The 72,089-nt window shown below is 35.4% G+C and overlaps 4 protein-coding genes, 1 long non-coding RNA gene, 1 other non-coding gene and 3 pseudogenes across 6 annotated transcripts; 3 read left to right on the forward strand and 6 right to left on the reverse strand.

Moving 5' to 3' along the window:
* Positions 1 to 3,262: 3,262 nt before the first annotated feature.
* LOC116140412 lies at positions 3,263 to 3,889 on the reverse strand (annotated as a pseudogene).
* A 7,700-nt stretch (positions 3,890 to 11,589) lies between these two features.
* On the reverse strand, positions 11,590 to 14,999 carry LOC116140425 (14-3-3 protein 9-like). Its single transcript, XM_031426055.1, has 7 exons — positions 14,824 to 14,999; positions 14,295 to 14,601; positions 14,117 to 14,204; positions 13,199 to 13,308; positions 12,938 to 13,092; positions 12,021 to 12,084; positions 11,590 to 11,923 (listed from the first exon to the last, which is right to left on the reverse strand). The coding sequence occupies exons 1-6, from the start codon at positions 14,888 to 14,890 to the stop codon at positions 12,032 to 12,034; spliced, it is 780 nt and encodes a 259-aa protein (XP_031281915.1). The 5' UTR covers positions 14,891 to 14,999; the 3' UTR covers positions 11,590 to 11,923; positions 12,021 to 12,031.
* Positions 15,000 to 15,752: 753 nt separating this feature from the next.
* LOC116140413 lies at positions 15,753 to 19,078 on the reverse strand (annotated as a pseudogene).
* A 195-nt stretch (positions 19,079 to 19,273) lies between these two features.
* Positions 19,274 to 20,027, reverse strand: LOC116140435. Its single transcript, XR_004129623.1, has 3 exons — positions 19,905 to 20,027; positions 19,381 to 19,686; positions 19,274 to 19,292 (listed from the first exon to the last, which is right to left on the reverse strand). It is a non-coding gene; the product is annotated as an uncharacterized LOC116140435 (long non-coding RNA).
* Positions 20,028 to 21,393: 1,366 nt separating this feature from the next.
* On the reverse strand, positions 21,394 to 23,669 carry LOC116140415 (14-3-3 protein 9-like). The gene is made up of 5 exons (XM_031426050.1): positions 23,664 to 23,669; positions 22,859 to 22,968; positions 22,598 to 22,752; positions 21,682 to 21,744; positions 21,394 to 21,584 (listed from the first exon to the last, which is right to left on the reverse strand). Exons 1-4 carry the CDS (start codon positions 23,667 to 23,669, stop codon positions 21,692 to 21,694), a joined length of 324 nt encoding a protein of 107 aa, XP_031281910.1. The 3' UTR covers positions 21,394 to 21,584; positions 21,682 to 21,691.
* A 2,593-nt stretch (positions 23,670 to 26,262) lies between these two features.
* On the forward strand, positions 26,263 to 27,131 carry LOC116140416 (uncharacterized mitochondrial protein AtMg00860-like). Its single transcript, XM_031426051.1, has 2 exons — positions 26,263 to 26,396; positions 26,888 to 27,131. Exons 1-2 carry the CDS (start codon positions 26,263 to 26,265, stop codon positions 27,129 to 27,131), a joined length of 378 nt encoding a protein of 125 aa, XP_031281911.1.
* A 1,123-nt stretch (positions 27,132 to 28,254) lies between these two features.
* Positions 28,255 to 35,184, forward strand: LOC116140417. The gene is made up of 10 exons (XM_031426052.1): positions 28,255 to 28,569; positions 29,892 to 29,978; positions 31,212 to 31,305; positions 31,624 to 31,731; positions 32,116 to 32,216; positions 33,723 to 33,788; positions 33,877 to 33,964; positions 34,263 to 34,323; positions 34,914 to 34,977; positions 35,054 to 35,184. Exons 1-10 carry the CDS (start codon positions 28,255 to 28,257, stop codon positions 35,180 to 35,182), a joined length of 1,113 nt encoding a protein of 370 aa, XP_031281912.1. The 3' UTR covers positions 35,183 to 35,184.
* Positions 35,185 to 36,061: 877 nt separating this feature from the next.
* On the forward strand, positions 36,062 to 36,810 carry LOC116140418 (annotated as a pseudogene).
* A 29,818-nt stretch (positions 36,811 to 66,628) lies between these two features.
* On the reverse strand, positions 66,629 to 66,734 carry LOC116140450. The gene has a single exon (XR_004129627.1). It is a non-coding gene; the product is annotated as a small nucleolar RNA R71 (small nucleolar RNA).
* Between the last annotated feature and the right edge of the window lie 5,355 nt (positions 66,735 to 72,089).

Here is a 72,089-nt window from a genome sequence, read left to right on the forward strand (position 1 = left end):
CCTAAATTGCTTGTTTTTTATTGAGTAAAAGACATGTTCCTACCTGAGGGTTTAATGAAATGGTAAGTTGATACCTGATTTCGTTTATTCAAGATTCTCACCCTTAAACTAACATGGTTAGTCACTGTTGGTTCTAAATAGATGCAATTACCGAACTACCCTCCCGTTTTCTTCTTCTTCATCTCCCCCTTCTCTTCTGCCGCTTCTCTCTCCCTCCCTTAGCCGCAGCCACACTCCTCTCTCCCTCCCGAAACCCCAAAGTTAACACCACCCACCACCATTCCACACCCATCCACCACCACCTGATTTTGGTCACATTTGGCTCGATCCTGACTCTGTTGGCCTTCCCTATCACCACCACATGCACCACTGCACTTCCACCTCCAAAACCCCTACTTACTCGACCTAATTCCACCTGATTTTACATTAGTGTTGCTAGGGTTCGCAAGACCTCTCTCATCGAATTCTGGAGCTTTCCGACGACCAAAACCAAAATCGACACCACCATTACACTCACAAACAACCCCTCATCAAAAATCCTTTTGTCGGCCGTCACTAGGGTTCGCACTTTTCTTACTCATCGGATTCTAGTGATTTTTGGAGACCAAAATCAAAATTGAGCCAAAATCAAAATGACACCACCCTAAGAGTCAACTTCAACCCCTTAACAAAGCCCATAACGTTTTGGCTCCACCTTTTGCCAGCTAAAGCTTCTTTTGACCATCTGCGAATTTTAATTTTCAATGACTTGGAGTACGGTTTCTAGAAGTTGATTGCCGGAAGTTTTTTCAGTTTGTCGTTGTTTTGTGCGAAGTGTTGTGGTCTTGATTGATTGAGGAGTATTTTTTCGGGCTTTCTCCACTTCCCCAACCACCTACACAACTACTCCTATCAGATGCACATCAACTACTCCATGATTTTTCCCAGTTAGTGCACCAATTAATTTCGCCTGAACCAATTAATTTTCCCCAATAGTGGTAGAGGTAGAGGCTAAGAGGAGGCGAAGAGAAATTTGAGATGTGGGGTTATTTTGAGGTTTTAATTTCAAATTATAATAAAAGACTATTTTATCTTTTTTAACTGTTAAAATAAATCAAACGGTATTACTTTAAAGGCCGAACGACTTGTGCATACCCAAGGTTTGCCATAACGACAAGTTGATACCCAAAAGGTTTTAAAACGACAAATAGGTACCTTCCGTCATATTCAGTTAGTGATTTCTGTTTATTAATAGTGAAAAGACTAAAATGCCCTTGAAAGTTTGAATTTTAGTTTTTTATAAATTTAAAAATTTCTAAAAAACCCCCTAGGTTTACAAATTTAACTAAATACCCCAATATATAAAATTTTTGTAAAATAACAAAAACACCCCCGCCACCTGCAGTGCCAGATTCCGGCCACCACTGCTGGAATCTGGACGGAAAGTTACGTTACGACACAGACCCATCGGAACTGTGTCGTAACATGTCGATCTTGCCTTTTCCGGCCAGATCTGCCACAGATCTGGCCGGAAAAGGCCAGATCTGGCCGTCGAAGCAGCAGCAAGATCTGGCCTTTTCCAGCCAGATCTACGACCAGATCTAGCCGTCGACGCCGCAGATGGAGTTTTGTGGCGTCGACGGCCAGATCTAGCCGTAGATCTGGCCTTTTCCGGCCAGATCAGCCACGGATCTGGCCGGAAAAAGTCAGATCGACCCGTTACGACACAGATCCGACGGGTCTGTGTCGTAATGCAACTTTTCGGCCAGATTCCAGTGGTGGTGGCCGGAATTTGGCACTGCGGGCGGCAGGGGTGTTTTTGTTATTTTATAAAAATTTTATATATTGGGTTATTTATTAAATTTGTAAACCTAGGGGGTTTTTTAGAAATTTTTAAATTTATAAAAAACTAAAATTCAAACTTTTAAGGGCATTTTAGTCTTTTCACTATTAATAAACAGAAATCATTAACAGAACATGACGGAAGGTACCTATTTGTCGTTTCAAAACTTTTTAGGTACCAATTTATCGTTACGGTAAACCTTGGGTATGTATAAGTAGTTCTCCCTACTTTAAAAGTGGAAATGTGTAATAAATACAACCAAATGTATTAACTTGACATTTTGTCAAACCTCAAGCTCTTTTTTATTTACTAGAGTTTAAATACAAACATATTGGTACAATGTCAAAGATATATTTTAAAGATATCAACTTATTGACTAACTCCAACAACTAAATAACTTAAACAAAAATATAATAATTGACAAAGACTTCTTATTCACGGGCTAGTCTTGACAAATCATAAATGCCAGTAATAAAATTCATATAATAACAAAAAAAAAAAAAAAAAAAAATTGTTTTTTCACCAGACAAAGGGATACTTTTATACGATTGATGTTCTTATTAGGGGCGTAGGGAAGATTTTTATGTTAATCTTGTTACATTATCTTTTTTTTTTTTTTCACTAATGCCATACTTTTTTAATTAGATTTTTTTATGGCAAACTCTGATGATGAAAAGAGAATTTTATTATGATAGTAGAAGATACCTAAAAGAATACATAATGAACCTGATTTCAAAGAGTAATACTACTCTTATAATATTTCTTATACAAACTGATATGACAAAAATGATTGGATGAAAGTTTTCTTTTTAATTTAAAATCATCCAATTATCTTTTACCACATCAATTTTGTGAGAAAATTTATAATATAGTATTATTCTTTTTAACACACACACACCACACACACACACACACACATATATATAGAATATATATATATATATATTATATATATATATATATATATATTATTATATATATATATTAAGAAATTAACACTAGATGAAAGTATAAAAAAAAAAAAATTAATAATAAGGAAATTGTATCTTACGGTAATCAAATTTTGTTTAGTATCGCTTTTTGAATCACACAATTCAATAAATTAACATATCCTTTTCACCTTTTGTATACTCTTAAATTGAATAAATTGTGCATTAGCACTATGGTTAAATTACATTTAAAGACATAAGTCAACAATTAAAAGGATAATAAATTACTCATTGTTAAAAATATAAGACATAAATAATAACTAAGAAAATGCATACAATTATAATAATTAATCATAAAACATATGAAATTATAATAATTAATCATATTTTTTATGATCTTACAATTAATTTTTAAAATTAAACTTATAAGTATATATAATAATTAACCTATAAATTTTTTTAATTTTTTTTTGTGCCCGGGCTAGCCTTCTCTATGCTCCGTCACTGGTTCTTATTGAATCATGTCATCGGTAGACATTCCAAGGTCTTGTAAGACTTTAGACACTCAGGAGAGGTTTCTCCTTCAAAAAGCCAAGAGGATTGGCCTTGCGAGTCTTAGAAACAATGCCATTGTTGTCTGTGAGGCTAACTCTAGCATGGGTATCAGCGTGAAGTTCTTTGGGCTTCTCAGAGCAGTCGGGCATGCTGGATGATATAAGCTTAATGTCACATAGTTTCTTCTTCATGCTCTCCTTCTACTGGAAGCTTGTAGGTTCCGGAGCTATCAGTCTTGCCTTCAACAAGAGAAACTACAGCTTCGTCGCCGCGTTTTTTGCATTCTAAGCGAACGTCGCACCTGTAACACAACAAATAACAAAGTTTCACGAATTAAAAAAACAACTTTGGTTCCTTAATTTTTATATAAAATGGCAAAAACAAAGAGATTTGATTAGAGAACGCAAGCACCTTCCATGAACTGGGTGAGACGAGTTATGAACTGAACGCGACAAGTGTCACAGTATACTCTGCCTTCCACACTGAATTTAGGTTGTTTGTCTCCATAGGCCAAGTCAAGGAGGGACAAGAAGCAAAAGGCAGAAGCTAAGATGATGATTACAGCCTTGGGAGACTTCATCATTGTTCCTGCTTTGTGTTTTTATAATGGGATCGATGTAGATTTTAATTTTGTTTGGGAGGAAGACTATTGAGACATTGACGATGAAGCTGAAGAGCTAATTAACTCTATTTAATAGAAAATTTGTTCCAAAAATAGTTGAAGGGGTTTGCTAAATGTGCGTGTATTTGTTATGTTTCCGAGGTTGTGATTTCTCCATTGTTTAAACATGGACCCCTAACTGTCTCTCTTGTTTCAGCCAATTTATGACAGGTTACAATAAAATAAATAATTAAAAAAAAAAAAAATAGCTCCTCCATCTAAGGGTTCAACCGATATATTAAGTAAATTTTTGTTCTAGGTCTGATATCAAAAGGTTAAGAACAAGGGTGGTGTTATTTAAGCTTTACCTAAATTCTCTGTAAGCCCCAAAATCAATTAAAAAAAAATTAAACTTAGATAAATTTATTTTATTCCAAAATTATCATTTTCCTAATCTGTTTAACTTCTCGTTTATTTACTCAACTTGACATGGGGCCCGCACATTTCACAGATATGGTTATTCAGTGTTTTTTAAATAAATTATAAACAAATTTATTCAAACAATTAAACTAATTAGATTAAGACATAATAATTGTTAAATTATACCAATTTTAAAGTAAATACAAATTTTATATATATACAAAGTTGTGTTAAAATAAAATTAATAATTGTATTTGTATAATTATTAATATCAATTATAGGTAGATTTCATTAAATTATTCATCAAACTTGAGAAGATCACTTGAATATTATATGGTCTAATTATATTTTCAAGATCATCACCTTGTACAATTGATATTATTTTTGCAGACATGTCTTTGATATTCGATGTCAGTATTTTGTAGTGAATCATGTATGATATTTAAGTTCACCTGAATATTATCAAGATCAACTATTTAAACTTAAAATTTATATTGACCTTCCGCAATTTTTGTAACTTATATTCATTTTCAAGTTACGTTGTGTGGATATATTTTTTATATTTTTTTTACATTATTATTGGTTTTTTTTTTTTTTGTGTTTTAAATATATATTTTTATATTGAAGTTCTTTTTATATTGAATTGATAATTAAAAAATCAATAAATAAAATATCCACAAATTGAATTCAAAGTCTATATCATCATAGTTCTTCTCAAATATGTCACCATTTGAAATCCGTAACCAAAGTTTACAACTTTGTCAAGAAAAGCAAAAAAAATTACAGAATAACCCACTAAGTATTATTGATAAGTCTATAAATCAATCAAGAAAGAGAAACATTGTTGACAAATGTGAACTTTAAAGCAAGAGACTTGGAGAGCCAAAGGAAAAAACTTATTCTGATTGTTGAGAGGAGAAAATGAATTATTTTTATTATTATTATTTTAGAAATCAAAAAAAAAATTAAGAATGTTGCGAAGAGAATTCATATAGAAAGTAACAACAACTCTAAGAGTATAATCTGAAGGCAACTTAATTGAAACATTGAAGAAGCCATGAAGATAAAGGTTCTATAACACAAATCTATTTGCTGCAATTAGAATTGACCACCACCTATAGCAAAAAAAAGTATTTGATGATAGCATCCTAAAGGAAGACGGTAATTGTAAAGCCCACAAAACCCACAAATCAAACAACAAAATCAATCCAAAAATCAACAAAAAAAAGATAAAACAAATACAATTAAAACTACGTATCAATATTTATTTTCCTTTGTCATTACTAAAATTGAGTTTGTTTTATATGCGTGATGATAAAATGAATGGTTTGGAAGCAGGTCTATAGTTATCCTAATTCATCATATAATATATATCAAATTAAAGTCCTATCTCTCTAGTTTCTAAAGATTCAAACTGCTCATCAATTGAGTTTTTATTGAGCAAATTGTGGCTAATTTACTATTATCTGTTCAGTGGAAATCGAGAAACAGGGGAAACCAAAATGTGTGTGATAATAAAAGAAATAGTTTGATAGTGGGGCTACAGTTATCCTAACTAAACATATAATATATCAAATTAAATCTCTGTCTGTTTAGTTTCTAAAGATACAAACCTCTCGTCAATTGGATTTTTATTGAGCAAGTTATGGTCAATTTATTACTAAATATTCAATGGAAACCAAAATGTGTTATGATAAAATGAATTGTTCCGAAGTGGGGCTACAGTTATCCAAATTAAGCGTATAATATATAAAATTAAAGCTCTATCTTTCTAGTTTCTAAATATTAAACCTCTCATCAATTGGATTTTTATTGAGAAAGTTATGGTCAATTTACTATTGACTGTTAAGTAGAAACCGAAATGTGTGTGATGATAAAAGAAATTATTCAACAGTGGTGCTACATTTATCCGCATTAAGCGTATAATATATCAAATTAAAGTCTTATCTATCTAGTTTCTAAAGATTCAAACATCTCATCAATTGGAGTTTTATTGTGCAAGTTATGGTTAATTTACTACTGATTGTTCAGTGGAAATCTAAATGTGTGTGATGATAAAATGAATGGTTTACTAAAACTTCATGGTTCAGCATCAAACATCAGTTGATGTTTGTTAAATAAATGAAATTAGTTATATTCAGCAACAACCTCTTTTCATGATATATGTATGTAACATAAAAAGATATTAATAAAAAGAGATAGAACAATTACAATTAAAACTACATATCAATATTTGTTTTCTTTTAAGGATAATAATTATGGTTCGGCATATTATAAATTAATGGTTTACTAAAGCTACATGGTTCGGCAACAAATATCAGATAATATTTGTGATACAAATAAAATTTGTTATATTCAGTAACAACCTATTTTCAATATATGTATGTAACATAAAAAAAATCAACAAAAAGAGTTAGAACAAATACAATTGAAACTGCATATCAATATTTGTTTTCCTTTGTCATCACTAAAATTAAATTGATTTTATGTGTGTGATGATAAAATGAATGGTCTAACTGTAGATCTATAGTTATCCAAATTCATTATATAATATATCAAATTAAAGCTCTATCTTTCTAGTTTCCAAAGATTCAAACCGCTCATTAATTGCATTTTTATTGAGTAAGTTATGACCAATTTACTATTAATTATTCAGTGGAATCGAGAAACAGGAGAAACCGAAATGTGTGTGATGATAAATTGAATGGTTCGGTGGTGGGGCTACAGTTATTCAAATTAAGCGTATAATATCAAATTAAAACCATATCTGTCTAGTTTCTAAATATTCAAACATCTCATAAATCGGAGTTTTATTGAGCAAGTTATGATCAATTTACTACTGATTGTTCAATGGAAACCGAAATATGTGTGATGATAAAAAGAATGGTTTGACAATGGGGCTAAAATTATCCAAATTAGGCTTATAATATAACAATTTAAAGTCTTGTCTGTCTAGTTTCTAAATATGCAAACCTCTCATCAATTGGAGTTTTGTTGAGCAAGTTATGGTCAATTTACTATTGACTGTTAAGTAAAAACCAAAATATATATGATGATAAAAAAATGGTTCAGCAGTGGGGCTAATATCATCCAAATTAAGCATATAATATATCAATTTAAAGCATTGTCTGTCTAGTTTCTAAATATGCAAACCTCTCATCAATTGGATTTTTATTCAGCAAGTTATAGTCAATTTACTACTAACTATTTAGTAGAAACTAAAATATGTGTGATGATAAAATGAATGGTTCAACAGTGGGGCTACAGTTATCCAAATTAAGTATATAATATATAAAATTAAAGCCATATATGTCTAGTTTCTAAAGATTCAAACCTTTCATTAATTGGATTTTTATTGAGCAAGTCGTGGACAATTTACTACTGATTGTTCAGTGGAAGTTGAAATGTGTGTAATGATTAAAGGAATAGTTTGGCAGTGGGACTACAGTTATCCAAATTAAGTGTATAATATATCAAACTAAAGCACTTTTGTCTAGTTTATAAAGATTCAATCCTCTCATCAATTGGATTTTTATTGAGCAAGTTATGGTCAATTTACCACTAATTGCTCAATAGAAACCGAAATATGTGTGTTAAATAAATAAAATTAGTTATATTTAGCAACAACCTCTTTTCATGATATCTGTATGTAACATAAAAAGATACCAACAAAAAGAGATAGAATAATTACAATTAAAACTACATATCAATATTTATTTTCCTTTAAGGATAATAATAATGGTTTGACATATTATAAATGGTTTACTAAAACTGCATGGTTCGGCAACAAACATCAGACGATATTTGTGATACAAATAAAATTTGCTATATTTAGCAACAATCTATTTTCGATATATGTATGTAACATAAAAAAATATCACCAAAAAGAGATAGAACAAATACAATTAAAACTACATATCAATATTTGTTTTCCTTTGTCATCACTAAAATTGAATTGGTTTTATGTGTGTGATGATAAAATGAATGGTCTGGCCGTAGATCTATAGTTATCCAAATTCATTATATAATATATCAAATTAAAGCTTTATCTTTCTAGTTTCCAAAGATTCAAACCGCTCATCAATTGAATTTTTATTGAGTAAGTTATGATCAATTTACTACTAATTATTCAGTGGAATTGAGAAACAGGGGAAACCGAAATGTGTGTGATGATAAAATGAATGGTTCGATGGTGGGGCTACAGTTATCCAAATTAAGCGTATAAGATCAAATTAAAGCCTTATCTGTCTAGTTTCTAAATATTCAAATCTCTCATAAGTTGGAGTTTTATTGAGCAAGTTATGATCAATTTACTACTAACTGTTCAGTGGAAACCGAAATATGTGTGATGGTAAAAAGAATGGTTTGACAGTGGGGCTAAAATTATCCAAATTAAGCGTATAATATATCAATTTAAAGCTTGTCTTTCTAGTTTCTAAATATGCAAACCTCTCATCAATTGGAGTTTTATTGAGCAAGTTATGATCAATTTATTACTGACTATACAGTGGAAGCCAAAATGAGTGTGATGATGAAAGGAACGGTTCGGCAGTGGGGCTACAGTTATCCAAATTAAGCCTATAATATATCAAGTTAAAGCCCTGTCTGTCTAGTTTCTAAATATGCAAACCTCTCATCAATGGATTTTTTATTGAGCAAGTTATGGTCAATTTACTACTGATTGTGCAATTGGATTTTTATTAAGCAAGTTATAGTCAATTTACTACTAATTGTTCATTGGAAACTGAAATGCATATGATGATAAAATGAATGGTTTACTTGACCCAAATTTAAGGGATTATCAAATTAGGACTGATAAGAAATATTTCAAGTAACACCTATTAATTGGAAAACATAATCAACTAATATTAATTCATTTAACATATATACTCGCACATCAACATGACATAAACAATTAATCATTCATATAACAAATTAAATTGCACGAATGTTTTTACATAAAACATATTCAACACAAATGAACTGTTTCTACTAATATAGATCTGATATATACTCACAGTTCGACTAACAATAGGATCATCTTCGATTTGATCTTAGTAAAGTACATGAACATTTCCTTGAAAACAAACATAACAAAATTTAATCGATCTTTATGTTAAGATTGTTAAAGAACAATTATTCATTCGTATAACAATTATTACTTGAAAACGAAATCAATAAAAGTTAATTAATCATCATATTAAAATTGTTAAGGAATATACTTACCGTTTGGCAAGACTAATACAATTAATCATTCAAATAGATTGACCGAACAAAAACAATTATTCAACCAAATAATAACCGTTAGAATAGTTAGGAGATATACTTACAATTTCGTATTAAAATAGTTAGATGATATAGTTACAGTTCAGAAAAACGAATCAAAATAACAACTTATTTGACAATGTCAATCGGACATCCTTCCTTTATTCCATGCTAATTCATGAATCTTTGACCTGTAAACAACAAAAACGTAAATAAATAAAAAATTATCGATTAACAAAATCATAAAGAACAGACGTATTATTGACACAAACTAACATGACCTATAAACAACTAACAAAAGACTAGACATATTATTAACATCAACTAATATATTGCGATAATACACAACTGAATATACACCCCTTTTATAACCTTTTATTTAGACCTTTCGAATGCCAACACAATTAAATATGAATTGAATACGAATAAAGGTTTGCAATATCAATACAATACACCTATATAATTATTAATAAACATGTATGATTTTACTACCAATGCAATGCACCTATGTAATCCAATATTTATGTCTATTTATTTAAACTTTGGAATACTTATGTAGCAATTAATATTGTCTACATCATCACCAATAAAATTCAACTACATGACAATCACAAATCTAATGTGTCATTATAGTTAGACCTTTAGAATGTCAATGCCATGCACCTATATAATTAGTATTATCATTAATTATTAATACAATCAATGCAATACACTTATGTAATACAATCTTTATGTCTATTTATTTAGACTTTGGAATACCAATGTAGCAATTAATATTACATCATCACCAATAACATTCAACCACATGACAATCACAAATCTAATGTGTCATTGTGATTAGACCTTTAGAATGCTAATGCAATATCCCATTTTTTAATTAATTAATAATTATAGATGGATAAATAAATATCAATCTAACGTGTCAAGATAGAGCAATTTGATTGACTTGTCAATCCAACGTATCAAAATAAAGCAATTCTAGAACTTTTAAAATGTGTCACGTGTCGATCAACCCATATGAGTGTGTATATATATATATATATAAATAATTATGAAACAACAAAATAATCAACAGGTTTCTTCAAAAACAAATCCTTTTCGATTATTTTTTTTATTTTTTTTATTTTTTTTGGGAAGTGAATGAATTTTTACTTGAATAAGCTTGACTTAGAAAAAGTAATGAAAAACCATACAAACAAACCTGCCATCACCGAAAGCATCTCCCGCCCACACGACTCCCACAGCTCTTCACCTCCATCCCCGTCCCACTCAAACCCTCGTTATTGAAATTTTTACTTCAGAAGAAATTGTAGATTTAGCGTAGTATGATGTTAGGGTTGTCAGTGAAGTAATTCTTATGTTATCTATGGGTTTTAGTTTTGCTGCTGTTTGATGTGTTCATTTAATGTAAACCACATTTCCCCTAGTCTCTTTGATGTGTTCATTTAGTTTTGCTGCTGTTTGATGTGTTCATTTAATGTAAACCACATTTCCCCTAGTCTCTTTGACACCATCATCATAAATTTTAAACATTAGAATAATACTCTGTTCATCTTCAAACTTCCAACGAAGAAATGTCATATAACTAATACAAGTTTAGTAGATTAATCATTAACAAAAAGTATCATTAAAACATAGAAATGTCATATATTTAGACATACATACAAGATATGATTCACCCCTTGTAACAAAATCCTGTAAAACTAGAATTCTGTAAGTTGCTCATTTTAACGCAAAAAACAGCATCAATACTTGTACAGCAAAGTTTCCCTTTGTATTTAACATCTTTCAGCTATTCAATTTGGCATTCTTTGTGTTTAATTTAATGCACACCAAATTGACTTGTATAAATGCTGCTTTATCCCCTAAACGGAGTCACAGTGCATCTATCTAATAAACTAAAGCAATTAGAAAAACCCGAGTGAGAAACTAAGAATAGACCAGAAGTTGCCACGAAAAATTTAAGAAAACAAACACCAGGAATTAAGTGGTAACAATTGCCTAAATGCTGTCAACGTTTTCAATTAAAATGTTGAGCGAAAGTCTAGCTGCAAAGAAAGCTTCCTTAGCAATTTCAACAATATTTCTGAATTTGATCAACACAAGTAGATAGAAAAGACTCCTGGATGTAATACAGGATTGGCAATCCAAACATCAAAATATTATCTCACAGATGAAACCCACATAACAGAAATACGAACAAGAGTACTTGAATGTTGTCTCCCGAAAACTAAGCAAGAACATCTTAAGAGTTATGGAGGCAGTACAACTTCTTTGTTATCATGCTACAGGTACCAAGTCACTAGCTGGTTCACCGAGGACACAAAAGAACTGCAAATGAAATAAATGAAACCACCCTTCGTTATCCAATCAAAATGTAAAATAACCCACACAGCATGCACAGTGTGGCTAGATAAGAACAACCAACCTCTGTTTTTTTTACTCTTGGCCTTCAGCAGATTGAGAGACGTCCATCTTCTGGGCCTCTTCCACTATTTTAACAATCAGATAAACAATGGAATCACTAACTAAAAGTTTGTATAAAAGAAAAATAAAGATGAGCAAATCCCAAGCATAGATAAAGATTCGGTAAAAGAAGATACTTCATTGAGGAGGATTGATTGGAATATAAGAGATAAAGCATTAATAATGCACAAGGACAAGAATTTGAATGAACATAGTCATCAAGGGCATAGCCAATTTTTGTCGATAATTCTGGTAATGAAATCAAATATATGAGACGGAGCACAAGGATAAAGATTTAGAAGAAATTAATTCGAAAAAACTAACATTCAAGTAGCATTTGAAAATCACTGGCCAATATTCCAGTTATCCAAACCATAACTAAACTCATTTATGAACCTAGCGCATTCCTAACTCACTTGCACCGTTCAGTGATACCAATCACTTACAAAGCTCATGAGCACTAGAGAACTCTGTACTTCAGGCAAACACTTGAAGGAAAAAAATGTTCACTGTAATTGTCAGATACAATGCTAAAACATGACATCATATCCAACAACTTAATTTAAATGTGGATCTATCCCATGCAAACTACAAAAGGAAAATGCTATAATATCAACAAGTAGCCCTGAGAAACATTCCAGGATATTAATCCAATCAAACTTCCCGAAAGTTGACCGTACATGATCACTAAGGTGTTAAAATTATAAATTTTGAAATTGAGAAATTCAGCAGTATTTGACTATTGAAATATGGTGATATTGGGCATAGAGAAGAATTGACAGTAAATAAACTAATTTTTGATCCAAGAAGTCCTGACGTATCCATCAGGAGGTAAGAGTGTTGGAATATTATTTCTCTTGGAGAAAAGAATTGAGCTACCTCCATCCTGTGCCTCTGGCATTTCAGAAGTCCACAAAGTGAGATTGTCTCTTAATAGCTGCATAATCAATGTGCTGTCTTTGTAAGATTCCTCACTCAATGTATCCAATTCTGCAATAGCTTCATCAAAAGCCTGCTTTGCAAGGAGACATGCCCTGGAGAACAAGTTAAAATATAACGCGATTCCATATGGGTCACAAGAAGAACAAAAGAGCAGTCATAGAATTCAAAATTTTCAACAAAAGATAATAGTCTGTGTACCTTTCAGGAGCGTTCATAATTTCATAATAGAAGACTGAGTAGTTCAAGGCCAAACCAAGTCGGATGGGATGGGTAGGAGATAATTCAGCTTCTGCTGTAGTGGAGGCTGTCTGCAGCGCAAATAGCTCTTAAGTGAACAAATATGACAAGTCCAACTAATGAAACAGTTATTCATGGCACTCCAGAACGCTGAACTATCTCAAAATCATTTCAACTTTTCCCCATCATCCCGTTGGCAGATAGACATAATAAATAATTAGATTGAGAAATAATAATTTACAGAGAAGATGAAAGGTCATAAGAAACTGAGAAACCAAGAGTGTGAAAAAACATATGCTTGGTGTCAGCAAACACATAGAACAACACAACACGAATTTTCCGCAATAAAAATAAAATAAAAAAAGGAGGGGGGGGGGGGTGGGGAAGGGGAGGGGGGTGGTTGGTTGTGTGGGGGTGGGGGTGTTCTCACACAATGAGGTCTAAGGACACATTTGTAAGCTAACAAACATATATATACTATTCCTTACGTGGCAGAACATTTATTTGCCTGATCACAATGAAATAGATTTAAAGATCATTCATAGAATGAAAACATTTAAGATTGATTATATGGTAAACACCAAAAATTACCAATCATGTTCTTCCAGTGTTAAAAAAAAAAAAAAAAAAAAAAAAAAAAAAAAAAAAAAAAAAAAAAAAAAAAATGGAATCCCAACATTTGGTAAACTGAAAATCCAAACCAAGTTGAGGCCAAACAACAATTGAACAGCCAGAGTAAGGCATTGCTTTCCAATCTGATATAGATCAAGCAGTCAACTAAGCTACCTTAAGCATATTGTGATTAACCAAGATTGAAAACTCTTTATAATAAAAGAAAACAAATCAAGATCAAGATCATTTTCAAAAACCAAAACAAACCTGATATGCCTTCTTTGACTGCTCAGCAACCTCTTTCCTTTCCTCACTACCCTTGAACTCAGCCAAGTACCTATAATAATCTCCTTTCCTACACAAAACATATGAAACAAAATAAACCCCTCAAAAAGCGAAACCAAGTAAAAAAGGAAACCCTTATTATGAAGAAAAAAACACTCACATTTTATAATAGAACACCGTGGATTCACCGCCCGTGCAGGATGGAATCAAATGCTCATCAATCACAGTCATAATGTCGGTGCAAATATTTGATAACTCACTTTCTACCTTTTGCCTATACCCCTTAATTATTTTGACATTCTGATCGTTCCCTTTTGTTTCTTCTTTTTGCTCGATTGATGAGAGAATCCTCCACGACGCTCTACGCGCCCCAATCACGTTCTTGTACCCAACTGAGAGAAGATTTCGCTCCTCTACCGTCAGTTCTACGTCCAGATTCGCTACTTTTTTCATAGCATCAACCATATCTGTCAAAATCCCAAAGTTCAAAAAGTTAGAATTTAGACCAAATAAAAAAAAAAGTTCAGATCCTTGCTTGGACACACTGATCTCAAGTGAGTAAAGTTCAATTAAGCCAAATCCTTATGAAAAATTTCATTCTTTTTTTCTTTTTTTGGGCATATGGAAGCAAATGCATCAAGAATCATAAAAAAAAAAAAAAAAAAAATGTAGAAAGAGATAAATTGAACCTTCGTAGCGTTCAGCTTGTTCAGCGAGCTTGGCGATGTAAACGTAGTTCTCTCTTTCTTTGGCCATGGCTGATCTCTGTGTGTAATCGTGTATAGTTAACTTAAGAGCTTGGGACAAGAAGATGGTTTCTCTCTTTTATTACAAAGTCTATGGGCTTTTGCTTTGGTTGAGTGAAGAATAAGGGGACAAGACACGACAGGCCGGCTCTTGTTCAAATGGGAAATTTCCACGCGCGCTGTGGAATGTGGATGACATATCGGTTTAGTATTGGGTAGTGATGATGACGAGGTGTGATATTGAATGGGGGAGAAATGAAAATATGACACATCGGCATTTAGTTTCTACCAATTACTTTAGTCGTGGTAGTGGTTGATGTGTACGATGCGATTCACATTATAACAAAAAGAAATTTCCTAGGGGTCTATTTGTAATTTTTGTGAATACTAGAGAGGTAATGGTAAATTTCCCAGGTCCCTGCAACCGAAACCAGAACTTATGTTTCAGGTTCCGGAACCAGCCGATTCCAATTCTGATTCCATGGGATTTAGGCAGACACCCGAGCTCGCCCACACGTATCCAAAATCATGCTAATGCAGTGAGTGTATCATTACCTGAAAAAGAAGGAAAATGGCATGAACACATTATTTGTTTTGGTATTAGGCTATTAGGCTTGGACGGAATTGCTATGTTCACATTATTAGGTGGGTATTATTTAATTCTTAAAACTGCAAATCATAATTCAAGATTGATCTGATCAAAAGTAATTGGGTGATGCTATGGGTACTAATGGATGAGTACTAATATGTGTACTAACTAAAGCATAGTATCTGTACTATGCACATAGTACGGGTACTATGCTTTAGTTAGTACACATATTAGTACTCATCCATCAGTACCCAAAGTATTATTCAAAGTAATTACTCCCCATTAATATCACCGGGATAGTGACGTTATTAGGCAAAACTTAGCTCCCCCACCAACACTATTACATCAACTCATGGGCCCAGATTAGAACTTAATCTAGTTAGTCCAAGAAGTAAATTTAACCCCATTGTACATAGCTTTAATTAAAATCAAAGAGAGAGAAAAAAAACCCACAGAAATGACTTACAAGATAATTGACATAAAAAATTAAAACAAGTTAACGCTTCGCTGAAAAGTTTTCCAAAGAATGCGGTGAACATGAACAGATTGTTGTGTAGTGAATTTCTTTTGAAGTGACAGGTGAGTGAGTTATGCTTTCCAACCATAATTATACAATTTGGTGAGGTAGGCACAAAACTATGTAACTTTCTATCAGTGACCACTGAAAGAATATTTCCTCTTTTTCATTTCATCATGTCTCTGCTTCTACTTTGTAAGTAATCCATCTCTAAAAGCAGCTAGATACAATGAACCACGAAAACTCCGGTTGCTTTAGGCTGATATTCCCATCCTAACTGCTGTAAACAAGGTATCATCTCCTCTGTTAACATAACAAACTTAAGTTGTCAAGCCTCATTAACATGGAATAACCAACTTCAGTTGAAGAATTGCTATATAATTCAGCTTCTGTTGCCATCAAAGTTACTTCATTTTGCGTGGCCTCCTTTGCTTTGACTGCTTCTGGACCAAAATAGGGGCCATCAGAGGAACCACTGCACAACATGCTTGAACCATGAAAAGATCTACGAGGAGGCTGTCCATTAATTATAAAATATCAGCAAGATAAACAAAAATAAAATACCATCTTGATTAATGTACGGTACTAATTAACATATAATTGGTGCTTTAAAACTCCCAGTTGCAAATTCTATGTGTACCCTTTAAATTTATTCAGGGCTGAAAACCTTAAATTTTCCCATGGCAAACTCTTTGCGCTCCCATCATGGAAAATTCTTCTTCACTCACTCTCACTTAGCACTATTATGGCTACGCATGATATTTAGGGGTTACAAGTAGTGAATCCTAAGCTAAACCAAAGATGCAGGAGCCTATTCATTTTATATAACTTCACTGATAATTTCAAATTAAAAGAAATTCTAACCAAGCTAGCACAGAAAAAGACAAGATGAGATAAGCTTTCAACCAAAGGTTGTCTGTCTTCATGACATTGTATATACTCGAACCCTTACTATACTTGCCATATTTGTGGCACTTGCACAACACTTAGCATGGCCTACTAAAAATGCCTTACAATATAAGATGAGAAATTTTCTCTTATCAAATTAATGAAGGGTGAATACAGCAACAACTTTAACAAGAATTACAATAAAAAGATCATTACTAAAATGAAAAGTAATCATGGATTCTTCATCCTACTGCAACATCTTCAAACAACTCAAGGGAAAGAAGTAAATTTCCATCTAAATAACTCACTATAATATCTGGAAACAACTCGGTGGCCTCATTATGACCAAAATCAAATTTCTAACTCTTGACTCAGCCAATAAAAGAGAAAACCCAATACCAGCATAATGTGCTTTTGGGTGAGTAAGAAACTTGGCAATCACGCCAAACCATGACATAATGGAAAAATAAGAATTTTTGAAACTTAAACTTGTGTAGTATCCTACATTTGCTATTAACATGCACATCCACACAGACAAGAATGCATTCCCAAGGATGTATATACACAAAGCACACAAGCAACAATCCTTTGGCCCATATGAGTAGTCAACTCTTCGTTTTTTATGCTTTATAGTTTACAGATAAACTATTGGGTTTCATCTATCGCTATTGATGATAAGATTTTTTTAATCCATTCCATAATTGAATGCACACATATCTAATAAAGGGTCAGTAAAGCTTTATGAATCATCAAATAATGCATTTGAAGAAGAGAAACCATCATACTGACCTGCACAAGCTCTGGCTCCCTCCTATGGAGGATGTGCGCTAACAAACCATATCTTTTTGTTGCCAAAGAAACCAATTTGATGGTGAAGGAGATGATTAACTAAGAAGAGAGAGGTAGCTGAATGTTTTTTAAGAATGCAGTAGGATACAATCATCTGATAGATTTGCATAAAGAATGCAACCCCAAAAAATTTTGAATTTCTTGTAGTAATAACATACTAAAGTGAGTTTTCAAAAAAGTCCACTGTTGGAAACCTTCACATATTCTCACAGTTGAACACATGCAAGGCCAATAAGGTATTGTAATGCCCTGTCTCAATATCCTCTTGCTTCACCTGATGGAGGAGGAGCATCTCAATAATAAAGTCTTCCCAATCAATTTCACCAAGTTTTCTCTTTTTCCTCTTCTCAGCAAATAAACATTCCAAAGAGCCAACATTTTCACCATCACCTGCATCAGGTCTTCATGGATGCATAACCTTATGAATCCTTACCTTAGCTAAATTTATCTTTGCTCTCCTTCTCTCATTCACCATGCAACCATTAACAAAAAATGGAGGCATAACATCCAGTCCTACATCTTTCTCCAAGATTTTCCTAAGCATAAGTTTCTGGCTCAATTCTGATTTTCCATTCCACCAGTCCTTACAAGCACTAAGCTCAAACCCTCTCCTTCTCTTCCTCCCATATACCTCTTCACTCACTCTAGACAACCTCCTACCATCAACCTCATTTGAAAACTTAGTATAAATCATTTTCAGGCATTCATGAGAAAGCTCAATCTTATCACCATTACCAACCCCTCCTCTATTAAAGCCCCTTCTATCATCCATATCAAAATACCGAGCATCAGTTTCCACCTCATTCTCATCAATCCCATAATCAAAATCTTTCTCTAGACACTCTCTAACCATGCCATCGAAATTGACCCCACCAAACTTCACCCTTTTCTCATCTTCTTTTTTATTCTCCATAGATTTCATATCCATATAACGCATTACAAATGGTACATTCTTCATTATATTCTTTACATTTACATCCTTTCCCCATGGCAATACTTGAGCCACCTTCACAAGTGCTTCCAACAACTCCGAATACCGCCTTCTACATGTTCCTCCAACACAATGTACCTCCTTGGCAACATCCTCAATCTTCAAACCAACCCCATTCAACTCAGCCACAAACACTAAAACAGCTGCCACCAACGGCATTGGCCTCCTCCCTGTCGTCAGAAACCACTTCACAGCACAATTCAACAAAATCACCCCTTGTTGTCTCATTTGCTCCAACTTATCCCTCTCCAATTGAACCAATTTTTAAAAAAAAAAAAAAAAAAAAAAGGATCCCAACATTTGTAAACTGAAAATCCAAACCAATTTGAGGCCAAACAACAATTGAACAGCCAGAGTAAGGCATTGCTTTCCAATCTGATATAGATCAAGCAGTCACTAAGCTACCTTAGCATATTGTGATAACCAAGATTGAAACTCTATAATAAAAGAAACAAATCAAGATCAAGATCATTTTCAAAAACCAAAACAAACCTGATATGCCTTCTTTGACTGCTCACAACCTCTTTCCTTTCCTCACTACCCTTGAACTCAGCCAAGTACCTATAATATCTCCTTTCCTACACAAAACATATGAAACAAAATAAACCCCTCAAAAGCGAAACCAAGTAAAAAGGAAACCCTTATTATGAAGAAAAAAACACTCACATTTTATAATAGAACACCGTGGATTCACCGCCCGTGCAGGATGGAATCAAATGCTCATCAATCACAGTCATAATGTCGGTGCAAATATTTGATAACTCACTTTCTACCTTTTGCCTATACCCCTTAATTATTTTGACATTCTGATCGTTCCCTTTGTTTCTTCTTTTTGCTCGATTGATGAGAGAATCCTCCACGACGCTCTACGCGCCCCAATCACGTTCTTGTCCCAACTGAGAGAAGATTTCGCTCCTCTACCGTCAGTTCTACGTCCAGATTCGCTACTTTTTTTCATAGCATCAACCATTTCTGTCAAAACCCCAAAGTTCAAAAAGTTAGAATTTAGACCAAATAAAAAAAAGTTCAGATCCTTGCTTGGACACACTGATCTCAAGTGAGTAAAGTTCAATTAAGCCAAATCCTTAAAAAATTTCATTCTTTTTTTTTCTTTTTTTGGGCATATGGAAGCAAATGCATCAAGAATCATAAAAAAAAAAAAAAAAAAAAAGTAGAAAAGAAAATTGAACCTTCGTAGCGTTCAGCTTGTTCAGCGAGCTTGGCGATGTAAACGTGTTCTCTCTTTCTTTGGCCATGGCTGATCTCTGTGTGTAATCGTGTATAGTTAACTTAAGAGCTGGGACAAGAAGATGTTTCTCTCTTTTATTACAAAGTCTATGAGCTTTTGCTTTGGTTGAGTGAAGAATCGGGGACAAGACACGACAGGCCGGCTCTTGTTCAAATGGGAAATTTCCACGCGCGCTGTGGAATGTGGATGACATATCGGTTTAGTATTGGGTAGTGATGATGACGAGGTGTGATATGAATGGGGGAGAAATGAAAATGTGACACATCGCATTTAGTTTCTACCAATTACTTTAGTCGTGGTAGTGGTGATGTGTACGATGCGATTCACATTATAACAAAAGAAATTTCCTAGGGGTTATTTGTAATTTTTGTGAATACTACAGAGTTAATGGTGAATTTCCCAGGTCCCTGCAACCGAAACCAGAACTATGTTTCAGGTTCCGGAACCAGCCGATTCCAATTCTGATTCCATGGGATTTAGGCAGACACCCGAGCTCGCCCACACGTATCCAAATCATGCTAATGCAGTGAGTGTATCATTACCGAAAAAGAAGGAAAATGGCATGAACACATTATTTGTTTTGGTATTAGGCTATTAGGCTTGGAGGAATTGCTATGTTCATATTATTATTTAATTCTTAAAACTACAAATCATAATTCAAGATTGATTAAAATAATTACTCCCATTAATATCACGGGATAGTGACGTTATTAGCAAACCTTAGCTCCCCACCAACACTATTACATCAACTCATGGGCCCAGATTAGAACTTAATCTATTAGTCCAAGAGTAAATTTAACCCCACGTACATAGCTTGATTAAAATCAAAGAAAAGAAAAAAACCCACAGAAATGACTTACAAGATAATTGACATAAAAAATTAAAACAAGTTAACGCTTCGCTGAAAAGTTTTCCAAAGAATGCGGTGAACATGAACAGATTGTTGTGTAGTGAATTTCTTTTGAAGTGACAGGTAGTGAGTTGCTTTCCACCATAATTATACAATTTGGTGAGGTAGGCAAAAACTATGTAACTTTCTATCTGACCACTGAAAGAATATTTCCTCTTTTTCATTTCATCATGTCTCTGCTTCTACTTGTAAGTAATCCATCTCTAAAAGCTAGATACAATGAACCACGAAAACTCCGGTTGCTTTAGCTGATATTCCCATCCTAACTGCTGTAAACAAGGTATCATCTCCTCTGTTAACATAACAAACTTAAGTTGTCAAGCCTCATTACATGGAATAACCAACTTCAGATAGTTAAGATTGCATATAATTCAGCTTCTGTTGCCATAAAGTTACTAGTTTGTCATTTTGCCGGCCTCCTTTGCTTTGACTGCTTCTGGAGTAAAATAGGGGCCATCAAGGAACCACTGCACAACATGCTTGAACCTGCAAAAAAAGACTCCTGGATGTAATACAGGATTGGCAATCCAAAAATCAAAATATTATCTCACAGATGAAACCCACATAACAGAAATACGAACAAGAGTACTTGAATGTTGTCTCTTGAAAACTAAGCAAGAACATCTTAAGAGTTATGGAGGCAGTACAACTTCTTTGTTATCATGCTACAGGTACCAAGTCACTAGCTGGTTCACCGAGGACACAAAAGAACTGCAAATGAAATAAATGAAACCACCCTTCGTTATCCAATCAAAATGTAAAATAACCCACACAGCTTGCACAGTGTGGCTAGATAAGAACAACCAACCTCTGTTTTTTCACTCTTGGCCTTCAGCAGATTGAGAGATGTCCATCTTCTGGGCCTCTTCCACTATTTTAACAATCAGATAAACAATGGAATCACTAACTAAAAATTTGTATAAAAGAAAAATAAAGATGAGCAAATCCCAAGCATAGATAAAGATTCGGTAAAAGAAGACACTTCATTGACGAGGATTGATTGGAATATAAGAGATAGAGAATTAATAATGCACAAGGACAAGAATTTGAAAGAACATAGTCATCAAGGGCATAGCCAATTTTTGTCGATAATTCTGGTAATGAAATCAAATATATGAGACGGAGCACAAGGATAAAGATTTAGAAGAAATCAATTCGAAAAAACTAACATTCAAGTAGCATTTGAAAATCACTGGCCAATATTCCAGTTATCCAAACCATAACTAAACTCATTTATGAACCTAGCACTTTCCTAACTCACTTGCACCATTCAGTGATACCAATCACTTACAAAGCTCATGAGCACTAGAGAACTCTGTACTTCAGGCAAACACTTGAAGGAAAAAAATGTTCACTGTAATTGCCAGATACAATGCTAAAACATGACATCATATCCAACAACTTAATTTAAATGTGGATCTATCCCATGCAAACTACAAAAGGAAAATGCTATAATATCAACAAGTAGCCCTAAGAAACATTCCAGGATATTAATCCAATCAAACTTCCCGAAAGTTGACCGTACATGATCACTAACGTGTTAAAATTATAAATTTTGAAATTGAGAAATTCAGCAGTATCTGACTATTGAAATATGGTGATATTGGGCATAGAGAAGAATTGACAGTAAATAAACTAATTTTTGATCCAAGAAGTCCTGACGTATCGATTAGGAGGTAAAAGTGTTGGAATATTATTTCTCCAGGAGAAAAGAATTGAGCTACCTCCATCCTGTGCCTCTGGCATTTCAGAAGTCCACAAAGTGAGATTGTCTCTTAATAGCTGCATAATCAATGTGCTGTCTTTGTAAGATTCCTCACTCAATGTATCCAATTCTGCAATAGCTTCATCAAAAGCCTGCTTTGCAAGGTGACATGCCCTGGAGAACAAGTTAAAATATAACGAGATTCCATATGGGTCACAAGAAGAATAAAAGAGCAGTCATAGAATTCAAAATTTTCAACAAAAGATAATAGTCTGTGTACCTTTCAGGAGCGTTCATAATTTCATAATAGAAGACTGAGTAGTTCAAGGCCAAACCAAGTCTGATGGGATGGGTAGGAGATAATTCAGCTTCTGCTGTAGTGGAGGCTGTCTGCAGCGCAAATAGCTCTTAAGTGAACAAATATGACAAGTCCAACTAATGAAACAGTTATTCATGGCACTCCAGAACGCTGAACTATCTCAAAATCATTTCAACTTTTCCCATCATCCCATTGGCAGATACACATAATAACTAATAAGATTGAGAATATAATAATTTACAGAGAAGATGAAAGGTCATAAGAAACTGAGAAACCAAGAGTGTGAAACAACAAATGCTTGGTTTGGTGTCAGCAAACACATAGAACCAACAAACACGAATTTTCTGCAATAAAAATAAAATAGAAAAAAAGGAGAGGGAGGAAGAGGGAGTGGGGGGGGTTGTTTTTCTCACACAATGAGGTCTAAGGACACATTTGTAAGCTAACAAACATATATACACTATTCCTTAATGTGGCAGAAACATTTATTTGCCTGATCACAATGAAATATGATTTAAAGATCATTCATAGAATGAAAACATTTAAGATTGATTATATGGTAAACACCAAAAATTACCAATCATGTTCTTCCAGTGTTNTGAATTTGAGAAATTCAACATTATTTGACTATTGAAATATGGTGATATTGGGCTTAGAGAAGAATTGACAGTAAATAAACTAATTTTTTATGCAAAAAGTCTCGACGTATCTATCAAGAGGTAAAAGTGTTGGAATATTATTTCTCTTGGAGAAAAGAACGAGTTACCTCCATCCTCTAGAATGTTAAAAGTCCACAAACTCTTAATAGCTGGATAATCAATGTGCTGTCTTTGTAAGATTCCTCACTCAATGTATCAAATTCTGCAATAGCTTCGTCAAAAGCCTGCTTTGCAAGGTGACAAGCCCTGGAGGACAAGTTAAAATATAATGAGATTCTTGTGGACACCTAGCAACCAAATGCTATAACAGAAAAGGGCAAAAATGGAAAGGGAAGGCGTGACAGGTGACGATTAAGCAAAATAGCACAATGAAGGGTTAACAGATGGCAATTTGGCACAAGCGTGATGAAATTGTTAGAGTTTGTTAGAGAAGGGAATCTTGAGTGAGAATAACAAGAGAGTAGAAGAGTAGTGGGGGATTATGGGAAATTAGTGGGGAATTAGTATAGGAGGAACTGACCCTTGAAGATCAGTGTGTCACTTATTCTTTATTTTCATTTTCTGTTAATTATAGTCTTTTTCCTTAATACAATTTCCATTTTTGCTTGGTGAATACTCTATGGTTTGATTATTTGTGTTGTGCATATTGTCTATTGTTTAAACATGAGTCTAGGAGGTTGGTTTTTATCAAACTAGTATCAAAGCTTGGCGATTACGGGGTATGGTTGGTACAATGATGGAAAGCAGGATGGACAATGTTGAGAAAGATGTTGCTAAAGTGTTAGAGAAAGTAAATTCGATGAGAGAAATATTGATGGATATGTACAATTGGATGCACAAAAAAGATGAAGAAGAACGTAGAAGAAACTTAGCTAGGAATTCGAGCTGAGGCAGGGAAGGCCAAAATGAATAGGAGCATCATGAAGAAACTGGAGGCCAAAGAGGAACCGACAGTGGAGGTCGTGCTAAGCAGGAGCTTCACAAGGATGGTGGAGGTCACACGAGTTTCATCGGGATATTGAAAGCATGGCAAAGATGGATGGAACCATAACAGAAAAGGTTGGACACGCCGTGAATGGGGTGGTCGGAAATTGGAGTTGCCCATCCTTTCCGGTGAAGAACCGCGTGGTCGGATCTTTTAGGGGGAACATTATTTTGCCATTAACCAGATCAACGAGGAACAAAGGGTGTTGGTAATGGCATTATGCATGGAAGGGGAAGCCCTCCACCAGTATCAATGGATGGAGACACGAATGGCATTAACGACCTAGTCGAAGTTTAAGGTCTCTCTGTTCCAGCGATTTAGTGGAACCCAAGAGGTGAGGCCGCTAAAGTTATTGATGGTAACGAAGCAGAGTGGGACAGTGCTGGAGTATCGCCGCTGGTTTGAGAAGGTTGTCATGTTGACATCAAGGGGAAGAGAGGAAGTCTTGAAGGCAACGTTCTTGAATGGGTTGAAACCAGAGATTCGGGCTGAAATCAAACTCCAACAACCCAATTTGCTGACCTAGCCCAATTCATTGACCCAAGTGACAAACTTAGCCGAAAAGTGGAAGAGAGGAATTAGGCTGTTGAAGAGGCTAGGCATGGGCCAGGCCGACAAAGTAAATGGGCCACTCCAAATGTTGGGCCATGAGCTTACTCATATACCTAACCCGACCTGACGACGCTAAACCAAGCCCAACCCCAGTCAAATCAACCTGATCTACATCTCCAAACCTACCTAACACCAGTCAAACCAAAAATGAAACCCAGCTCAGCCCAACTTGTCGTCCTCTTTCAACTTCTAGCCAAGCTTTTTTCGGCGAGACTACACCTCTAAGAAGATGATAGAAAGTGAGATCCAAAGGAAAAGGAAGAAGGGGTTATGTTTTCCGTGTGACGCCGAANTTTCTGTTTTGTTACGAATCCATTTCCTCTTAATACAATTTTATTCCAGTTTAGTATAGTGCTTGTGGTTGAATATTTGCTTTTACTTTTATTGTCTGTGTTTAAACGTGAGTCTGGGAGGCTGGTTTCCATCAAATTGGTATCAGAGCTCGGTGATTGCGGGGCATGGTTGGTACAAGGATGGAGAGCAGGATGGGCAATGTAGAGAAGGATGTTGTTAGAGTGTCGGAGAAAGTGAACTTGATGAGGGAAATCTTGATGGATATGCAGAACTGGATGCGAAAAAAAGACGAAGAGGAGGAAGAGCAAAGAAGCAACTTATCTGGGAATTCGAGCAAAGGTAGGGAAGTCCAAAACGAACAAGAAGGACATGAGGAAGCTGGAGGAAACCAAGGTGGTGGACGATTTGAGCAGGAGCTTCACAGGGAAAGTGGGGGACGTAATGAACACGAGATTCACCGGGACACAGGGAACCACGACGGAGATGGATGGTACCACAACAGGGAAGCTTGGAACTGTCGTGAATGGGGTGGCCAAAAACTGGAGCTGCCCATTATTTACGGTGAAGACCCACAGGGTTGGATCTTTTGCATGGAGCAATATTTCGCCATTAATCAGATCAATGATGAGCTGAAGGTGTTTGCGATAGCTTTATGCATGGAAGGGGAAGCTCTCCACTAGTATCAGTGGATGGAGACGTGAATGGTGTTAACTACCTGGCCGAAGTTCAAGTTTTCTCTATTCTAGTGCTTTGGTGGAACTTAGGAGGTGAGCTCGTTGGAGTTACTGATGTTGATGAAACAGAGTAGCACTATGATGGATTATCGTCACCAGTTTGAAGAGGTTGCCGCGTTGATGTTGGGGGAGCTTGAGGAGGTCTTGACGGCGGTGTTCTTGAATGGATTAAAGCCTGAGATTCGGGCTGAAATAAAACTCCAACAGCCCAATTTGTTAACCCAACCCAATTCTCTCACCTAAGCCACTTATTTAGCCCAAAGAGTAGAAGATAGAAACCAGGCTGTTGAGGAGGCCAAGCTTGGGGCAGGCCGACAAGGGAAATGGGCCACTCCAAATATTGGGCCACACAATTACACAACTCTAACCCGACCTGACAAAATTAAACCAAGCCCAAACCCAATTGAATCAACCTGCTCCACGACTCCAAACCCACCCAACACCCAACGAAAGCCGATCGAAACTCAATGCAGCCTTGGCTCATCGACCTCCATTAATTTTGGCCAAATCCGCGAGACTACCCTTACAAGAAATGACAGAAAGTGAGATCCAAAGAAAGAGGGAGAAAGGCCTATGTTTCCGGTGTGACGCCAAGTATTCGCCAGGCCACCAATGTGGGGACAGAGTGTTTCAGGTGCTGTTGGTTGACGAAGACGACCCAGAGGCCCTAGCTTTGTGGTTTTTTGGGACTGATTGGTTATTACAGAAAATTCGTAAACGGTTATGGCAAGATTGCACTACCTTTGACCAATCTCCTCCGCAAGGATGCCTTCCATTGGATAGAATCATCTCAAAAAGCATTTGAAGAACTTAAACAAGTCATTACCACGGTACCTGTCTTATCAATGCCCAATTTCTCTAAGACATTTATCATTGAAACAGACGCATCGAGGCAAGGAATCGACGCTGTGCTAATGCAAGAGGGCAGACTGCTGGCATTCCTTAGTTAGGGGCTCTCTACATGGCCTCGATTGAGGTTAGTCTATGAAAGGGAATTGATGGCCATCATTGTAGCTGTCCAAAAATGGCGACACTATCTATTGGGCAGGCACTTCATCATTAGGACTGACCAACACAACCTACACTATTGGAATGAGCAGAGGTTGCAAGGAGAGGAACAACAGTAATGGATTATCAAGTTACTCGGTTTGGATTATGAGATACAGTATAAACCGGGGTTAGAAAAAAAAACAGTAGATGCCCTGTCCAGACGAGATGAAACAGCGGAGTACAACGCCATATCCATATGCTATTTTGCTAATAGAGATGAATGGGAAGAGGCTATTTGGCAAGATGTCAAGCTTTGGAAGATTTGCCAAGATTTAATCACAGATCCTCAAAGTCATCCACATTTCAGGTTAGTTGGCCATCAATTATACTACGATGATTGTGTAGTCCTTCCGAAATCTAGTTCACAAGTTCAGCAACTTCTACTGGAATTTCATTCCTCCCCTTTAGGGGGTCACTTGGTGTTTTTTCGGACCTACCAAAGACTAGCACTTGTGGTTTATTGGGACGGGATGAAACAAGACATTCAAAAATTTGTGAAAGATTGCCCAATTTGCCAACAAAATAAATATGAGGCCCTCCAACTTGTAGGACTGTTGCAACCGTTACCTATCCTTACCCAAGTATGGGAAGATATCTCCATGGACTTCATAATTGGCCTTCCAAGAGCTCATCAGGTAGATAATATCTTAGTGGTGGTTGATTGCCTCACTAAATACAATCATTTGCTTCCCTTGAGGCATCCCTACACCGCTAAAGACATAGCTATCCTATTCCTTAAGGAGGTGGTTAAACTACATGGGTTCCATCGTACCATAGTTTATGATCGAGATCAAGTCTTCATGAGTATCTTTTGGGGAGAATTGTTCAAGCAATCTGGTACACAACTCCATACGAGTACTGCCTACCATGTACCATCCACAGTTTGATGGGCAAACGGAAGTTGTGAACCGATGTGTGGAGACTTATTTGCGTTGCTTTGTGGGACTCCAACCGCAACATTGGCCTAAGTAGCTAGCATGGGCCGAATACTGGTTTAACACCACGTATAACCGTTCTTTAGGCATGACCCCCTTCCGAGCCTTATACGGTCGAGATCCGCCAATTATCCTCAAATACAGTGAGAACAGTTTTGTCGTAGATGATGTCGATCGGCAATTAACTGATAGAGACTCCATTTTGAAAGAATTAAAAGCCAACCTGGCTAAGGCTCAAGATAGCCTGAAGAGTTACTCCGACGGGAAAAGACGAGAAGTTCATTATGCAGTGGGGGATTCTGTTTATTTGAAAATTCAGCCCTACCATCTCAAATCCTTGGCACGAAGAGTTAATGAGAAGCTTAGTCTCAGGTTTTACGGTCCCTATACGGTTGCAGAAAAGGTAGGTCCAGTTGTTTATAGGCTAAACCTTCCTCCTACAACCCGCATTCATGACGTCTTCCATGTTTCACAGCTCAAGAAAGCCACCTCCCATCCCATTCCTACACAACCCCTTCTAATTGCCTTGATCATGATCTGACACTCAAAGTAGAGCTTGAGCAAGCCCTCAAAAAGCGACGTCTGTTAGATGACAGCTATGAAGTGTTAATTAAGTGGAAGACTTTGCCCACCTGTGATAACACGTGGGAAGCCTACGACACTATCTGTCGTCAATTTCCTTCTTTCCACCTTGAGGACAAGGTGACACTCCTTGGGGAGGGTAATGATGGACACCTGGTCACCAAGTGGTATAACAAAAAAGGGCAAAAAGGGAAAGGGGAGGCAGACGAAGGCGGGACAGATGGCAAGGAAGCAAATGACACAATGAAGGCTCAACAGATGGCAATTATTGTTAAAGTTTGTTAAGAGGAGGGAATCTTGAGTAAGATTAAAAGGAGAGCAGGACTGTAGGATAGATTATGGGAAATTAGTAGGGAATTGTATAGGAGGAACTGACCCTAAAGTTCAGTGAATTGCTGGGTCTATTTCCATTTTCTGTTTTGTTACGAATCCAATTCCTCTTAATACAATTTTATTCCAGTTTAGTAAAGTGCTTGTGGTTGAATATTTGCTTTTACTTTTACTTTTATTGTCTGTGTTTAAACGTGAGTCTGGGAGGCTGGTTTCCATCATGTTCCTTAAATCTTCTGTTCCTTTCGAAGTAAACTATCCAAAAATAGCCATAATTGAACCTAAAACACTGAAGCTTCTTCTCTTGCCTAAAGCACTATGCTTCTCAACCAGCAAAGAGACACAAGAACTGGGAATTCCCTGCCCAACTTAGCTTTAGAATAACAAGAATTCCATAATGGCAAGGCAACATGGCAGTGGAGATAGAGTTGATTATGCTTTCATCTTCCATTTTCCACATGTTGCATCATTGAGTAACAAGCCCCTCATTGTATAATAATTTCTATATGATGTTTGAAGCAGTACTCCTTCTGTGACGGTATGTATACAACTTGTAATTAAATTTGTATGGCCCTTGATGTACTGACCTTTTTCATTGTTGTCAATGCATATTGTCACGTAACTAGATTGAATATATTATAATCATTGATGTTGGGTTGTTTATATGGATTCAGTTTTGCTTCACATTTTCAGGCACTCTTCTTTTGATGCTTACATATTGATGTTTTTAGTGACTCATTGTTTCCTGTAGTATGATTCTGTATATTTATTTTGTCTTATTTTTTATTCTAATTCGCTGTGTGATTTTTCTAGAGTATATTACAAGCTGATTCTTCACTAAGGCGTTCTGATGAAGAAATTGCTCTTCTGGATTCCTATGCATCAATAAAATCAAATCTTGTAAGTAATTTCTCTCTTCTGGGTTCTTTTGCAAGCACACTGGAGACTATTTGAAGTCTTGATGTTGGACATGACTTGACCATCCTTGGGGTTTTTTGTCATGTAATTACATGCCTGTTATTTATATACATATTCAGAATGTATTTGTTGAAGAAAAAACATTTGTTAGTCCACCTCTCATTATCTTGATTCATTCTGGCTTGCATGATAGTATAAGAGTGCACTGCTGGTGCGATGGATATAGCACATGCTTCATTTTTTTATTGCTTTATAGCTGTTCTGAATCATGAGGTATTACTATTCTGCTATCTGCCTTAATCTACTCCAGTGTAGCCTGGATGGGAAAGGTTGTGATTATACGATTTGTTTTAATATAAACTCGGGGGTGAGTTTTGTAACAAATCTTGGTATTCTTTTGAGAATCAATGATTTTTTTTTTTTTTTGGCTATTCTCAAAATCAACTTGCTATTGAATTCTATCCTTTTGCTGCGCCATCAATTCAAGCTTGAGTCTAGCTCAAGCAATAATTCAAGTCTATTCAGCTAAGCAACACTTTTGTGTTATTTATCAATGTAAATATTAGTATGCGCAGATCTAAAGATATCAAATTTAGATGACTGAGTTTTTAATCAAAACGGAAATTTTAGAAAAACATAATTAGATTTAATTATTTAGAGCTTGAGAAACCTCCTGTTTGGCTTAAATTGGCATTTGCAGCTCTATTAAAGTTTTAACGAGAGCTGTTAGAGGCTTTTAATTTCCTAGAAAAGCTCTTGATATGCTAGCTACCCTTTAGAGAGTGTTGTAATAGATGTTTGATAGTTTTAGTATTGGCCTCTGCTCTTTTTTTTTTTTTTTTTCCTTTTGGTGTGTGTGTGTGTGTGGGCAGGCCACCCTTTTGGCATTTTGATTTTTATCCTCACTTAATTAGTTGAAGGCCATCTCATACTGATGGTCTCAATAAAGTAGGGTCCTGGATAGGGTAATGTGGATATTGCTTGATGGTAACATAATACTAAATTTCAATTAGCATGGCTATTTGTCACATAAATGGTTTGCTACTTAATGCATTTCATTTAAACAGATTTCTCATGATTTTAGTTATTTTTTATCTGTATATGCATCTTTAAATAGAAATTTTACTTATCTTGCATCTGTTCTTTTGCTCTGAATCTGTTGTTCACTTATCATTCATTTACTTTCTTAATAACTGCACATGTAATATTCGTTAGGTCATCAAGAGTGGAAAGAAACTCCAACGGAAGAGGGCACATTCCCCTCATGAAGATGAAAATGACAGCATAGAGCTTCCATGCCCTCAATGTGGTAATAGATGTTGCATCTAATCTGTATTGACTTCGTATCCTTCTAATTAATGCGTTTTGTCATGCACACGGTTTGTTTCCTCTGGCCAGCTGCTCAAGTTGCCCTTTCATTTGCACTGCTATTGTTACAGTTAGAAATTATATTTTAGACCATCATGTTTGCAAGTCTTTATGATCATATGCAACCTTTCATGTTAAAATATGGCTAGTATGTCGTGTGCTGATACATATTTTTCTTTTGAGTTGCTTCCTCGTCCTTATTATAATGTTTTCTTTTTGGTCAAATTTTATATTTAACTAGTTTAATGACAACTTTCAGGTACTGAAGTTAGTGGGTTCCGCTGCAACCCGAACACAGTTCATTTGCAATGTCATGCATGTGGAGGAATGATGCCTTCCAGAACTGATATTAATGTGCCACAACACTGTAAGTGTCAATTTCTGTGTGTTGTTTGCCTACTGTGTCTTTCTAGTTTTAATATTTTTGAGTTGTAAAATCCCTTGAAAGCAGGTTGAGGATGATGTTGCTGTAGTTCCCTTTCAAATTATTATTTAATTTTGTGATGGTGCATGATTGGGTGAAAGTTCAAACTTATTAGTACCATTTTTAATATACGAGTGGAATGAGTTTTTCAAAGTTCAAGCTTAGAACCAGGACTGTTCTTTAAACAAAGCATAGTCCTAAAGTGGAGCATTGATTGAACAAGCACATTGGATTTGGAAAACTGGGTCCATTCTTTTTTATTTCCTTATTTCTTTATCAATGTATACTAGATATGAAACACTTTCCCTTTTTCAACCTCTCTCGCAGGTGTTGGTTGTGATAGAGCGTTTTGTGGTGCTTACTGGCAGGCTCAAGTGGTTAATAGAAGTGACATTCACCCTATGTGCAGTCATGATACTTTCAAACCTGTATGGGCTTCCTACTGTGTGGATTTATTTATTAATTCTTTTTTTTTTTTCTGAGTTATTTGTTCTGTTATGCATTGACGTAAAATTCATATACATGGATTATTGAGGAAAAAATATATTTGATCTGGTATAATTGTCTGGCAGCAGGGGTGTCTGGGAATGAACACCAAGACTTTTGGTTGTTAGGTAGTGTTGTTTATTTATTTATTTTTTGTGTTTCTAATATCCAAGATGAATTTGAAAATGAGCATACACAAACAATCTTTTGTATTTTCAAAACTAAAGAATGCATTTGTTTTCATTTTCTTTAAATTGTATTTTCCTTTTTGTATATGAAGTAAAGAGAGAATTCACAAAACCTCGTTTTTCATGTTGTCTGTTTTCATTTCTTAGTTATAAATAAGATTGTGTGTTTTCCCTTTTTGTCTTGGAAGAAGAAAATGGTCTAGTGAATGGATATTACATTTTTCAAGACAAAACAAACAAAAAAGCTTTTGAAATGAAGATGAAAGATGTTAATGAAAATATCCCTTTGTGAAATTTTTAGTTTTCAATTTTGTTCAAAGCAATTTTTTCTCATAGTGCTGAAACGTCTTCTAGGAATCAGAAGAAGATTATCATTTTTCCCCTGTTAACGATCATTTTCTCTGTGCTTTTTTTCCATTGTGCCTTAGCTTCAGTGTTTATCATTCTTTTTTCCCTATTAATGATCATTTTCTCGTAGTGCTGAAAAGTATTATGCTAAACACGCTTTCTTTTCTTTGGCTTATCTTTTTATTTATTTGATTTTTTAGTGAGATTATGATTTTTAGGATAAAATCTTGTAGAAGTACCATCTGACAGAATAAACAGAGGTATCATGCATGTCCATGCTTTTCCTTTTTCTACATTCATTTGTCCATTCCTAAAATTTTCAACATGATGCAAGCTACAACCTCCAAGGAGATTGCTACACTTTGTTTTTAATAGGATATGGAAATCTTTAATATATTCATTTCTCTGCCCTCCAGCAATAAACACTTCTTTTCTTCTGCCATATCTCTCATTCTATTTTATTTTTATTTCCTTTTCCAACAAAATAGTAGTTATTATGTAAAAAGGATGGGGATCATCATATCACCTATTACTAGTGTCTGATGCAAGTGAACTTTGATTGATGCTCCTCTCTAGGAGTGTAGCAGCTTAGAGAATACTTCCTTTGTGGTTGTTATGTAGCATTTTGTGTGAGAGGAACCATAGAGTTTTATATGGTTGGGATCTTTTTAGCAATTTGAAGGCAAGATTGCTGAGGATTGACACTATGGCTGACTTGTTTCATTGCTTTGAACTCTTCTGATAGATTCGTGATGTTTTTAGATTTTAGGTTGTAGAGTATTGCTAGACGGTTGTTAATTATGGTTATCCTTGCCTTCGGAAGAGTTTGTACAAGATCATCATGCTAATACTTACTGGAATGTCTATCAAGTTTGGGTGATCTTGAGATGCAGTTATTTTTCTTATTTTCAGATCTCAGAACGTACTCTCTCTAGGATTCCATTCGTTGCACATGAAATGAATCGGCATGAACAAGATGTATGAAATACTTCTTAACAAAATATGTATATATCTGAACGTTGTTTTTTAAAGTTGTTATTGATTGACATCCTAGTGGTTTTTTCAGATCACAGAGAGGTGTATTAGACAAACTGGGAGAACATTGCAGGATGTTATATCTGATTGGATTGGGAAGTTCAACAATAGAGAAATTGGTAAGTTGATGATAAGTTCTTTATCTTTTGTTGATGATAGATTGTTAATTCAACTAAGGGTTAGGTTATTCAACAAAATTTTAATGCAAATTTGTGACACAATTCATGGCTATTTATTCAATACAATCGAATAGACTTGAAATAGATGTTAGAGGTAGTTAATTTTTATGTCAACTAATCAACTTCTCAATCACTGGATTACCTTAATCTAAAACCATGATTTTTTTGACAAATTTGTATTAGAATAGCTTGACTTTTCGAATAATTTCTCAAGTTTACTTCTCTAAACTTGTTGCAGATCGAACAAGGTTGCCTCTGAATCATGCAGAAGCGATAACTGCTGGGACACATACTTGCAAGTAAGTTTTGTTGTTCCAAGGAACTTTCTGTAGATAAATCAAATTTTAACATGTAGTTACAGGTTCTTCAATACTTATATCAAATGAATTGTCTCTCATTTTTCCCAAGGGTCAGACTGGAAGCTCAATTTTTCCTAGCATGTCCACAGATTTGTTTTTATTAAATTTATGATACTTTGTTTTTTTAATAAATGCATTCTGGATTTTTCCTTATTTCCTTTTTTTGTCCTTTGTAATACTAAGATGTTAAGAATCCTTGTACAACATTTTATTGTGCAATTACTGTTTCTGGTGTCATCCAAGGTCCTCAACAAACTTGGCTTGTGAGAATGTGGTATGAGAGCACTGTATTTAATGTGCAAAGAATAGATGCTTTTTTTTTTTTAAATAGCCCATTAAACAGTGTTTCTTGTTGATATTTCGTTTAATACTATGCTTTTGCACTAGTTTTAATGGTATATAAAGGAAGAAGTTGCTGTCTGTCAAATGACATTCTCTTGCTTTTATAACCTCCAAGGTCTTGTTTTTGTTGCTGCTATTAATTTAAATAGTGAAATGCTAAAATTGATCTGAATTCCTCTTTATTGTAGTGAGTGCTACGATAAATTGGTTTCATTTCTGCTGTACTGGTTCCGGATTACAACACCGAAACATGTAAGTTCCAGCATCAGCAGCTTTTGTTAAGATTCTTATTCTTGAAATGATTTTCAATCATTTTTCCATATGACAGTGCCTACCACAGGATGTAAGGCAAAGGGAAGATTGCTGGTATGGACACGCATGTCGTACACAGCACCACAATGAAGAACATGCACGCAAAAGAAATCATGTTTGTCGTCCCACTAGAGGCACTCACTGAATTCTTCAGCTTACTGCTAAATATATCATGTTTATTTTTATTGGTGTTTGTATATTTATGGCATCTAAGAAAGTGGTTTGTGTATAAATCCAATAAATATATTATTCTAAAAATATAATGCGAGTATAGTAAAGACTAAAGAGCATTCCACATGCACTATAAACGAATTACAGCAATGAGTTTCTGAAAAATTTCACTTGGAAGCTCTGTTTTAAAAACCGGACCGGACCGGCCAGTCGGACCGGTTGGACCGTGAACCGGTAGCTTCTCCGGTCCGGTTTAGGTCTCAAGGGGGTTTTTGAAATATTTTAAAATTATGAGGGTTACTTCGTAATTTTATAGGGGTATTTTGAAGATATATCAAAAGTTTAGGGATTAATTGGTAATTTTATTGGGATATTTTTGGAATAAATAAAAATTTTAAGGACCAATTTAAACTTTTTTAGGAGAATTTTTGTAATATATTAAGATTTAAGGGGTTAACATGTAATTTTTTAAAAATAAAATATTGCTGACGTCACCGGTCCAACCGACCGGTCCAACCGGTTGGACCGATTGAACCGTGACCCGGACAGCAAAACGGTTTGCCCTCCGGTTCGGGTTTTAAAACAATGCTTGGAAGTTGAAACTTGGTCAAGGTACAAATACGATATCAAATACACTCATGAAAGATGTTTTCAACATGGATGAAACAAGATTGTTATATAGGTTCCAATAACCTGATCACTCTCTTGCAACTTGAAGGAAAAAAACAAAGCCTTACGATTGTTGTTTGTTGTAAAGAGGATGGCTCATCGGAAACAAGAACAGCTTGAATTGTCAATACCGTACCAACAAAAGATCGTGGATGACTGGGGTGCTTTTTGAGGAATATGGTCGATGGCTTTAAAAATAAAAAATAAAATAAAAAAGTGTGGGAGAAAAATTCTCTTGGTGAAACTTGAAAGATAATTGTCCACCCCATCCGAAAATTATTGAAGGATTACAGAATGTCGAGCTATTTTTTTCGTTGATGCGGGAATAATAAGAGCTTTCAAGATGCATTATCGTAGACGATTTTACCATAGAATTTTGGAGGGCTATGAACTGGAGGAAACCAATCTACAAAATAAATAAATAAATGTTTTGGATGCAATCAGTCTCAGCTTGGACAATAAATGTTCAGGCAAAGAATATAGCAAATTGTTTTCGACATTGCAAAACTCGTTCTGTGGAAGAAATAGCCTCAGAGAACTTAAATGAATCCTTAGATGAAGAAGACATTCATGAACTGGAGACAATAATCAAAGATTTGGGTTATCGTGCTAGAATCGATGTAAATTACCTCTTAGATTACCCTAGTGAAAATGATGCAAGTTCAGAGGTTTCAAGTTTGGAAGAAATCGTTGCTAACATCATTAAAAATCTTGCTATTGACAAAGTTAAGGATGATACAATAGATTTGGATTCTGTTACGCGCAAGGAAGCACTCAAAGCATTAACAACACTTTATAAATTTTTATTGCAATTCGAGAATTCAACTCCAAAACTTCTAGATGAAATAAGAAAAATTAGAGTTGAGATCCAATAAGATTTAGATTTCAAGAAAAAACACATAACAATAGTCATATTTTAATAAAATATCATAGTCAATTAGTAAGTTATTTATTTATGATATGAATGGGACCACAAAATTATGTAAGGTTTTCCATAATAGTATTATTTTATTGAAATTATTAATATAATCTATTAGCCCAAGTTAGGACAGTAAAAAATTATTATATGATAGAGGTTATTAATTTATCGAGTATTAATTTATAGAGGTTAAAGTATATGTTTCAATCCCATGTTAAATGTTTCGAAGCTATTGTTATTGGTGGTAGATGGTAAAATCTACTTGAAAGTCCTTTGGATTTGATTTTGTGAAAAATGAGCCATTGATAATTTTGTAGACTTACAACGACAAAGAAGAGTGAACGCGAAGAACTAGGGGACACTGGTAGGGGTGAGCATGGGTAGCGGGTAGAACCGGAACCGGGGGTAAGAACCGGAACCAGAACCGGAATCTACCCAGAACCTGCACTGTGCGGGTAGGTTCCGGTTCCAATTTTTTGGAACCGCTACTGTACGGTTCTGGTTCCTGTTCTTGCATGTGGAGGAACCGGAACCGGAACCGGAACCTATAAAAAGGGTACCCTGTTTGGAACCTGTTTTGGAACCTGTTTGGAACATGTTTTGGAACCTATTTGGAACCTGCTTTGGAACTTGTTTTAGAACCTGTTTGGAACCTATTTTTGGAACCTGTTTAGAACCTATTTTGGAACCTGGACTATAATAAGATATTTGTGAAATGTAAATAATGGGGGAGTTTCTATTATTTTACATATAAAAAAAGTTAAAATAGAAAAAGTTAAATTTTTAGAATAACCTAATTAAATAAATATATGAATACAATTATACTTATTACATATAAATTACACCATATTAAAAGCTTTAATATATTATAATACATTAATATTAANGGATTTCGTTTACTAGAAGATTCTTTTCTGATCTCATTTTCTTTGATCAAGAAGTTATCATCTTCCTTCTTCCAAAATGGCAGCTACTAGTGCAGATGGAGAAATGCAGTCTTCTACAAATAAGGCAAATGATCAATCAAGTTCATCAATCGATTTTAGTCATCAACTTTACTTACATCCTTCTGATACTCCACCAAGTGCTGTTCTTGTTTCTTTTCAATTTATTGGTGTAGATAATTACTCGTTATGGAGTAGATCTATGAGAATATCACTATTAGCCAAAAATAAGATTGGATTTATTGAAGGAACTTGCACAAAGGATAGTTTTCCAATTAGCTTGCACAATCAGTGGGATAGGTGTAATGCTATAGTTCTTTCCTGGATCATGAATTCAGTTACTAAAGAACTTTTAAGTGGCATCGTTTATGCTTCAAGTGCACATTTGGTATGGAAAGATTTAAAAGAAAGATTTGATAAAGTGAATGGATCTAGAGTTTTCCAGTTGCATAGAGAAATTGTCACCTTAGTGCAAGGAACTTCATCTATTTCCACTTATTTCTCTAAACTGAAAATGTTATGGGATGAATATTCGTCTATTATCCAACTTCCTTCACGTGAGTGTTCTATGTCAAAGGTTTATGTAGATCACATGCAGAATCAAAAGTTACTCCAATTCTTGATGGGATTAAATGAATCTTACTTGCATGCTAGAAGCCAAATTCTCATGATGCAACCTTTACCATCAATTAACCAAGCCTATTCTATGCTCGTTACTGAAGAAAGCCAGAGAAATTTAACCACTGCTGCTATTGTTGAATCCTCATCTGAGCCGACAGTACTTTATTCATCATCAAACCAACAATCAGCTAAGCCTAAAAAGAATTGGAATATAACTTGTGAACATTGTCATGTGAAGAGACACAAAAAGGATAATTGTTATAGACTCATTGGCTATCCTGCTGATTTTAAATTCACCAAAAGAAAGAATCCTACTCAGTCCTCAACAAATAACGTTACCACTACTGAATCATCTGATCACAGTAGTTTTGCAGCCATTGCAAATAGTACTCAAGCAGCTCCAATCTTTTCTAAAGAGCAGTATGTAGAGATACTGAAATTGCTTCAAAAGGAACCCTCATTACCTCCAAATGATGCACATGTCAATATGGTATTCACTCTTATTTTTCATCCTTAGATCATGGAGTCTGCTGGATATTAGACACAGGTACTAGTCACCATATGACAACTTCTTTAAACACTTTGAACAAATTGATGGGGACAGTTTCTCCTTCCACAGTTAGACTACCTAATGGACATCATTCAACCGTAACACATATTGGATCTTGTAACATTGGTCTAGATCAGAAACTGACTAATGTATTATTTGTGCCAGATTTCAAGTTTAATTTGATTTCCATATCAAAGCTCTCCAAAGACTTATCTTGCTTTGTCAGTTTCTATCCTGATTTCTGCATATTTCAGGGCCTCTCCAACGGAAAAATACTGGGGATTGGTAAAGAATCAGAGGGTCTCTACTTCTTCATGCCTTCTCATGCATCAATGGCTAATACTTCTACTTTGAATAAAACATTGCCTGTTTCTTGTTCAGTTTCTGTAAGCCAGCTTTGGCATAAATGTCTTGGCCATGTGCCATATGCAAAACTGAAATATTTTTCTAGAATAAGAACCTTTAACTCTGATGATGTTGAGTCTCATTGTGATATTTGTCCTCTTGCTAAGCATATACGAAAGCCTTTTCCTGTTAGTACTACAAAAGCTCCTGCATGTTTTCATTTGCTGCTTATGGATGTATGGGGACCTATCATACTCCTACACATAATCATCACAAATTCTTTCTTACAATAGTTGATGATCATTCCCGGATTACTTGGGTTTTTCTCATGACACATAAGCATGAAGTTATAGTTCATCTTAAAAGCTTTCTTACTCTTATCAAGAATCAGTTCTCAGCTTCTGTTAAGTATATTCGAACAGATAATGGCTTAGAGTTTCTTAATTCTCAATGCACTGCACTCTTCACTTCACTAGAGATTATTCACCAGAAAACTTGTGTCTATACTCCACAGCAGAATGAGGTAGTAGAAAGGAAGCATAGGCACTTACTTAGTGTTGCTAGAGCCTTGAGATTTTAGGCTTCCATTCCAATTAGATATTGGGGAGAATGCATACTCACAGCCTGCTATATCATTAATAGACTTCCTAATGATGTGCTCCTGGGCAGTTCACCTTATGAAGTTCTCTTTGGTTCTCCTCTTTCTATTGATCACTTCAAGGTGTTTGGGTGCTTGGCATATGCCTCTAATATGAGCTCCAGAGATAAATTTGGATTCAAGGTTGTACCATCAGTTTTTATGGGATATTCTTCACAAAAAGGATACAAGTTGCTAAACCTATAAGATTTCAGCTTCTTTGTCAATCGAGATGTCAGATTTATTGAGCACATATTTCCCTTTCAGTTCTAACAACACTCTCATGTTCCATTATTTCCAAATGATCCTTTCACTACCACATTTTATGATGACTTATTTTTTGCTCCTATCAATCATGACACTTCTACTCCACCATCACTAGATTCACATTTCAGTCTTGGTCCTACTACTGGTCTTGATCCTGATGTTCCTTTAATTGACTCTACATTAACATCAACTCCAGCTCCAGTACCTACTCCTGATGTTCCTTTAAATATCAGACGGTCTGCTAGATCACAAAGACCTCCAATTTGGTTGCAAGATTATATCAACCCTTCAGCTCATTACTCAATTTCAGATGCTGTTTCCTATGGTCATTTCTCTCCATATTACAGGTGTTTCCTATCTCCCATCTCTCAGATCAAAGAATCTGTTTCATTTGCTGAAGCTTCTCAGGATCCTAATTGGATTGATGCGATGCAAACTGAGATCAATGCCTTAGAAGCTAACAAAACTTGGCCGCTTGTCCCTCTCCTAGCAAGCAAACAGCCTATTGGCTGCAAATGGGTCTACAAAGTCAAATACAATTCTGATGGTACTTTAGAAAGATACAAACCAGGCTTGTAGCCAAGGGCTACAACCAACAAACTGGCATTGATTACACATAAACCTTCTCCCCGGTGGCAAAGATGGTCACAGTCAGATCAGTTCTTGCATTAGCTTCAATTCATGCTTGGCCACTCTTCCAACTTGATGTGTTTAATGCTTTCTTGCAAGGGGATCTTCATGAAAAGGTTTATATGTCTTTACCTCAAGGATTTGGCACTCAGGGGGAGAATCACATAGTCTGCAGATTGCTCAAATCCTTGTATCGATTGAAGCAAGCAAGTAGACAATGGAATCACAAACTTACTGAAGCCTTGATAAAAAATGGCTACTTGTAGAGTAAGTGTAACGCCCCACTTGAGGTATGTAGCTAATTTATGTTGCATTGCTTGAATCTTTACTGTTTTCCTCTTAATTGAGTTGTTATATTGTTAATATTTTTTGGTTGGTCCTTGATTGAATGGATATTGTGAGTTGGTTGAGTGGTTGCCCTGAAATTTGTAAAGACTTGGCCAATTTTTGTGTTACAGACTTCGCCGAGGCGAAAAAGAAGCTTCGTCATGGCGATAAAGTCTTGCAACCTACGGTGTAGGTTTTGTCAGTTTTTGCCGAGGCGAAGAAAGATTCTTCGCCGCGGCGAAGGGCTTGACAAAAAAAAAATGTGTATTGAGATTCTAGAGAATTCTTCCATAGGGGCAAAATGACCTTTCTACCCTTAATTAGCAGGAAAAGTGGGGAGTAAAATGTAAGAGAATTTTATGAAGAATATGCTAGAGTGGGGGTGTGATTGTAATGATTTAAAGGACAAGGATGGAATTCCCAAGGAAGAACAAGGGTAAAATGGGAATGAATGAAGATAATTTGAGCTAAAAGGGGTTAAGTTTAGTAAACCCTTCATTCACTCTTCTTCCACTGCCTCTTCCATTCTCCATTTCCTCTCAATTCTTCCTTCAATCTTTCAAGGATTTTTGAGAGTTTTTAGTTGGATCTTGGTAGAGAATTAATCTAAGGCATCCTAAGGTAAGGATTCTTGTTTTAGATGTAAAGTTTGCATATATTTGTACATTGAAGTCTTATGGTTTTATTGTTTAAAGTTGTAGAGAAGGGACAAGTTACTAAGGAAAAGAGAAGTGTTAGCGGAATCACACCATCATAAGGTAAGTAAATCCCAATCCAAGTTGATATTTGAGAAATCCTTTGTGTCGAGATTTATTTATGCATGATATATGTTATGTTATTGAGAACTTGGGTTGAGATGAGTAGTATTTTGTGGTTGTTAAATACACTTCAATTGAGGAGTGTGATGTGTGATGAGAATGTAGTTTGTGATGAAATTGGAGGAGATTGAGAAATCTCTTTGGAAGTGTTAAGTTATGGCAGGGATTATAGCTTGGTAAGGGAGTTTTCTCCCATTTGGATGGTTCAAGAGAGGGATAGACTTATAAATAAAGTGGAGTGTAGGTATGCATACTAGTTGTTTGATGAAATGCCTAAGAGAAGTATGGGCAAGAGTTGTGAACCTTCATTTTTGCTACATTGCATAATGGCATTTCCTAAGTGCATTAATGAGCATGAACCATCCATATGCATTAATTATGAATTTGAGAAGTAGTTTGAGAAAGAGTAGAGAACTTTGTGACTAACCTACTCTAAGCATTAAGCTACACTATGAATCTAGTTTGAGAAAGAGTAGAAAACTGTGTGAATGAACTACTCTAAGAGTAGAGAGAATGAGAAGAGCACTAAGAACGGGTTGGTGCTTTGTGATCTCCACCCGATAGGTATGAGAACGGGTTGGTGCTTTGTGATCTCCACCCGATAAGTATGAGAATGAGTTGGTGCTTTGTGTTCTCCACCCGAAAGTTGTGAAAAGCGGGTTAGTGCTTTGTGATCTCTACCCGAAAGTCACGAAAAGTGGGATGGTGCTATGTGAACTCCACCCAGTCGTGCCTCCGATAAGATGAGGCCGTGACATATAGCAGCAGTTAAGTAAAGAGAGCTGTGTGAAAGATGAGTACTGTAAGGAAAGAATTAGAGAGAGAGTTACGGGGACAGTCGAGTAGAGGATTTACTTACTGAGCATTATTTCGTGCTCACCTCGTTGTTTTTCTTTGTGGTTGCAGGATCTAGGTGAGAACGCGGTTGGATGGGCGTCAGCAAGAGAAGAGAAATAGCTACAAAGTCCAATGTTTTAATACCATTTTGTAAATGATACTCTGTTTTGTATAAATAATGTTTATATGTAATAAAAGAAAACTTTGGGCCCATTTACTTTTGCTACTATACATATATTCTACTTGATATATTTCTACAAGTACCCTCGTGTAAAGCAGTCATTACAGTAAGTATGATTACTCATTATTCACCAAACGAGAAGGAAGTAACATAGTCATTATGCTTGTCTACGTTGATGATATTTTGATAACAGGGAGCTGCATTAAGATGATAGATCAATTGAAGGTTATTCTATAGGATAATTTCAAAATCAAAGACCTTAGTCACCTTAAATATTTTCTTGGAATTGAAGTTGCTAGGTCCTCTGAAGGGATTGTTTTGAACCAGAGAAAATATGCACTGGAATTAATTTCGGAGGCTGGATTATTTGCTGTGAAGCCTGTCAGACAGAATTTAAAACTGACTTCATATGAGTTTGATCAGAAGTTTTCACCAAATGAAAAGGCTGAGTTGTTGACAGATCCTAGCATGTTTACGAGAATGGTGGGAAGGTTATTATATCTAACAATGACTAGGCCTGATATTTCGTTTGCTATCCAAAATTTAAGTCAACATATGCAGACTCCTAAACAATCACATCTAGAAGCAGCATTGAGAGTTATAAGATACGTGAAAAAGGAACCAGCTCTTGGGATGCTTATGTCCACAAAAAGTACAAAAGAATTGGTAGCATTCTATGATTCAGATTGGGCCTCTTGTGCTGTTAGTAGGAAATCAGTGTCAGGTTACTGTATCAAGATGGGAGATTCTCTTCTGTCTTGGAAATCAAAGAATCAAAATACCATAGCAAGATCATTTGCAGAAGCAGAATATAGAAGTATGGCTGGAACTGTTTCAGAACTGATTTGGTTAACTGGTTTACTTAAAGAACTTGATGTTGAAGCCAAAATCCCGGCGTTACTTTACTGTGATAACAAATCAGCATTGCAAATTGCAGCAAACCCCATGTTTCATGAAAGAACAAAGCACATAGATATAGATTGTCATTTCATAAGGGAGAAAATTCAAAGTGGTTTGATCATTACGAAATACATACCAACTGGAGAACAATTAGCAGATGTGATGACAAAAGGCTTGGGAAGGTTACAACATGAAAAGCTTATGTCCAAGTTATGCTTGAAAAATATTCATAAGATGCCAACTTGAGGGGGCGTGTTAAGATTCAAGTTGGTATACGGGAGGTAGCTTAGTTAGTTAGGAATCTGTTATGCTGAACTGTAATTATTTGAAGTAGTTAGTTGACAGTTATAAGTTTATTTTTTTGTATATACAGCAATGTGACAGACTATTCAATCAAGAAGAGAATTCTTTCTTTTCACTTTACTTGCCCCCAAATTGACAATTTGGAAACTGGTAGCAACGCAAAGGCCCCTATCCGCTGTTTTGGAGTGTCACTTGTTGTAATGATTGGTAACCAAGCATTAAGGGGCTATCAGTTGCTATTGTGAGAAAAGGTAGTAGCTATGTTACACGTTTCTAACTGATAGCCCCTTATTGGTTATTTTGAGTGTCGGTTGTTGTAAATTGTAATGATTTATAACCAGCCAATAGGGGGCTTAAGTCAATGCCTAAGTTACACCATATCAACCACAATCTCCTATCGATTGGTTATTAGTCATTAATATAAAATAATTATTATGATGGAACCATTCCTTTCTGTTAGAAATAATAAACAATTCCTTAATGTTATTATCGACACCTTTTAATTTGTTATGGAACCATTGCCAAGCTTTATAAGATGTTAAATCTCCTTCACCAAATGCCAACGAGAATATCTGCACGTTACTATTTTATATGTCGAGACACATAACGATCTCAAGTATTTACCCTTCAAATGAGCACCATCAATGGCAATAAATGGTGATAAATGTTGTAGAAATTGGAACCAATTGACATGCAAAAGAGCTTGAATCGATATTTTTTTCTACACAATATCTGTAACGATTCCAAGGTTAGTACACTCCAACATATTGTAATATGGTCGGAGCTTCGCAAAGGAATGCGCCGGTGTTCCTTTCTAAGTAGCAAGAGCATACTCTTTTGCTCTCTATGCTTATTGTACGAAATTTGTATCTTCAGCAGTTCAGCTTATCGAGGGCATTATCTAATATGACATTTGCAACGTAATTTCTACCAACTTGTAGACACTTTTAGGCTGTATGTGTTGATCGATCGATGACTCTTAACAAAATCATTGTCATGGTTCAGAGGAAGTTGATCCCTAACACATGTCTTCCCTTAAACAATCCTTTTTAACTTCGAAATATGTCGTAGGGACCATCGTCATTGCACAAACTCACCATTTACAATTTGCTTTATCCTACACACAACTTAAAACCGACCCTTACTCAAATGAGAAACCATGTACTCAAAATTTTGTCTCAAGGCAAGACGACTTAATGTATCTTGTAATTTCTAGCTTAGTCATGAAAATCAAACTTAGCCAAGTTTCCCCATCTTGTGTGCTTGACATGGCATCTAAAGCCACTGACAAGGGTTTTGGAATATCAAGCACCCAGGTGTTTTTCTATTCAGCTGCCTCGTGCCAATTGGTATTTATGTAGTTTGAATAGGACAATTCTCAGCTTCCGTAGATGAAGCATGCATGTTTTGTCGAATATCGTAACATTGAAAGTTTGTGTTTAATCAGGTTTATTAAACATTTGCAGAATGAGTTGATTGTATTCATTAGTGCTTATGAGAAAGGACATTCAACGTAAACACAAAAATCAAACATGAGCAGAAAGTAACTCAAAGATTTTTACATGATTCAACTATCAGCCTGCATCCATAGGACCAAGTCCAGATGAAATAAATCCACTATAGCAAACATGTTCCAACTCAATACAGAGCCGGAATTAAGTACAACAATGTAAAACAACTCCCTGTCTACAAGACTCTAACTCCACCATTGATTACTCCAATGCTCAACTACGGATTGCTTGAGTCCAAGATCCACCTAGACAGCTCAAGCTTCACTCAAGCTTCAAAGGCCCAAGTCTACTTTCAGCTCCACAGCTTGAACTCCCTTCAAGCTTCCATCAAAGGAAACATGTTCCAACAAATACTCAACAACAAAATATAATCAAAGTATTTCGAGTATAAAACAACATAAGGAACCTCACCAAGGAATAAACTCTCTAAAAACTTTCAGAGAACAAAATGAAATATCCAGGTTCAAAGAAAACGCAAGGATGTAGAAGATATCAAATAATCCATGCTCAACAAATCCTTAGTACACACAGCCGACAAAGGCTTACACATGTTGGACTATTTTAGGAAAGATCTCAACAACATTGGTGGACCACATCTGAAAAGGCACAACAACTTTCTTGGACCACCTCTGAAACATCAGACACCTGCAAATGAACTTTTCACAGAGATTTCAAAATTGGAAAATATCCTAACAAGCAATAAAAACATGACATCTGTACTAAAAGGTTTGACTGGATTTTTTTTTTTTACACAATTGAGTCAAATGTGCACACATATTTGTAATAAGTTGAGACCAATGAAATGTGCACACATTTATGCAATACATGTGTAAACTATAGATACGATTGTACTTAACCAAATAAATGTGCAAACATTAGAAATGAATGTAAACACACATCTTTATAAATTGATAAAAATACTTACAAACACCTTTATTATAATTCTATCTCCATTGACAAATTCATATAATTAGTAACAGACGTGGGTTAATCAAATTTTTAATCCATTGACAAATTCATCATAACCGACAGTAATATCAAGCTATCTAATATTATATACACTAATTAACAAGTTAGCTAGGCCTAAATTTTATATATACAAAACAAAATTTATTCAACTTTGAAATGACTTAACTCTTGTGTGGCTTCTAATGGACCAAAGGTTCAACTAAATAACAAGATAACCCCTTCTTTTTTAAAGTAATTCAATGATACTGCTGCGTTTTGGGAGTACTGGTTTTTAAGAATCATGCAAAAGTTTTGGGAGAGAAGAGGAGAGCTAGACTAAGAAAGAAGAAGATGGGTTTTGTATAAGGATATTGTTGTCCTTAGAAACTTGAGAGGGTTATTTCTTGAGAAACTTTCGGAAACAAACTATTTTTCAATTCAGGACCCAAAAATGGGTTCTTTAATATGATTTCCCGTATTTTTTATATATATTATCTTTCATTCAGTTGGCATGAATTTATTTATTTTGAATTAGTATTATGAGTTATGCTTAGTAAAAAATTTAATACTTTAATTATGTAGTAAGAAAATGAGAGTAGAGATAGCCCACCCTCTAAATATTATTTGGGATTGAACTAGAATAGTATTTTTAACTTTTTTCGTTTTAAATATACAATATTTTATACCTTGGTTTTATTATACGCAAAGAGATGATAAATAGGTCCAAATTCTATCATACATAATATACTTAGATATTTAAATATTAAGAAGGTTAATTCTAAAAATTAAAATTATTAATTATAGTCATATTTTTTTAATATAAAGTTGGTTATGTTATTAACTATATTATTAATATAATTTGTAATATAATCTAAACCTATCATGGAAATAAACTCTTGAGTGGTGTTTAAAAAAGCTAGATTTTTTGTAAAGTTAATCCATAGTATTAGGCAAGAAACCAGGGGGGATAATTATTAACTCGACTGGGTTTGCCCAACGTAAAAAATGGCTTAACACTATCAGATAGTAACAATTTAGCCCAGAAAATTAACAGACGTGGCTTTAAGAAAAAGGAAAAAAAAAAAAAAATCTTATCTACCGAATCATTATACATATAAATTTGAATTAGGGATTTCACACACAAGTAGAAAGGGCCTAACTGTATATACACCTCTTACTATAATGTATCACAATATGAAATACAATGAAGAAGAAGAGGATTTTCAATGCGAGGTCCAAAAACATATCTTTCCGTGGCTTCCAAAGTATTCTATGTTGAGGTCTTTAGCAGGTTTATTGATAAAAAATCAATCGTTTATTCTTTGATATGCTAACATTTCCTTTTTTTTGTTGTAAAATATTATGGACCTCGATCGCCTTGAACTTTGACGTGGTGGGGGCGGTCCAAAGGGGTAGGGCCCCCCGCCATTCTTAAGAAATCCAATATATGAAAGGCTTGAGTATATCCATACTCACATCTCTCAATTCTCTCATTTCGGTCCCTAGTTATTTACTTTAATTATGTTACCTCTCCTAAGTTACTACTAATAAGCACTACTAAATTATAACACGTTATCAGTACAAAGAGCTTAACAAGTGTAACGTTAGACCTCTATTGAAAGTAAATACTTCGATCTTATATGCATTCTTTAATCTTTGTTTCCACTTTATGGTTGGATTTACTCATTATTATTAAATTCCATCTCTATGGTCAAATTTATTTATTATTATTAAATTCTGCCACTATGGTCAGATCTATTTATTATTGTTAAATTCGTACTCCATGGTCGGATCAACTTATTATTGTTAAATTCTGTTTCTATAGTCGGATCTATTTATTATTGTTAAATTCTGCCTCTATGGCTCGATCTATTTATTATTGTTGAATATCGCATTCATTGTCGAATTTGTTTATTCTTGTTAAATACAATTGTTATGGTTAGATATGTTTTTATTATATTTTCGATAACCAATGTTAGCAATTGTGCTTCCATATTATATTTGATAAATGAAATTGAAGATCCATAAATGTAATTTTCTCTCTAGCTAGTAATTCTTTAAGAAATATATGACAAAATCCACTAAATAACTTTTGTAAACATATATACATATAGGTAGATAATGTAAAATCCGAAAGTTCTAATTTTAATTCATATAAGTATATACACAAAATAACTTATATACTTTAATAAGTATAAGATGGTCTTGGACAGTGCCGCCAAACTCCCCCACTTCTTGACGTCCCACCCGACTGTAAATCATCTATTACTTGCAAAACAGTAAAATAACGGAGTGAGCACTAATTGCTTAGTAAGTAAACCAAACTGCACTACTGTTTTTCCTCCGTTACTTATATTCTAACTTTCCTTTTCTCACTTTATTTTTTCTGATATGCTGCATTCTTTTCTAATATTCTGCATTCCTTTCTGATACTCTGCATTCTTTTTTGAAATTCTGATTTGATACTTACCAATGTGCAAAGACAATTAATAAAACTGTACATCGTCAAGCACATAAGAAATGCTAAATCATGCAAGTAGCATAATACGTATGCAGAATAATAAAATTTTCTGAGAAAAGAATTTTCTTTTCTTTTCTGTTGTTTGTCTCTTATGTTGTATCTTTTTTTTTTTTTTTCTTTGTTTCTATTTCTTATTCTGTTTCTCTTTCTTTTCTTTTATATTCTAGTTTGCCGATCGGACTAGGTTGAAGCATGGATTTGGAACCCTGGTCATGTGAGTGTATACTGGGTACAGTCCTCATCTACATGCACTGTTGACGGACTGTACTAATTATGTTCTGCTATGTTGAGGCCGCTCACTGATGGTGGTGTGCATGTAGATAGTTTCTACTGGGTACAATCCTCATCCACATACACTGTTGAGAGACTTTACAAATTCTGTTATGCTATGCTGAGGCCGCTGACTAATGGCGGTGTGCATGTGGGAATTTTCCACATCTCTGTCACTCACGGGTTCCCCATCGCAACAACCTTATACTATAACATGCTATAGAAAGAGAATAGAAAGAGATACTATACACATTTCTAAATGAATTTCCAAGCTATGGAAATTCTACACTTGCATTCTTTAGTAAATGAGAAAATATACATATTTGCATGTTGGCTTTAAAAGAATCTATAAGCCATTTTCTTTCTTTCTTTTCTCATTCTTTGCTAACATTTTCTTTAATATTCTCATTTACCAAATCAAGGCTATATATATATAAATCATATGCATGATCAAGCCCATTCTTTGATATTCTTTCCAAGTTCACATCCACAAACTTGAAAACTCATTATGGCATAATGATATGTCATGACATATTCTACCATTCTCTACTATCACAAATGCCATATCAAAGTAGCACTTTAACATTCAATTTTTTTCTAACACTTTCATGTGCTATTCAAGAAGTACTAAAGGTTCAAGTAACTAGAACCAAGCAGTAAGAGCCATTTCTCTCATGGAACTAACATGACCAAGTGATATTCTAAATTTTGGCATAACAATATGCACTCTTGAATACTAACATTTACACTTGGTTAAGCCCAACATAATCTTTCTACTTCAATTCTTGCCTTTCTCTAACCCTTTCTTCAATAGGGTTTAGCCAACTCATGCATGCATTTTCTCTTTGGATTTTCATCAAACAATTCATATGCACATGCAACTACTATGTTGGCTACACTTCCACATCTCTCTAAATCCACAAAATTTGACAAAAACTCACTAGCTATAGCATCAAACCTGGCCGTTTTCAACAATTCTCAACACTTCAAAATTCCATCACTAATTCTTACCTTGATGTTGTGATATAACACGGGCGCCCACCCCCCCCCCCCCCCCCCCCCCCCGCGGCACTAAAAGTCTCTTCCCTTTGACCTAGATCATATAAAAACCATAAGAATTTAAAACTTTAAAGGTTAATCACACACCTTGTGCTAGAATCTTACCTTTGAATGCTTTAGGATTGAAAATCTATAAAAATCCAAGCCAAATCCTATGAATTCTGTTTGAGATTTGGTGAAGAAATTTTAGAAAAAAATGAGTGAGGGTGGCGTGTACAAGGGCTGAAATATGGTTAGGGTTTCTTCAATGAAACCTTATATCTAATAATATATGCATGTCTTCCCATTTTGCCCTTGCACTTTCTATGAAATCCCATCTATATCCTTTAAACAATTACCAAAATAACCTCATTTTTATTATCTTCTTCACATTATTTTGCTTCCTTTCACTCCCCACTTTTTCATCTAATTAGGAGTGAAAAGACCATTTTACCCCTAATGAACTTTTAAGGAATTTTTGTTCACATTTGTCTAAAGTAACATCAAAGAAATCCAACTAAGGGTATTAGGGCATAAATAAAATTATGTACCTTGATGTGGGTGTTACAATTAATAAATTTCGTTTTAGAACTTGAAGTTCTAAATACTAATTACAAACATGAAGTTTGTAAAACAGAGACAAAAATTGGACCTGAAGTTCCATATCATGAAGATGAAGTCCTGTAAACATCCTTACTAACATAATTTTTTTTTTAAGGATGAACTTTGAAATTGAGACATTGACATCCAGTAACGGTGGAGACATTTGTATAGTAGACAGTGCAACAACACACACCATCCTTTGGGATAGAAAATATTTCTTAGGTTTGACCTTTATTGAGGCTAAAATAAATACCTTATCAAGATTTGCAAACATAATTGAGGGCTCTAGAAGAGCAACACTCGTGTTACCAAGCAGAATTAAATTAAGTATCCATGATGCTTTATAGTCTAGCAAATCCAGAAGGAGATTGCTTAGTTTCAAAGATATACGACTCAATGGATACCATATTGAAACTTTAAGTGAAAAGAATGGAGAGTTTCCATGCATCACTGCTAATATTTCATGCCAGAAGCATGTACTAGAGAAACTCCTTGCTTTCTCATTAGGGTTATATTACACATTCCTGAAGAATATTGAAGTCTATGTAGTTATGAATCAAAAGTTCATTGATCCTGAACTTTTTAAAATTTGGCACGACCATCTTGGTCACCCAGGATTTACTATGATACGTAGGATCATATAATACTCACATGGGCACCCATTAAAGAATTTGAAGATTCTGTCACCTAATGAGAGTGTTTGTATTGCTTGCTCGCAAAGGCAAATTGGCACTTAAGCCATCCATCATTAAAGTTAGTGTAGAATCATCATCAATTTTACAAAGAATTAAAAGGGATATATGTGGACCTATTTATCCACCAAGTGGACCATTCTGCTAATTTATGGTACTGATTGACGCATCGACATGACGGTCACATGTCTGTGTACTATCCACCCATAACGTTGCCTCTACTAGATTGTTGGCACAAATTATCAGATTACGGGCACACTTTCCAGATTACCTAATTAAAGCAATCCGTTTGGACAATGTTGGTGAGTTTACCTCAAAGACATTTGATAACTATTGTACAACAATGGGAATTGATGTTGAGCACCCAGTACCACATGTACATACCTAGAATGGTATGGTGGAGTCATTTATAAAGCGTATCCAATTAGCTACAAGAACTTTGCTATTACGTATGCAATTACCGACTTCTGCCTAGGCTCATGCTGTTTTAGATGCTGTAACGTTAATTGGCCTAAGACCAACTGCATATCATCAATACTCTCCAATATAACTTGTATTTGAACATCAGCCTAATATATCCCATTTAAGAACTTTTGATTGTGCTATGCAAGTTCCAATTGCACCCCCTTAATACACCAAAATGGGACCTCAACGTCGTTTGGGAATATATGTTGGCTATGACTCACCATCTATCATCAACTATCTTGAGCCTCTAACGAGTGATATGTTTATTACACGTTTTGCGGATTTCCATTTTAATGAGAAAACATTCCCATCTTTAGGAAAAAAGGTAAAGCCTTTTGAAGTAAGGCCTAAACTTTCCTGGAAATTGAATTCTATGTCTTATTTAGATCATCACACATCTGAATTTGAAATTAAAGTGCAAAGAATAACACATTTACAAAATATTGCCAACCAAATACCTGATGCATTTACAGATGCAGCAAAAATAATGAGATCATACATTCTCGCTATCAATACACTAGCAAAGATTGATGTTACCAATGAACAATCCATGTGGGCAGTGATCAATTCATCTATTACATGCCAGAAGCATGGTAGGCTTGTTAGAGCCAAGGATACTGTTCCTAGGAAATGAAAGGCATAGAATCAAATAGGTGTCAATATTGGAATAATTGACAACTCTACACTTTCTAAACTAACTCCAGAAGAGTTAGCAGTCCCTGAAAGGACATAAGCCCCTGAAGAGGAAGAAATCCCCGAAGGAATACAAGAACATAGAAATAAAGAAATTTCTATAAACTATACCCACTCTAGAGAAATGTGGAATCGTGAGACAACTATTGTTGATACCATATTCTCATACACAATAGCTACTGAAATTATGAATGATGAGTTTGAGCCACGTTATGTCGACAAAGACATGATTGGCCAAAATGGGAAGAGGCAATTCAAGTTGAATTAACCTCCCTAGCAAAACATGATGTTTTTGGACCTGTAGTCCAAACGCCTGAAAACGTGAGAAAAATAAGATTGCTAGGTATAAGGTCAGACTAGTGGCTCAAGGTATCCTGTAGAGACCCAGAATTGACTTTGATGAGACATATTCACCAGTGATGGATGCTATAACATTTTGATACTTGATCAGTTATCAATCTCAGAAGGACTCGATATGCGTCTCATGAACGTTGTCACTGCGTATTCCAAAATCTGGCGTGCTGTCGTAGGCACCCAGAATTAAAACCTAAAAATACACGTAGTAGTGTAAGTCAGGGTCGATCCCACGAAGAGTGTCTAGCTGAATTTGCTGTTATGTGAACAAGGCTAGGGGGGTTCTGTGTAAAAGAGGAAACATTCTTAGCAAAGACCAAAAACAAAAACAGTTCAATTCGAAATCAATTAATATAACGAAACTTGGTCTCCGTCAACATCCACCATCGGAATCTTACAACTGATCATTGATGCGAAGATAATCAATTCACACATTGAATATTCACCGTTGGAACTAATTTCCTATCTCTCCTTAATTGTAATTAATCAGGAAACAAGCGATCCTAATTGATCTTACCCCTAAACAACCCTAGACAAGCGCTCAAGATTTAATCTAGTGGCAGCCTTAAGAATTAGAGAGATCGATGAAGCTAAACAACACAAACACAAGCGGTTGTATTTAATTTAGTTGAATGTTCTTCGTAAGGTTACTAATTCCTGACGCAGCAAATTACTAACCCTAATTGCTTCACAAGTTGGAGGGATCAAACAATTACGGATTTGATATCAAACTTAGCAGTAGATTTCAACAAATAATACACTAGTAGGCCTCCTAGTAATTAAATGCATCAATCATGAAAATATGCACAGAATAACATTCAATACTCAAACATGAATTTAACACTAAAAACAGAAAGATCTCACAGTTTATTTGATTCCGAGGTTTCCGTTTCCTTCGACCAAGTTACAAAAGTTCTAGCCGCTCATGGCCAATCCAAAAACTCAAGAGAAAGAAAATTCCAGAGAGGAAAAGAGAGAGAGGCGTGGTCCTTAAAACCTAATCTGATCTCCCTTTTAAAATCTAATTTAAGAATTCGAATCCCACTCAATCTCCTAAAAGAAATATTCTCCTATCCTAAAATAACATTAATCCTAATTTAAGACTAATTGGAAATAAAATAAAATAGAGTCCTAATAAAATAGGAAAGTGGTGTTTCCAGCTGTAATTTTTGTGCAGCATGTATGTCTTCAAAAACGTGCAATAATGGACTGACTTGCATAGCAAGTCAGAACGCTCCAGGACATCGGCAATGCAGGTGCGTCAACTTCAAGCTCGATTACAACCTTTATTCAGCCAGTATCTCTAAAAACTCAAAACAGAAAGTTGTAGATCTCTTTCTTAGCGTTCCACAGAATTTTGAATCATCTCAATCGAAGCTCGGATGAGAGAATTATGCCCAGAATACGAAGCAGTGGCGAAACTGTCCGAATTCCCCTAATTAATTCCGTTTTTCAATTAACACCTCCATTTGCTTCCTAAACCAAAATAAAGTAATAATGAGTACAATTAGGAAACAAATACATATAAAAGACTAAACATTAAGGGGGTTAAATATGACATTTTGCATTCCCATCAATGGTACACAAGATACTGATACCTATATGAAAATCTCTGAAAGATTCAAAGTCTGACAGGCTATTCGCAAGTGTACGAAATCGTGCAAGTAATAAAGTTCGAGTAAACGAGTGTCGAATCCCAAAGGAACTACCTACCAAGTACCAAACTATTATATCCTATTGCTATTTGATAAAACAGAATTTTAATAGAAGTTTTAATGACAACGTAACAAACTAAAAACTAAATAAATGCAGAATTTGTTAAACTTTGATTTAAAGATCAATATGACTAAACCTAGGGCATAGATTTTGCACCAATTTAATCCTATGCGTTGACATCTATTGTTAACCTAATCAAGCGTATTCTAAAAGCCAAATCCCATATTATTCCACTAACTCTCTCTCGAGAAATTAGCAAATTAACCATTAAACAACAAACCAAGATATCTCTAAGTTGGATTTAGGAGCTAAGAGATCATTAAGCTCTATGGAATTTACCGGAGCCTCACAGATCGCGGTAACCTATCTCTAGCGTTCGCTCAATCTATGGTTTTATTACCCAAGACAAATCAGGTTTCATCTCTCGATCTCAACCTAACCCATGATATCATTCAACTCTCGGGCCCTTGAGACTTGAAAGCATTACACACAATAATAAAACTTAGAAATCATGCTCAATATAAAATTAATATAATACTGTCAACACATGTTCATAAATTGGGCTACATTTGCAACCCTAGAAAAAAGAATTAGTTCATAATGAAAATAACAAAATCCATCATTCTCTTCAATAACATCAGTTCAACAAAGAAAAAGATAAAAACTTCTCTAATCGGTGAACGAGAGCTCTCCGGATCCCGATCTCCAACTTGGTAGCCATTTCCTTCCTCCTCCAAAAGTCTCCCCCTTTAATTTCTTAAAAACTCTCTTTTATACCCCTGGGGTTCTTGGTCGTGCTTAGGAAAAATATTAGAACTTAACCCATTCAGATTCGGATTAGGGTAGTGAATCAACACAAACCCGTGACCTATCGCCGCGGCAGTAAGAATGGTTGCCGCGGCCATTGTTCTTTATGTCCAAGGCATCCGTAATCTTCAGAATTTGAACAAGTCATCAACATGAACATTGTAGCTCTCTGAATAAGCTTTCCAATGCCATTATAATCATTGAATTCTAATTTCTACAGCTCAAGTTATGACAGAAACATCGAGGCATACTCATGATGAAAGATTTTCAGATTTTCCGTAACATCTTCAACGTGCCACAACTTTCTCATTTCGACCTTGATTCTTGTGCCGTTTGTTCCTACAAGTTGTAAATCCTATCAACATCGTTCTTTTCTCTTCAAAAACCTGTTTGAGCCTGAAAGCACTCAAATTGTACCCGTGATCCCATAAATGGTATTTATGAAAGAAATAATCCAAATTCCACACTTTAAGCATATTTTTCCATAAATAAACCAATTAAATCACTAACAAAATATAAACATTCAAGCTCTTATCAAAGTCCAAAAGCAAATGAAATGAACATGTATTCAATAAAATTGCAAAGATCACTATATGGGTTGAAACAATCAGGACGAATGTGGTATAATTGTCTTAGTGAATATCTGATTAAGGAAGGATACATCAATGATCTTGTATGCCTGTGTGTCTTTATAAAAATGTCAAAATTAGGATTTGCAATTGTGGCAGTATATGTTGATGACATGCACTTAATGGGGGCTCTTGAAGAGCTCACAAAAACTACCAAGTACTTAAAAAGAGAATTTGAAATGAAGGATCTAGGGAAAACAAAATATTGTCTCGGCCTATAGATCGAGCATTGTTCAAATGGAGTTTTTCTCTATCAATCAAATTATACTGAAAAGATTCTTAACTGATTTTATATGGATAAATCTCACCCCTTTAGTACCCCAATGGTAGTTCGGTCTCTTGATCCTGAAAAGGATCCATTTCGTCCTAAAGAAAACGACGAAAAAATACTTTGTCTTGAAGTACCATATCTAAATGCAATAGATGCATTATTATATTTGGTATAATGTACGAGACCAGACATAGCACAGATATTTGGCATAGTTTGGTCTTATAAAGCCCGCTCGCAGACGGGACATGTTTTCACTCATAATGGTACTGCAATATCATGGCGCTATGCGAAACAGACATTGATTGCTACTTCCTCCAACCATTCCAAGATTCTTGCGCTTCATGAAGCCAGCCGAGAATGCATATGGTTAAGATCTGTCATCCATCATATTAAAAGTACATGCAAATTGCCACGTACCTCAGATGCTCTCATAATCATAATAGAAGACAATGCAACATATATTGCTTAAGTCAAGGGAGGATATGTCAAGAGAGACAAAACCAAGCATATTTCACCGAAGTTCTTTTACACTCACGACCTCTAGCAAAATCGAGAGATTGATGTCAAACAAATACGCTCCAATGATAATCTTGCAGATTTATTCACTAAGCCCTTACCAACATCAACATTTGAAAAGTTAGTGTATAACATTCGTATGTGGTGGCTTAATAAGTTACTAAATTAATTATACCATTATGAGGGGAAGCATTGATCAGGAGAAGCATCGATTAGGGGGAGTTTTTAGAATGGTTTATTGTATTGGACATATGTGCACTGTACTCTTTTTTCCTTGATCAGGTTTTGTCCCACTGAGTTTTCCTGACAAGGTTTTTAATGAGGCAATATGAAACACATCCAACTCCACATTACAGTTTCATTGTAGAGTTGTATTTCTTTACTTCTTACTGGGTTTTTCTTAAGTAAAGTTAAATATACTTATCTGTAAATAATGGAGGTCCAAGGGAGAGTACTATAAAATATTGTGGACCTCCACCACCTTGAACTTTGAGGTGGTGCGGGTGGTCTAAAGGGGAAGGGGGTGTTTTCTATAAATTCCTCCCTCCCCTTCATGATGAAGAAATCCAATATTTGAGAGGCTTTAGTAATTAGTATATCAATACTCATATCTCTTAATTCTCTCATTGTGGTCCCTTGTTATTTACTTTATTTATTTTACCTCTCATGAGTTACTACTAAATTATAACATTTTTTTTTTCATGATAGTTACTGACATAGAAAGGGGTGAAAAGATAGAATCAAATATTTGTCTCTCGTCTCCCTTTTTTTTTTTTTTTTTTTTAAATTAAATTTAACGTCAAAATATGATTTCCACTAAAAGTATAATTTTACATTTCTTGTACAATGTTAATAATATAACATATACGAACAGTAGATTAAAAATAATATTTCAAATTGATTTTTTTAAACGATATTAAATATTTTTTTTTATGAAATAATAATAAATTGCATTTTGTTTAATTAAACACTTTTCAGTACTATACACAAGTAACATTTCAAGTCAAATCACAAATAGCTCACTACTCTAACACAACATAAATCCCTAGTGTTATCAAGTACCTCTCATGAGCTATCTTCTTTTCTTCAATGTTTTAAAACCTGGCCTGACCCAGGCGGTTGAACCGGTTCGACTGGGACCTGGCCATTGAGCCAGGTTGGATTGGCAAAAAACCCGGATAGTTGAATTCATTCGGTATGACCCATGGTTAGACTATGGTTATTATAGCAACCTGCTTGCCTAACCGGTTTTGGGAAAAAAATCAGTTCAACCCCCTCCTAAAATGCAACTTTTTTAACAGTTTGTCTATTTCTTCATTTCTTCATTGTTTTTTTCGTTTCATCCCTTAACTTTTTCATTTCCACTTCAGTGACAACTTCGTTTCATCTTCAGTATCTTCATTTCAACTCATCTTCAGCAGTAGTTCCAGTCACCATTGGAGGTACAAACTGTCAATTCATTTTTTTTGATTGATTAATTATGAGGAGAAGCATGGAGTCCAGAAGGAGATTACTAGAAGCAACTTCCAAGAGTGTTCAAGTCCAACAATCAACACACATTAAAATAAAAAACACAAGAACAAGAACAAAAACAAGAGCAAATACCCAGATAAGAAAACATGAAAAAAAAAGAAAAAGACTTACTTGGGTGACAAAGAGAGAAGAGAGAGAGAGAGAGAGAGAGAGGAGGGGGGGGGGGGGGGGGGGGGGGGTGTTGTTGTGGTTTGTGTTGAGTTGTTGGTTTTTACAGTGGAGGGAGGTGGAAGTGGTGTTAATGTGACAGAGTCTTGTAGTCCCTCTTCTCTCTCTCTCTCCCCCTCTCTCTTTGTTTCTTTTTTATTTGAGGTGTTGTGGAAGTGTGTAGAGAAAGTTTATTTTATTTTTAATTTAAAATCAGTCAATCATCTTTTGTCACATCATATTGTATGAGAAATGTTGTATGTGTAGTATTATGTTAACGTTCTAATAGAAAAGATGGACAGAGAGTAATGCTCATAATGCCAATAAAAAAATAAAATTCCTATTAGTCATGTCATTTTAAACAGTGGCAGAACATATATTTCAAAGGCAAATTGATTTTTTTTTTTTAAATATAAAATAATGTTTGATTTTCTTATGTTTGAATGAAGTTATTGGATTATACAACATTGATAATTAAATCTTTGCAGAATAAAGTGGTGAAAATTAGTTTAGATGGAATTAATTGTTTTAGGTTTCTTATCTAATTGATTAAGGTTGATTTTTTTTTTTTTTTTAAGATATAAAGTAGTATTTGATTTTCTATATTTTAGTATTTTAGTTTACTATGTCAAACAAATAATCACTTAAATCAATGAAAATCATTTGTTTAGGTATAACTTCAATAGTTTTTTTTTTTTTTTTTTTTTTTTTTTGCATTATATATATATAGGCAGAGTAAACGACATTTTCTACCCAAGATTTAGCCTAATAACACTTTTTCACCTACGAAGTTTCAAAACGACACTTTCCCACCCACATGCCAGATCCGTTAGTAAAATCCATTTGAAAAGGGTAGGATGGTAAAAAAAATCTTCTAAAACACGGCAGGATGGTCAATTTAAGCCACAAGAATAAAAAATTAAAATTCGAAATCTCCGGCTTTTTTGTAATAAAATCTAACAACTAAAAAAAAAAAAAAGGGAACTCTGCGCTTGTTTGGTGGAAAAAAGAGTCTCACAGAGGCACTCCGGTCGTGGTCAAGATAGAGAATCCAAACTGGTCAATGGTGGAACTTGAAGCCCCATCTGAAGATGATTTCTTAATCTCAAATGGCAAGAACAAATCCTAACAAAAAAGCCAAACAACTCACTTGGGTTCTTCTTTTAAAATCCCACAAGGCCGCCGGTTGTTTAACCTCCATTGCCTCTACATTCTTCTCTCTCGGTTCCTTCATTCGCCGCCGTGTCGCCTCCAGCCTCACCGACGCTGAGAGGGGCAGAAAGTATTTTATAGTTATTTGGCTTCAAAATCACCTTGAATTTTGCAGGTATATATATAGATTGTATTCTATCAGACTCGTGGCTTACGCAATTATTTATGGGTTTGCATTATACAAGTGGTGGATATTCGTATCAAATTGAAAGACTTCTGTAGTCTGTTCTTGATTGTGCAATTGTGATTTTGGGATTTGCTTTGACTCCATACCTAAACTCATTGGCTATTGAACTTGAAGATATGTGTAAAAATTTTCTCCTGGTTGCTGCCATGTCAAATATTCATATTAAAAGCAATGTATAATAGTTTATCATTCCTGATTTCCTTCTAGTTTTTCCCCGGATGATTATATGTCGGCCAAATAAGGACCCGCAAAAATAATTAGAAAGCAGCGGCTCTTCGTGTATTATAAGATAGATGCTTCGCCTGGCTGCCCTGTGGATGGCAGAAACTGATTTTAAGGTTTTCATTTAAATTATATTATCCCATCTAATAGTATTCTTCATTTGTTTGCTGCTAAGTATTGACCTCATTGTCTGATTTATGATTGAAAAACCTTTCCTCTGTCCGTGTCTTTCTTTTCCTTCTTTTCCGTTAATGATACTAAGGATTATGCAGTAAACTTGGCGTACGAATCAATGCCAGGAGCTCGGAAAAAATCTAATGTTTAAATCCTACCATCAGATATGAAAAAGAGGTAAATATATATAGTAAAGGATAATTTCGTCTTTACAATAAATATATACTGTAGTTAATAGAATTTACTCACGAAACATAATGGTGGGTGAAAAAGTGTCGTTTGAAACTTTTTTGGGTGTAAACTGATTAGGCCAAACGTTGGGTGGGACAATGCTATTGACTCTGTATAAGGATATGAAACGTGAGAGGTAAGGTTATTATCTCCCTCTCTTATTAGGTTCATTATCTCGCTCTCTCATCCAAGTTTACCAAAAAAAAGAAAAAAAAAAAAGAAAAAAAAATTTGTCTTACTTTAAAAAATTCCTGGTTATGCCCTTGATTTTAAATGCTATCGCTTGCTATTAATATATGAAAAAAAAAAAAAAAAAACCGCCCCTACGGAATGTCAGTTTGGGGGGAATTTTTACAATTTTAATCAACTTGCCCTTAGTAATTTCGGAAATGTATCAAAATGCCCCTAAGTTGGTTACGATGTTAACAAATTGTTAGGTCAAAAAGGGTAAATTTGTCCAATTGACATTGATTTTGACCAAGATTGCAAAAGTCATCTCTGAAATTCTTTTTCCATCCCCTTCCTTTCTCCCCCAACTCTTTCTTTTCCTCCCCCATTTTTTATTTCCATTTTGCATTTCAATTTATTTTCTTCTCCTTTTTCCGGTTCATTACATTCTTATTTCTTCAAGTCAGTTTAATTGCTTCATCTCCCAACTTAATAATTCTTTAACTCAAACAACAAATACAAAAATTTCTTAAATTTTACTTTGATCCAATAGATTTGGAATTTTTTTTCTCTAGAACAAAAAACATAATCTTGACTTCCTTCACCTCCCAACTTAGTAATCCCCAAATCATTCTCTCTTTTTACCATTCATTTTCTGGAAAAAAAAAAAAAAAACCCTCAAACCCTCAACTCAAAACTTAAGGGCAATTTCAGATTTAATTCACAAATTCCTCAAAATTCTCAGATTTAATCTTATATTTACTTCACAAATCCCACCAAATCCACATATTCAATCTCAAATTTACTTCACATTCGAGAACCCACATACAAACTCAACAACCCAAACCCAAATTAAAAAAACGACAAACTCATCCCTTTAAACTTTGCAAAACCCAAAAAATCAACAAACCCAGCTAAGAAATCTGCAACATCACGATTTGCGGCCACGCGTGGCCAAGAAAAGCCTTACCTAGTGCTGGGTCCAGTTGCCGAGGGGCATGTCATTGCGGCTTTGGCTCGCTTGTGCCACAACAAAGCTGGCCAGCGTGGAGGAGGCATGCTGAGACGAAGTTGGTTGGCATGGCAGGAGGTGCGTTGATGCAATTTGACTTAGTTATGAGTTAAATCAACTCAAACACAACACAAGAAGTCCTGATAATTCGAACAACACTACAATGCATTTGGTAACTCCAGCAACACAAGATAAAGCCAATATCCCAAGGCTTAAAGCCTAGGTCACCAACCAAGGATCTTCAAAATGTAAAGGCAAGGCCACCGGTTTTGGATTCCACCACCAAATCTTGGCAAGAACTTGGATAAAGGATAGACAACTCTCTCAAGAGCTCTCAAATTTCATTTACTAAATATCTGGCTATTACAATAAAATCAGCATTCATATATGGCCTTTACACTTGGCGCCCAAAACATAAGAGAGAGATAAGCTAAAACACAAAATACAATAAAGTATGGGACATAACTACTGGCCATCCTAGATTGTTCCCCTAAAGCTACTAGATAACTTGAAACAAACAATCTTTGACTTTCCAAAAGAGGAAGAGGACATGGAGCCACCCAAAGTTGTCAACCTTGTCTTTGCCAAATCGGGAAATTATTGAGCAGCCCATGTCATAGACTTATCTTCTTATTGAACGGATCCATGTGCTCCCAATTGAATCCATTTGAATTGTTTCCCTTCCATGTGATTAAAGTGAAACCAAATGAAGTGTTTGGGTTGACTGGAGTTGAGCTCATAGAGGTTGAGTTCATAATGGATGAGCTCGCATTAGCTAGAGTTCGTATCATCCTTCCCAGGTTGAAGAAGATTTTTGATAATCCTATGATTATACTATTTTTTTATACCTTTTTGGTAGGATTTTGGATACCTCTTAAGTCGTTTTGTGCCTGAATTGCAACTTAATTTCATATATTTTACGTTTCAGGCCAAAACATATAGTTGGAGCAAAACCGAGCGAAAGTGAGTTTCTGGACCCAGAATCAAGAGAAATTTAGGAATCAGGAAAATTCTGATGCGGAGTGGAAGCACTATGAGGCTTGTTCCTATCGGGGATCATGAAGATCAAAGATTCAAGCGGAAAAGCAAGCGGGGGGCAATTTTGTAATTTCAAAATTGATGAGCAAAGTTTCCCACAGCGAAGTTTATTCTTCACTACGACAAGCTAGCCTCGGGTCAGATGGTTTAGCGAGATTTCAATTCGATGCTGCGGTGAAAACTACATTTCTTCTGTTTATTAAAACGTTGTGCTTTAAATGTATTGCATTAGAATCCTAGGGTTTTGGCCGACTATTTAAGAAAGCCTTAGCTCATTTTTTAGGGGGTTTGGATTTTGAAAGAAGAAGAGGAAGAAATTGGAGGTTGGAGCAATTTGAGTCTTTATTTAGGGAAGATTTCATTCTCTTTCTACTGTTTTAGCATGTTGATTTCTTTTCTTACAGTTTATTGTCCGAATTTCTTTAGTTTAAATATGAACTAACCCACTTTTTGTTAGAGTAGGTGCCCTAGAGCCAATCAATTATTCTAGAATTAACTCTTTGTAATAATGTTCATTGATCAATAAAAGGCATTTTATTCTATAAATCATTATTGTATGCATTGATATATGTCCTTAGAATGGTAGAATCGTGATGAGGGTATCAAGTGTTTCAAATCTTGATAGTGAGAACCTTATAAGCACATATGGTGGCCATTCTAGAATTGTCCGTAGCCCTAGTATTATTCTGAAGTAAGGGCACAGATAATACGGTAAGGCTATCATAGTGTTGAACGACCACGTCGAAAGGCAGTGATTGATCTCACTTATCAAGGTTGTTTGGTGACAACCTGGTGCAACACATGGGTGCTTGCTGTAGGCAAGTTCACTGGACTGACCCACCAGAGGATTCCATATGGATGGTAACCTCAGTGTCTATGGAACAAATCCTCTAACGAATGGTGGTGCATGTGATCCTTAGACTTGAGATCACCGAAGCGCCTTATGCACCGATTAGTGTAGTTTGACACTAGCCCAACGCAATTCTATTCAGAGTTGTCAATACGGTAGTGATTAGCTGCATTAAGGAGTGTATCAAGACAGAGGATTCATCACTCCCGGGTATGGGGGAAGTTATCTCACGACGCAATTAAGTAGATGGCAATGACACTAAAACTGTGGCCACAGTGGGATTGAGTTGTTGCTTGATCCAGTTTATAATTCAAGTTATTAGTCTAGTAACTGAATACATAATATCGAGAGTAACTGAGGTTGACACTATTTCTATGCCTCAGTCTCATAGAGATAACGGATGATGAAAGGATTGGATTGGATTGTATGGTAACCATATCGTTGACAGGTAGCTGCTTCGCTGAATCAGAATCTATCAGGTGGCCATGATGCCTTGTTAGAGGCCATCTTGGTTTGTGTGTAGTGAGACGATTAATTGGTGTTAATCGTGATACTACACACTACTGGTATGATGAGGAGTCTACGGGTCACACACACAGAAGATAATTTAAGAGCCAGTTTATAAGAAGGGCGTTTTTGTCTTTTTAAGCGAAAGGGTATTTCGGTAATCTCACAGTATAATTAAATTTGCTGAGGTCGTAGCCTTTATTTAATTTTTTATTAAAATTAAATAAGTGAGATTATATGTAAATATGTGTTCACATATATTTAAATGAATTGTTGTTATTGTTAAATGTTAATATATGGTATATATATTAATTGAATTTAATTGAAATAATAATAATAATAATTAAAATACCTAAATGGGGCTGTTTGGACATAAGGGTTGTTTGGGTTGGTGCCTAAGCCTATTCCATGATGGAATAGGGCATAGTGTGCACTATATAAGTGTAACACTTTGTGAATTAATAGAGTAGTTGATTTCAATCAAAATTTTATTTTGATTTTGTTCTTGGTTCTTAAGGCTAAAGAGGATCTAACAAATCCCTCTTTAGTTCCTTGGGGTTATCTTTGTGTGGACTAACGGTGGTTCGATCCTACCCTTGGATCGGTAGCAAAACCCATTTAGAGATAAGTTGGAGGAGCCTCCAAACGTGCGTATGGTTTCTTAATTGTAAACTGATTTTCCTGCAGATTTGTATTTAATGTATAAATTGTTAAATTTGTGCCTTGATCTTGGTTCTAAGGAACGATCCATGTTGTTTATGATTTTTGTTTTCCGCTGCCATGACTTGATCATTTCCTAACACTTTTGGGTTAGGGTTTTGACCTAACTTTGATTACAATGGTTTAATCTATTAAAGATGTTGTTTTTATATTCTATTGCATTGGATTATGTATTTATTCTTGTTCTTAATGAAATTGAATGTGAGTTTTCCTTGTTTCAATTGAATGTTGAGCATGATGAGACTGAGAAGTGATTCATGTGTTAGCCTCTTAGAGTAAATACCATAGTTTAATGAACGCTAGAGATACGTTTGGAGATCTATGAAATCACTTTAGGGTTCCATTTAGCTAAAAAGACTTTGAACTATTAATCTTCATTTTCTTGGGTGCGGAAGCTTAATAGGGATAAGTAGGAAAATATAGCCTGAGAAGGTATGTTTTACAACTTAGGGAATTTGATTTATAATCCTTGCAGGAGAGTTTAAAAGCAACATCAACCGCAGATTGAATCAGAGTAACTTAGTGAAGTCAAACCCTAACCTCTTTGTCTTGAATTGATATTTTTGTAATTAGTTGATATTTTCTTAATTTGTTAGAATTTAAATTTATGTTATTAATTTTATATTAATTTCTATTATTGTCTCCAACAAATCCAAAAATCTTTATTTTCTTCAACTAGTTACAAAACTAGGAAAATTAGTACTTAACACGCAATCCTCGTGGGAACGATACTCTATTCATCATTTTATTACTTTTTGCGACTAGTGCAGTTGCTACACATTGCATGTTGTAAAATCAACGCATCAATTTTTTGGTGCTGTTGCTGGGGATTGATTTAGTGTTAATATTGAAGTTTTCTAGTTTTCACTAGGTTGGAGTTTTATTTTTGTTTTAATTAGTTTTAGTTTAATTTTGTGTTTCTTTTGATTCATTTGTGTTCTTCCATAGTTTATGAGAAGAGCGAAACAACATCCAATGGTTCCCATTGATCCAGAGATTGAAAGAACCACAAGAAGACTTATTAGAGAGAGAAGAGAATGAGAGGCAAGAGTCATTGAGATGGCTGAAACCAGAACTTTGAGGGAATTCTCAGTACCCTCCGTTGATGGTAGTGGTCCAAGTATCACTAGACCACCGGTGCAAACAAACAATTTTGAAATAAAGCCGGTAATCATCCAAATGATCCAACAGTTGGTACAATCTGGGGGAGATGCAAAGGAAGATCCAAATTCACACATTGCAAACTTCCTAGAGATCTGCAACACATTCAAGGCAAATGGAGTGTCAGATGACGCCACCAGGTTAAGATTATTCCCTTTTTCATTAAGGGGTAAAGCAAAGGGATGGTTAATGGCACTACCAGCAGGAACAATCACAACCTGGAATGAATTGGCACAAAAGTTCTTGACTAAATACTTCCCTCTAGCGAAATGTGCTAAGATGAGAAATGATATCACATCATTTCTATAGGAAGAGAACGAGTTACTTTATGAAGCATGGGAGAGATGTAAAGAACTATTGAGAAGTGTCCACACCATGGTTTGTGATGTGTTGTTACTACAACATGCAATGATAGCAAGTGCACTAGTCGCACAAAGTAATAAAGTGATGAGTGAGTATCGTTCCCACGAGGATAGTGTTATTAAGTACCGATTTCTCTAGTTTAAGTCCTAATTGAAGCAACAATAAATTGGATTGATGGAAAATTAACAAACTAAATACAAATTAACAAAATATAAATGAATGATAATGAAATTAAAGCAAAACCCAACAACTTAACTAATTAAACAATGCTAAAAATGCTAGGGTGTTGATTTCACCTAGATACGCTAACCCAATTCATAGAATCTATTACCCAAGTTCTAATTCCTTGATTGAAAATTGAATTCCCTAAGTTGTAAAATATACCTTCTCAGGCTACATTTCCCTACTTATCCCTATTAAGCTTCTGCACCTATCAAAATGAAGATTAATAGTTCAAAGTCTTTTACACTTTATGGAATTCTATCTAAATTTCATAGATCGCTAAACCTATCTCTAGCGTTTGCTTAATCTACGGTATTTATCCCAAGAGGCACAATCACAAATCACTTCTTAGTCTCATTGTGAACAACACACATTTGAATGGTGATCAAGCATCCAAAAGTCATTAAGCAAAGAGATAAACACTCAATCATGAAATTAAAACTCAAAGTAAATCAATTCATATAAAATTGAATCATTGTATCAAGGTTACATCAAACCCTAGCTAAATAAATCAGTTCATACTCAAAAATGAAATAAAATAACTAAAACAAACTGAATCAAGATTCGTCATTGAAGAACAAGCAAAAGATGGAGAAATCCTCTCTAATTTGAAGCCCAAATCTTCAATACTCTTCTCCTTCCAAGAGCTGCCTTCCAAATGACGAACCAAGACCCTTTTCTCTTCCTTTCCGCTCTAATTTATACCTCTCTCACTTAAGGATGAAGCCCTAGCAAGCCAAAACGCGTCGTTTTATTTTTACATCTGATGCAAGTTTCGTCGCGGCAAAGCTTTTTCCTTGCTGCGGCAAGGAACGTTCGGGCCAAATTTGAGCATGATAGAGTCTGAATCTAGAAAAGTGTTAAACAGATGAATTGTATCCCTTTCAATTATATTTCTACTCGTTCAAGAATCAGCATAATCTAAGGTCTAAAGCTCAAGTTATGGCAGAAATACTGAAGCATGTCCAAAGACATTTTTCTTCAGTTCCCAACGTACTTTTCACGATTTCAAACCAAGTTTTCACCCTTGTCGTCAGAATTAGGGAAAACCTAAAACATGAAAGTTGTAGCTCTTCTACTTAGCTTTCCAAAGCTTCTAAATTCAGGTCATTCCAAGTTTTCAAGCTCAAGTTACACAATTTACGCTCAAAACTGTCATTAATGCTCAAAATCATCGTTTAGGCCAGCAAAGACAAATTAATAGAATTAGGTAGCAATTATGGCCCAAATTGTATGAAAAGTATCCTAAATCCTATCAAAATTCAATGCAAAATCATAGTGTAAAATATGATTATCAGTTTGCTTGTTTGGATGCAAGTCCAAACTTTCTATAAGGGTTGCTAACAAATGTGCAAACAATGGTGGATGCAGCATCTGGAGGAGCTTTGCAAAGCAAGACACCTAAAGAAGCGTCTAAGTTACTTGAAGTCCTGGCAAGTAACAACTACCAGAGACCCAATGAAAGAATTCATCCGAAGAAGTCTATGGGTATTCATGAAGTTGATGCTACACGGCCATTTCAGCCCAACTGACAACACTTCTGAAACAATTAGGAGGTATGCATGTAAATTCAATTCAAAAACCTCAAGTAACATGTGATTTTTGTGTAGGTAACCATGTGAGCATTGAATGCCAAGTGGGGAATAATTTTGCTTTGGCATCCTCATCATCAGAACAAGTCAATTATTTGGCTAGGAATTAGAGACAACAGAACAATTCTTTCCCTAACACATACAATCCTGGTTGGAGAAATCATCCAAACTTGTCTTAAGGCAATCAGAATAATCAATGGAATCAAAGAACAGTGCCAAACAATCAAGTAGGGGTGAATAATTAACTAGGGGATAAAGAGTTTTGAAATTGGAGGATATGTTCGGAAAGTTCATGCAAGAGACCACAGGTTTTATAAGTGAGAGGAGGGTGAATTTCAGAAAGCAAGGGTCATCGATTCCTTACCAAGTAACACAGTGACAAATCCACGTGAACAAGCAAATGCAATAACTTTAAGAAGTGGAGCATTCTTGGAAGAGGTTGAACAAAGAGGGAAAGAAGAGAACCCAACAAAATAAAGAGAAGAGTCTAATGAAGAAGTCGAAGAAGAAATCATTGTTGACTAAGAGTCAAAGAACTTCAGAAAAGAAGAACCAAAGAAAGAAGAGATGCCAAAACAGAAGAACAAAAAATTGCCATTTCCTAAGATACCGCCAGAGTTGGCACATCATACCCCTCCTGTGCCTTTTCCTCAAAGGCTTAGAAAGAAAAATCAGGATAAGCACTTCATGAAATTCCTTGAGGTATTTAAAAAACTGCATATTAACATTCCTTTTGCAGATGCCGAGCTACGCTAAGTTCCTCAAGGACATTCTAGCAAACAAGAGAAAGTTGGAAGATGAGGAAATAGTGATGCTTATGGAGGAGTGCAGTGCCATTTTACAGAAGCTACCTCCAAAACTCAAAGATCTAGGGAGTTTCACTATCCCTTGTGTTATAGGAAATATTGCATTTGATAAAGTTTTGTGTGATCTGGGTGCGAGTATTAATCTAATGCCTTTTTCTGTTTTCATGAGATTAGGAATTGGTGAAGTGAAGCCTACAACTGCATCTTTGCAGCTTGCAGATCGATCCATTAAGCATCCGAGGGGCATTGTTGAAGATGTACTAGTTAAGGTGGACAAAGTTATTTTTCCGGCAGACTTTGTTGTGTTGGATATGGAAGAAGACAAGGAAAATCCTCTCATCTTAGGATGACCATTTCTTACTACCGGGAGAGCCTTAATTGATGTACAAGGAGGGAAGTTGATCCTAAGGGTCCAAGATGAAACGATGACATTTAATGTACTCGAGGCAATAAAATTTCCATCTGAATCAGATTCATGTTTTAGTGTGGATTTGGTGGATAGGCGGATACCATCAAAGAGAACACCCCTCACCTATCTCTAAAAGCTTGCATTGCCCAATCCAAAACAACCGATGTGGAAGAGTCGAAGAAGAATGAGTGTGCTAGGTTGTTGGAAGCACTTCAACCGATAAACACAAACCAAGATCCAAAATTTGAAGATTTTGACATAGAAAAAGAGAAGGAAAAGGCAAAAACGTAAGAACCTCCAAAGCTTGAACTGAAGCCTTTACCATCTCACCTTAAATATGTGTATCTTGGTGAATCAGAAAGCTTTTCAGTAATCATCAATGCAAAGCTGAGTAAAGTGGAGGAAGAGAGGTTGGTTTGAGTTTTACGAGAGCATAAATCAACCATTGGATGGAGCATTTCAGACATTAAAAGCATTTCTCCGTCTCTTTGTATGCACAAGATAATCATGGAAGATGATGTCAAGCCTAGGGTGCAACCGCAATGGAGATTGAATCCTTCTATGAAGGAAGTGGTGAGAAAAGAAGTGGTGAAACTCTTAGATGCATGCATCATCTACCCTATTTCGGATAGTCCTTGGGTGAGCCCAATGCAAGTGGTTCCAAAGAAAGGAGGTATCACAGTAATAAAGAACAAAGGCAATGAATTGATACTGACTAGGACAATCACGGATTGGAGGGTGTGCATCGACTATAGAAAGCTGAATGAAGCAGCAAGAAAGGATTATTTTCCACTTCCTTTCATTGATCAAATGTTGGAAAGACTTGCAGGGCATGCTTATTATTGTTTCTTGGATGGTTATTCAGACTATCATCAGATTGCCATTGCCCTTAAAGATCAAGAGAAGACGACATTCACTTGTCCTTATGGTACCTTTACTTACAGAAGGATGCCTTTTGGGTTGTGCAATACACCTACCACATTCAGCGATGCATGATGTCAATTTTTGGTGACATGGTGGAGTGGTTCATAGAAGTCTTCATTGATGACTTCTCTGTTTTTGGTTCTTCTTTTGATAATTGCCTATCTAACCTTTCCTTTATTTTGCAGCGATGTCGAGATACAAATGTAGTGCTCAACTGGGAGAAGTGTCACTTCATGGTTCAAGAAGGAATAATACTCGATCATAGAATTTCAAAGGATGGCATTGAAGTGGATTGAGCCAAAACGAAAGTGATTGGGAAGCTGCCACCACCTTCAAACGTCAAGGCAGTCCAGAGTTTCCTGGGGCATGCGAGGTTCTATAGAAGATATATAAAGGATTTCTCCAAAATCTCTAAACCTATTTGCAATTTGTTGATTAAAGATGCCTCTTTTGATTTCAATGATAAATTCATGCATGCTTTTCAAACTCTTAAGAAACTATTAGTGTCTGCACCCATTATTGTAGTTCCTAATTGGGAACTCCCATTTGAATTGATGTGTGATGCTAGTGATTTTGCGTTAGGAGTGGTTTTAGGACAACGAAAGAATAAGGTTTTGCATGTAATTTAGTATGCTAGCAAGACACTAACCGATGCACAGTTGAATTACATCACTACTGAAAAAGAGCTTTTAGCCATCATTTTTGCATTTGAAAAATTTCCATCTTATTTGCTAGGTGCAAAGGTGATTGTCTACACAGACCATTCAGCACTCAAGCACCTCCAGGCAAAACAAGAAGCAAAACCTAGGCTAATAAGATGGATCCTACTACTGCAAGAGTTTGAATTAGAAATTCGAGACAAAAAGGGGTTAGAAAATGTGGTGGTAGATCATCTACCAAGGATTGAACGACCAGCCCAGGGAAGTGAAGAGGAAACTCAAATCAAGGAGACATTCCCAGATGAGAAACTGATGAGAGTTGAAGAAGCACCTTGGTATGCAGATACTGCAAATTACTTATCATCGAGAGTGCTTCCAAATGGCATGACTTTCCAGCAGAAGAAGAAATTTTTCTCTGACTTGAAATTCTATTTCTGGGAATAACCATTTTTGTGTAAACACTATGCAGATCAGATAATACGAAGGTGTGTCTTGGAAGATGTCACGACCCAATCTAACCGTGGGCCCGGCTGGGGATCACAAAACACCACTCTTGTGACCATTCTACTCAGTACTATCCCCCCTCCCCTTAAGGGATTTCTTTCGCCTCCCCCACCACTCGAACCCAAGACCAAGAGGCTATAGTCAATTGGGAAGCATGGTGAGTACCATCAGGCGGGGAGGGGGGGGGGGGGGGACAGTACTAAGTAGAATGGTCACGAGAGTGAGTGCTTTGTGATCCCTAGTCGGGCCCACGGTTAG

Source organism: Pistacia vera, unplaced genomic scaffold (genome assembly GCF_008641045.1).
Source record: "Pistacia vera cultivar Batoury unplaced genomic scaffold, PisVer_v2 Contig372, whole genome shotgun sequence".
In the NCBI taxonomy this organism is placed as follows: domain Eukaryota; kingdom Viridiplantae; phylum Streptophyta; class Magnoliopsida; order Sapindales; family Anacardiaceae; genus Pistacia; species Pistacia vera.

Bases quoted from the DNA above. Each gene is read 5' to 3' on its own strand.
- LOC116140415 (XM_031426050.1), bottom strand. The intron at 22,753-22,858 runs GTACACAGACTA...CTTGTTCTCCAG, and splicing joins ATTATGAACGCTCCTGAAAG to GGCATGTCACCTTGCAAAGC. The intron at 21,745-22,597 runs GTAGCTCAATTC...TTGTTAAAATAG, and splicing joins GCCAGAGGCACAGGATGGAG to TGGAAGAGGCCCAGAAGATG.
- LOC116140416 (XM_031426051.1), top strand. From the start codon at position 26,263: ATGGATTATCGTCACCAGTTTGAAGAGGTTGCCGCGTTGATGTTGGGG. The intron at 26,397-26,887 runs GTTAACCCAACC...TGGTTATTACAG, and splicing joins AAACTCCAACAGCCCAATTT to AAAATTCGTAAACGGTTATG.
- LOC116140425 (XM_031426055.1), bottom strand. From the start codon at position 14,890: ATGGCCAAAGAAAGAGAGAACTACGTTTACATCGCCAAGCTCGCTGAA. The intron at 14,205-14,294 runs GTGAGTGTTTTT...TGTTTTGTGTAG, and splicing joins ACGGTGTTCTATTATAAAAT to GAAAGGAGATTATTATAGGT. The intron at 12,085-12,937 runs GTAGCTCAATTC...TTGTTAAAATAG, and splicing joins GCCAGAGGCACAGGATGGAG to TGGAAGAGGCCCAGAAGATG.
- LOC116140417 (XM_031426052.1), top strand. From the start codon at position 28,255: ATGACCCCCTTCCGAGCCTTATACGGTCGAGATCCGCCAATTATCCTC. The intron at 28,570-29,891 runs GTAGGTCCAGTT...TGATTTTTCTAG, and splicing joins CCTATACGGTTGCAGAAAAG to AGTATATTACAAGCTGATTC. The intron at 31,732-32,115 runs GTAAGTGTCAAT...CCTCTCTCGCAG, and splicing joins TATTAATGTGCCACAACACT to GTGTTGGTTGTGATAGAGCG.